This window comes from Choloepus didactylus, chromosome 9 (assembly GCF_015220235.1).
Source record: "Choloepus didactylus isolate mChoDid1 chromosome 9, mChoDid1.pri, whole genome shotgun sequence".
Classification (NCBI taxonomy): Eukaryota; Metazoa; Chordata; class Mammalia; order Pilosa; family Megalonychidae; genus Choloepus; species Choloepus didactylus.
The window spans coordinates 7303094-7375182 of record NC_051315.1 but is presented as its reverse complement, the minus strand read 5'-3'; the positions used below and the strand labels follow the sequence as shown (position 1 = coordinate 7375182).

General features: G+C 44.4%; 1 protein-coding gene across 1 annotated transcript; it reads left to right on the top strand.

Annotated features, from left to right (window-relative positions):
• The first annotated feature begins 22539 nt into the window (after positions 1-22539).
• LOC119544170 (cleavage stimulation factor subunit 2 tau variant) lies at positions 22540-25633 on the top strand. Its single transcript, XM_037849355.1, has one exon. The coding sequence runs from the start codon at positions 22555-22557 to the stop codon at positions 24361-24363; it is 1809 nt and encodes a 602-aa protein (XP_037705283.1). The 5' UTR covers positions 22540-22554; the 3' UTR covers positions 24364-25633.
• The last annotated feature ends 46456 nt before the right edge of the window (positions 25634-72089 follow it).

Below are 72089 nucleotides of genomic sequence, written 5' to 3'. Positions count from 1 at the left end.
TTCAGCTGGCCATGGTTCTTTGCCTGGTGGAGTGACCCAAACCTTCATTCCTGAAGTTTGTTGGCCATTGGTAGTCCTGCCTGGATTGGGTTGTTGCAGTTTTCCATTGACTTTAATCACAGAACATGGTAGTATTAAGACACACCCTAGGAGATCTCCTATATTCCAAGAAAACCCTTCTTTACCTCCACTGTGTAGTTGCAGTGCTATTTCCCCTCTAGAGGCAGGATCAATCACCCCAGCCAGCACAGAAATCCCCTTCCTTGCCTGTTGATTCAGACACATGAGAAGCCCAAAGTAGCCAGGTGGCAGTCTTAACTTCCAGTTTAATGGAATTGTGTCTCCTGATGGGAGCACTCCTCCTTTTGAAACTAAGACTCGTAGACCAGCAGAGCTTAAGTTTGCATGGACAGGAAGCAAAAATTTTCCTACTGGATCACTAGGAGTGATAGTGAGTGGCGCCACTCCTATTTCTACCCCTTGATTCCCGGACCCATGTATCCTGGCTTTGGGAGAAACAGCACCATAGAGTGGACACTGATTCAGAGCATACACAGCCTCCTGGAGAACATGCCCGAGCCCTGCAAAGTGTTGCCACCTAGTTGGTGCCATAATTGAGCCTTTAACAGGCCATTCCACCATTCTATCAACCCAGCTACCTCTGGATGATGGGGAACATGGTAAGATCAGAGAATTCCATAAGCATGTGCCCATTCCCTCACTTCATTTGCTGTGAAGTGGGTTCCTTGGTGTTCCAGTTTGCTAATGCTGCCTGGATACAAAATACCAGAAATGGATTGGCTTTTATAAAAAAGGGGTTTATTTTGTTACACAGTTACAGTCTTAAGGCCATAAAGTGTCCAAGGTAACACATCAACAATTGGTTACTTTCACTGGAGGATGGCCAATGGTGTCCGGAAAACCTCTGTTAGCTGGGAAGGCACATGACTTGTGACTGCTCCAGAGTTCTGGTTTCAAAATGGCTTTCTCCCAGGACATTCCTCTTTAGGCTGCACCTCCTCAAAAATGTCACTCTTAGTTGCTCTTGGGGTGTTTGTCCTCTCTTAGCTTCTCTGGAGCAAAAGTCTGCTTTCAAAGGCCATCTTCAAAATGTTGCTCTCTAAGCTGCAGCTACTCTCTCAGCTCCTGTGCATCCTTCAAAGCACCCCTCTTGGCTGTAGCAAGCTCACTCCTTCTATCTGAGCTTATATCATGCTCTAATAAACTAATCAAGGCTCATGCTGAATGGGCAGGGCCACACTTCCATGGAAATTATATAATCAGTGTTATCACCTATGGTTGGGTGAGTCGCATCTCCATGGAAACACTCAAAGAATTACAATCTAAACAACACTAATACATCTGCCCACACAAGATTACATCAAAGATAATGGCATTTTGGAGGACATAATACATTCAAACTGGCACTCTTAGTCAGAAGCAATGCTGTGTAGAATGCCATGATGGTAGATAAGGAATTCTGTGAGTCCATGGATGGTAGTTTTGGAAGAAGTATTGTGTGCAGGGAAGGAAAACCCGTATCTGGAGTATGAGTCTATTCCAGTGAGAACAAATTGCTGCCCCTTCCATGAAGGAAGTGGTCCAAAGTAATCAACTTGCCACCAGGTAGCAGGCTGATCACCTCAGGGAATGGCACCATATTGGGGACTGAGTGTGGGTCTCTGCTGCTGGCAGATTGTGCAATCAGCAGTGGCTGTGGCCAGGTCAGCCTTGGTGAGTGGAAGTCCATGTTGCTGAGCCCATGCATAACCTCCATCCCTACCACCATGACCACTTTGATCATGAGCCCATTGGGTAATGATAGGAGTTGCTGGGAAAAAGGCTGATTGGTATGCACATAACATATCATCTTATCCACTTGATTATTAAAATCTTCCTCTGATGAAGTCAACTGGTGAGCATTCACATAGGACACAAATATCTTCATGTTTTTTGCCCACTCATAAAGGTCCATCCACATATCTCTTTTTCAGACTTCTTTGTCACCAATTTTCCAATTGTGTTCCTTCCAAGTCCCTGACCATCCAGCCAAACCATTAGCAAACAGCCCATGAATCAGTATACAAATGCACTCTGGCCAGTTCTCCTTCCAAGCAAAAAGAACAATAAAGTGCACTCCTTGAAGTTCTGCCCACTGGGAGGATTTCCCCTCATCACTGTCCTTCAGGGACATCCCAGAGCAGGGCTAGAGTGCTGCAGCTGTCCACTTTTGGGTGGTGCCTGAATATCATGCAGAACCATCAGTAAACCAGGCCTGAGTTTTCCTTTCTTCAGTCAACTGATTGTAAGGAACTCCCCAAGATGCCATAGCTGTGGGCTGTGAAAGAGAAGGCAATGTGGCAGGAGTGGGGGCCATGGGCATTTGGGCCACTTCCTCATGTAACTTACTTGTGCCTTTAGGACCTGATTGAGCTCTATCTCATATATACCATTTCCATTTTATGATGGAGTGCTGCTGTGCATGCCCAACTTTATGGCTTGGCAGGTCAGACAACACCCAGCTCATGATAGGCAACTCAGGTCTCATGGTAACTTGGTGGCCCATGGTTAAGCATTCTGTCTCTACTAAGGCCTAATAGCAGGCCAAAAGCTGTTCCTCAAAAGGAGAGTAGCTATCTGCAGAGGACGGTGTTCTACTTTGCTAATGCTGCTGGAATGCAAAACACCAGAAAAGGACTGGCTTTTATAAAGGGGGTTTCTTTGGTTACACAGTTACAGTCTTAAGGCCATAAAGTGTCCAAGGTAACACATCAGCAATCGGGTACCTTCACTGGAGGATGGCCGATGGTGTCCAGAAAACCTCTGTTAGCTGGGAAGGCACATGGCTGGTGTCTGCTTCAAAGTTCTGGTTTCAAAACGGCTTTCTCCCAGGATGTTCCTCTCTAGGCTGCAGTTCCTCAAAAATGTCACCCTTAGTTGCACTTGGGATATTTGTCCTCTCTCAGCTTCTCCAAAGCAAGAGTCTGCTTTCAACAGCCATCTTCAAACTGTCTCTCATCTGCAGCTCCTGTGCTTTCTTCAAAGCATCCCTCTTGGCTGTGGCTCCTCTTCAAAATGTCACTCTCATCTGCACTGAGTTCCCTCTGCCCGTCAACTCATTTATATGGCTCCACTGATCAAGGCCCACCCTGAATGGGTGGGGCCACACCTCCATGGAAATATTGGAGTTATCACCTACAGTTGGGTGGGGTGCATTTCCATGCAAACAACCTAATCCAAACCTTCCAACTTAATCCCCACTAATATGTCTGCCCCACAAGATTGCATCAAAGAATATGGCTTTTTCTGGGGGACATAATACAGTCAAACCAGCACAGATGGTAAGGCTTTACTCCAAAGTCCTAGGGCCTGCATTGTGAATTCTCCTATAGGGGCCTGCCAAAGTCTCCAAACAGCATCTCTATTTGCTACTGACACTTCCAGCACCATTGGATCAGCTGGATCATATGGTCCAAGTGGCAGAGCAGCTTGCACAGCTGCCTGGACCTGTTGCAGAGCCTCATCTTGTTCTGGTCCCTACTCAAAACTAGAAGCTTTTCTGGTCACTCAGTAAATGGGATGGAGTAGCACACCCAAATGAGGAATATGTTGTCTCCAAAATCCAAAGAAGCCAAATAGGCATTGTGCCTCTTTTTTGGTTGAAGGAGGGGCCAGGGGCAACAGCTTATCCTTTACCTTAGAAGCAATATCTTGACATGCCCCACACCACTGGACACCTAAAAATTTTACTGAGGTGGAAGGCCCTTTATTTTTGCTGGATTTATCTCCCATCCTCTGACATACAAAGGCCTTACCAATAAGTATAGAGTAGTAGCTGCTTCTTTCTCACTAGGCCCAGTCAACATGATATCATCAATATAATAAACCAGTGTGGTATCTGGTGGGAATCAGAAACAATCAAGATCCTTTCAGACAATATTATGACTTAGGGATGGAGAGTTGATACACCCCTGAGGTAGCACAGTGAAGGTATACTGCTGAACTTACCAGCTGAATGCAAACTGTTTCCGGTGGTTCTTACTAACACCTATTGAGAAAAAAGCATTTTCCAGATCAACAGCTGCATACCAGTTACCAGAGGATGTGTTGATTTGCTCAAGCAATGATACCACATCTGGAACAGCAGCTGCAATAGGAGTCACCACCTGGTTAAGCTTATAATAATCCACTTTCATTCTCCAAGACCTATCTGTTTTCTGCACAGGACAAGTAGGAGAGTTGAATGGGGATGTGGTGGGAATCACCACTCCTACATTCTTCAACTCCTTAAAGAGCATAAATCTCTGCAATCCCTCCAGAAATCTGGTATTGCTTCTGGTTTACTATTTTGCAAGACAGGGGCAGTTCTAGTGGCTTCTACTTGGCCTTTCCCACCATAATATCCCTCACTCCATGAGTCATGGAACCAATGTGGGGATTCTGCCAATTGCTGAGTATGTCTATTCCAATTACACATTCCAAAACTGGGGAAATAACCACAGAATGGTTCAGGGACCCACTGGACTCACTGTGAGATGGACCTGAGCTAAAAGCTGACCTCCATAAACCCCTACCCTGCCTGTGGACCAGGGTCTCCTGGAATTAATGTCACTGCTTAGCCAGTGTCTAATAATCCCCAAAATATCTGATCATTTCCTTTTCCCCAATACACAGTTATCCTGGTAAAAGCTCATGGGTCCAATTGAGGAAGGCTACGAGGAAGATTAACAGTATGAATTTTTTGGCAGCGTAACAAGGTCCTTCCCCAAAGATACCCAGTCTTCCCCTCATTCAAGGGGCTCTGGGTCTGTAAACTGTCTCAAGTCTGGAAATTGATTAAAGGGCCATGACTTTCTGTTTTTGTAATTCATGTTAGACTTTTGTTCACCTGACCCAGAATTTTTCTGCTTATACAGATCAAAAAAGAATTTAGTAGACTGCCCATCTATTTTACTACTTGGTACTCCATGATCTATTAGCCAATGCCATAAGTCTCTTCGAGTCAGATTATTTTGATTGCTGCTTTGAGCCTGTTTTCCATTATGGTAGCCATGCCCACCTTGTTTGTGGTAATTAACTGTAGCTACTTGTCTTCTGCCAACTTGGAATCTGATTATCCTCATTGTGTTTAAGGATTCCAGCTCAGTGACATCATTTCCTACAGTAATATCTGATCTACAGAGAAGGGCAACTACACAGCTCTTCAGAGATGATGGAGCTAGTCTCACAAATTTATTCCTCACTGTTCTGGTAAAAGGTGTGTCCTCTGGACATTACAGAGGTGTGTGAGCAGATCTTCCCTGATAAATCCACTCTAAAATCCACTCTCTCTAAGCCTTTGAATCCCCTCCTCTACATTATACTAGGGCAGTTCTGGCATTTCAACCTCCAGTAATCCCAGCCACCTTTTGATCCATGTTTCAGCCAACCACCCAAACTGTTAACACCCTTTCTAACCCCTTGAGCTACAACATTGAATGCAGAATCTCTCCTTAGTGGGCCCATATCAATAAATTCAGCCTGATCCAACTTTATATTCCTTCCACCATTATCCCACACCCTTAATATCCATTCCCACACATATTCCCCTGGTTTCTGTCCATATAAATTGGAAAACTCATGCAGCTCTTTTGGAGTATAGTGTACTTCCTCATGGGTCACACTTTGTACCTCACCGTTAGGGCATGTTGGGACTTTAGTCTAGTTACAGGTCTTGAAGAAGGGAGTGGTGGGGGGCAGGGAGGGTCATGAAAAGAATTAGAAATACCCCTGAAGCCATTTATATCAGAATGTTCTGTTGTAGTTTCATCTGGTGAAACAGGATTAATCTCTCTCCAGACAGAGGAGGAAGGGCTGCTTCTTCATGGGAGGTGATTACAGGATTAGCAGGCACTGAAGGGTTAATCTCTGTAGGTAGATATTGGATGGCAGGCTCCTTAGGGCAGACTGGAGGTGGGGAATTTGTTTCCTCAGGGCAGGCTGGAGGTGGGGGTACTTTTTCCTCAGAACAGACCACTACAGGTAAATCTAACAAAGCCTCAGCAGAATCCAAGGTTCCATTGTCCTCACTGCCATTATTATCAATCCATATGTCCCCAACCCAAGTTCCAGGATCCCATTCTTTTCCAGTCAATGCCTTTACTTTACAGCAGACAACCTGCAAGTTTGAAATTTTAGTTTATGTTGTAAATCTGCTACTCACACAATGAGAGTCTGGGCCTGGTTTTCAGAAATCTCAAGTCTGTGGCCACAGGAAATAAGATTTTCTTTCAGGGAACACTTAGAAATCTTTACATTTGTCATATGGTGTTTAAGCTTCAAATCTGAAGCCTTTAGCTCATCCCTTTCTCTTATAACTGTATCCAGCATATCTAAAAGCAAACAGCCAACATCATTATAGCTCTTAACTCCACAAAACTCTGTTAAGTTGTCAAAAACACTGTCACTCAAAGCCTTGCTTCATACAAGAGTATGACTGGGAGAATCAAACTGTGCTATTTTGCATATTTCCATTGCCAACTCATGCCATGGACTTCAATGAACATGAGCCCAGACTTCAATTAGAGATATGAATGAAGCAGATCTGGTTGAGACCAGGGCAGATCAGGCCAAAGGGTAAAGGTTGAAACTGACTGTGTGTTAAAACTTCAACTTCCATGTGAGACCAAGGGAAGAGATACTTGTTTGGTGTAGGATCTATATTTTCTAAGCAATGTAACTTCTACAGTCAGTTTGTTCAAACACAATTACATGGAACTTCGAATAGGAAGTGAGATATGGTAGGTCTGTAAAGGTTAGAGTGAAATAGCAACACATCCCAAAGTAATTTGGGTGTAGAATAAAAATATATATTCAGGGCCCCACTGAGGAGCTGGGGGAGGATGTGGAGGTGTTGGACTTCCTCACCTGGATTGTTGATGATGTTCTCACAAACATTGGGGACTGAGGGCTTGATGTGCTGAGCCCTCTAACTTGGGGCTTGCCCCTATGAAGCTTGTTACTGCAAAGGAGAGGCTAAACCTGCTTATAATTGTGCCTAAGAGTCTCCCCCTGAGTGCCTCTTTGTTGCTCAGATGTGGCCCTCTCTCTCTAACTAAGCCTTCTTGGCGGGTGACCTCACTGCCCTCCCCTCTACGTGGGACCTGACTCCCAGGGGTGTAAATCTCCCTGGCAGCACAGGATATGACTCCCGGGGATGAATCTGGACCTGGCATCATGGGATTGAGAACATCTTGACCAAAAGGGGGATGAGAAATGAAATGAAATAAAGCTTCAGTGGCTGAGAGATTTCAAATGGAGTCAAGAGGTCATTCTGGTGGACATTCTTACACACTACATAGATAACACTTTTTAGGTTTTAATGTATTGGAATAGCTAGAAGTAAATACCTGAAACTACCAAACTCCAACCAAGTAGCCTTGACTCTTGAAGATGATAGTATAACAATGTAGATTACAAGGGGTGACAGTGTGATTGTTAAAACCTTGTGGATCACATTCCCTTTATCCAGTGTATGGATGGAAGAATAGAAAAATGGGGACAAAAACTAAAGGAAAAATAGGGTGGGATGGGGAGGAAGGTTTGGGTGTCCTTTTTTACTTTTATTTTTTATTCTTATTCTGATTCTTTCTGATGTAAGGAAAATGTTAAAAAATAGATTGGGGTAATGAGTACACAACATATGATGGTATTGTATATGTGAATATATCTCAATGAAACTGAATTTAAAAAAAAAAACAGAAGCAAAAATTTAAAAAAAAAAGAGAAAAAAAAAGGTCTTCTGGTTTCCAGTGGATGATTGAATACACTTATCTAATTTCACTCACTCTTGAAACTCCATCAAAAACATGTAAAAGGATTTTTTAAAATCATATGCCCATAGGGATGGAGTGAACAGTAGAGAATAGAGCAACAATTAAATTTTGGCAGCTGAATGCAGAAATACAGTGATTACTGACAGCCAAACCCGAAGCCAGCAATGGATAAAACTGAGCACCCTCCTAAACTCCAAACTATGCCACAGAATCCTGAAAGATGGTGACATACCAAGAGGTGAGGGGCTGCCTGCTCAGGCAATAAAGGGTCACATTGTACGTAGAGAATTTAAAACAATAATAAAACTGACTAAAAGTTGATCCGCTGTTGTTATCACTACATATGGATAATCTCAAACAACGCATGGGTCGGGTGGACCACTCCCCACCCTCGTTCACCAATACTCAGTGCCTCAGAAACGGGCAGTATCAGGGTCCCCAGGCCTGCAGGTGAGGGTGAGGCTGAGTGAAAAGGGCTGGTGAATGTGTAGGAAGGGCTCCCCATGCCACACCTTTGATGACAGCCCTCCATTAACCTCAGCAGACCCTTGGAGGTTTACAACCCAGAGAGAATAAAACAGGGGGTCCCTAGAGTGAGAGTCCAGGCACAAATGAGGGTGTGACTACTGGGCCAAAGCCAGAGGCTTAGGTGAGTGTATGCACACTGGATGTTCAGGTGAGTGTATGCACACTGGATGGTTAGGTGAGTGTATGCATACTCAATGTTCAGGTGAGTGTATGCATATCGGATGTTCAGGTGATTGTATGCACACTGGATGTTTAGATGTTCAGGTGAGTGTATGCACACTGGATGTTCAGGTAAGTATATGCGCACCAGATGTTCAGGTGAGTGTATGCACACAGGATGTTCAGGTGGTTGTATGCACACCAGATGTTCAGGTGAGTGTATGCACACCGGATATTCAGGTGAGTGTATGCACACTGGATGTTTAGGTGATTGCATGCACACTGGATGCTTGTACCCAAAAGGATGGCAGCGAGACTCAGATGCTCCATATAAGGAACTGAAAGACTCTACCTGACCCAAGAAGGAAGACCTAAAGATGTTATCCTGAGTGACTCCGCAATGAATTATATGGTGACACCCCAAACTGACAACCTTCACCCAAATTGACAAGCTTCTGTTGCTTTTTTAGGGCTTCCATTACCATCTTATGCTGGCACTTTTAATCTTGAACACATAGCCAAGAATAACCAGATATCTGAAGAAAGCCTCTCCAAAAAAAGATGCCAAAACAAATAAACAGAAAAGAGTAACTTGGAGGAAATAGAAACCATGCCAGGTAAAGAAAACTTAGAAAGAAAAGACAATCTTTAATATCTTCAGAGAGATCAGAGAAGATATTGCATTCATGAAACAAGAACAGGATAATACAAAAGAGAAATGTTCACAGAACTAAAAAGAGCTCTTGGGAAATTTAAAAACATGATAACAGACATTCAATAAAGGGATTGGAAAATAAAGTTAAGGAACTCTCCCAGAAAGTAGAGTATGAAGACAAATCATTGGAAAGTAGAAAGATAAGAAAATTAATGACCAATCCTGGACACCCAACATCCATACTTGGAAAGTTCCATAAAGAGAGAGAGAAGAGAATAGACTGGAGAAAATAATGAATGAAATTAATCAGGAAATTTTCCTAGAAAAGAAGTTCTCAAGCTGCTACCTTTAAAAGGCCTGCCATTAACATAGCACAGTAGATGAAAATATACTCTTGTAAAGGCACATCATTGTGAAGTCTCAGATCACAGGAGACAAAGAAAAATGAACACAAGCTGGCAGAACGAAAAAAATAGCTTACATGCAAAGTGTCATGAATCAAAATGGCTTTGAGATTCTTAATAGCAACACTGAAAGAAAACAGTGCAGGATTGCCTTCAAAATTCTGAAAGAAAATTATTTCCAGCCTAGATCTCTATATCCAGGCAAACAATCAATCATGTATAACTGGGAGTAAAGAACAAAATCATCTTCAGACATGCAAGATTTCCAAAGATGTACTTTTATCAAACCCTTTCTCAAGAAACTCCTGGAGAATGTATTCCACCAAAATGAGAGAGTGAACCAAGAAAGAAGGTATTTTAAAAAAAGAATGAGATCTCAAAAAGGAGAAAGGTTGTTCTAGTTTGCTAATGCTGCCAGAATGCAAAACACCAGAAATGGATTGGCTTTTATAAAAGGGGGTTTATTTGGTTACACAGTTACAGTCTTAAGGCCATAAAGTGTCCAAGATAACACATCAGCAATTGGGTACCTTCACTGGAGGATGGCCAATGGTGTCTGGAAAACCTTTGTTAGCTGGGAAGGCACGTGGCCAGCGTCTGCTCCAAACAGCTGTTCTTGTTTCAAAACAGCTTTCTCCCAGGATGTTCCTCTCTAGGCTTCAGCTCCTCAAACCTGTCACTCTTAGTTACTCTTGGGGCATTTGTCATCTCTTAGCTTCTCCAGAGCAAAAGTCTGCTTTCAAAAGCCATCTCCAAAATGTCTCTGTAAGCTGAAGCTCCTCTCTCAGCTCCAGTGTGTTCTTCAAAGTGTCCCTTTTGGCTGTAGCTCCTCTTCAAAATGTCACTCTCAGCTGCACTGAGTCCCTTCTCTTTGTCAGCTCATTTATATGGCTCCAGTGATTTAATTTAGACCCACCCTGAATGGGTGGTGTAACACCTCCATGGAAATTATCCAATCAGAGTCATCACCTACAGTTGGGTGGGGCACATCTCCATGGAAACACTCAAAGAATTACCATCTAATCAACACTGATACATCTGCCCACACAAGATTACATCAAAGATAATGGCATTTTGGGGGACATAATACATTCAAATTGGCAAATTATGTGAAAGACATGGGGACACCCACTTCAGAAGGGGGCAGTGTGACTAAAGACACACTGGAGGCTGGTTTCACCAAGACACCCTCTGCCAAGATTACCTCCAGACGAACGTAAGTGTTCTGCTTTGGTCAAGAACTCGAGGTTCTGGAAATGGGCTACATGGGCTTAGAAAGACACACTACAGAGGGGCCCACTCACTTTAACCACATTTCTTCCAGATACCCTCTGCCTGGTATACCCCATAGTTTTGTTAGATGTCTGTGGTGAGCCAACACTGATCATTTGGGAATGCATTCACAGGAGGTAAAACTATAATGAAAGCAAAGAAACACTGAACACTGACGTCAAGCTCATAGTCCCCCAAGGGAAAGAGAGAAAAACAAGATGGGGAGTGCCACTAAGATAATTTCCATCCACCAGCAGCCTTCTATTTCTTAACCTGCGTGGTGGCTTGTAGGTGTGTATTTTATTTTATTTTATTTTTTTGTATTGAGATACAATTTAAATACCATAAAACTCACTCTTTTAAAGCATGTAGTTAAGTAGTCTCAGTTGATTCATAAAGTTGTGCAACCATCACCACCATCTAATTCCAGAATATGTTCATTGTCCCCAAAATAAACCTCATACACATTAGTAGGTGCATTCCATTGCCCTTCTCCCCTGTCCCTGGAAACCACTAACCTGCTTTCTGTTTCTATGGATTTATCTATTCTGGACAGTTCATATAAATGGAATCATACACTATGTGACTTTGTATATGTATAGTATCTTTCACTTAGTTTTCAAGGTTCAAACACATTGCATCAGTACTTCATTCTTTTTTTTTTTTTTTTTTGTATATTCCGTTATATGGATATACACAGTTTGTTTATCCATTCATCAATTGGTAGACATTTGGGCTATTTGCATTTTTTAGCCATTATGAATAATGCTGCTATGAACATTTGTGTGCACGTTTTTGCACGGATATATGTTTTCATTTCTCTTCGATACATACCTTGGCGTAGAATTGCTGAGTCAAGTTCTATGTTGAATTTCTAAGGAGCTGCCAAACTGTTTTCCAAAATGGCTGCACCATTTTAGATTCCCAGTAGCAGTGTGCATGGGTTCCAATTTTACCACACATTCTCCAGCACTTGTTAAAATTTTCAATATTAAAATTATTCTTCCCATTATTCTTGCTCATGGGGCCATTTTTTTTCCTTTGGTCACTTATCTCAATTTCTAATTCTATATTCATTTTGTTTTTTAAGTCTGTATCCTCTGATTAGACTGGAAGCTTCACGGAAGCTATTGGCTACTGTGCTGTCTGCATCTAGTACCCGAGCAACTGGATGGACAGATGGATGAATGATGGACAGATGGAAGATGAATGGATGGATGGATGGATGGATGATGGATGGACAGATGGATGAATGGTAGATGGATGGATGGAGGATGATGGATGGACAGATGGATGAAGGATGGATGGATGGATGGATGGATCAATGAATGGATGGATGGATGATAAATGGATGGATGCAGAGATGGTCAAACGGATTCCTTTTCCCTAAGAAGGAAAGGCATGGTGCTGGATTTTTCCCACCACCAGGCAGAGCCAGCAACACAAGGGTGATGCCTGTAAGCCAGCATTTCCCCACATGAGATCAGCTCCAAGGCAGAGAGCAGAACAAGATGCCTTTCAAGCCCAGAACAAGGGCATTTTGCAGCAGGGTAGGGAAGACTTCCTGGAGGAGGTAGCAGCTGGGATTGAGCTAGGTGAGTAGAAGAAGAATAAAAATAGAGACCCACTGTGAGATGCCACATGACCAAAGTGACCTTCCCCACTTATTTACCATGGCCTCCCTTTTTGCCTTATGCAGCCTAAAATTCCCATTATTAGCCACAGACCTTTGCATCTAACCACAAAGGTGGGTGGTACAATCTCTAAAATGACAATCTGAAGTCCAATCCAGCTGTCAGACATGTTTTGTTTGGACCACAGACTGAGTTTTTAATTGATTGCCAACTTTTAAAATTAAGGAGAATTCACACTAAAATTGCAATTTTAAACTTGCTTTCAAAAATCAGAGTATAGGGCCCTTGTGGGCCCACCGTCCAGGAGCAACCACCAGCTGGACCTAAGGGACACCTGCCTGCTTGAGCCGGGGTAGCTTTACCAGGCCGGCCCACCTGCTCATTACGTTCCCTGTTGGCCCCCGATGGCATGTGAGTCTTTATTCCTAAACCGATAAGGAAGACAAAAATCACTTCCTAACTCCCCCAAATTGTGTAAGGCTACTCTGCCTGATGTGTAGCCAAGACACTCAATTCTAATGAAAGAATTGAGTCCATCCCCCACCCCACCTTCTCCTCTTTCAAACCTCCCCCTCTCCAACCCACCAGGAAGAGGCCCGAAATTCTGGCGGTGCTGGCATTTGATCAATCTCACCTTGTCCAGCCACCCATAGGCCCAGGGCTCCTCTATTCATCCTACCTGGGGGCTTTCTGCAATGCCCCAGCTTTGGGTAACTTATCAGCTCTGGAAGTCTAGGGCAGTGGCAAGAGCTGGGGCATGAATCTCAGCTCATCAACTCCAAGGCCCACAGTCGCTCTGCTTCCCCAGACAACAGCCAGAAGATCTGTGAGCTTGGGGGTCGGGGGTCGGTCTAGAAGTAGTTAATACTATCTAATTGGGTCAGAAGAAGGTACATGAACATAAAAGGACTTGAAAACAGTCGTTCATAGAGACCTCACCTGAGGCCCATCAGGGATCAGAGCTGGGACTTGAATTGGGTGGCAGAAGGTGGGAAAGTGTGAGCAGGCTGGCGGAAGTGTGAGGGCACCCAGGTGCAGGAAAGCACACACTGACACCCGTCCTGATGGTGCAAACATGACACCAGGGCTTTTCATTCCATGTTCACCCACCAGGTTGGAACAGGTGACCAGCCCAGCGAGAGGAAACAGCCAGGGGCTCTGCCTGCGTTTCGGTTCCCAGCATTGCTCTGAGGCTCAGCCTCCATGATGGGAAACGAGAAGTGATCATGATTTTGCTGCAATGTCCACAGAAGTGATCAAGTTATTCATCAAGGTCTTCCTTTCCACAAAACCTCCATCGATGGACCGCCGTGGTTCAATTCCATTCAGCACCCACTGAGCCTCCATCTGTGCAGACAGCAGTCGGAGGCATTACTGACACAAGCAGGTCAAGGGTGGAATTCCTGCCCTGTAAGAGCTCACAGGAGAACAAATTACACAGCAGTGCAATAGATGACGATGTACAACACCCTTGTTAAACCGAGTTTTATCTGCATGAACCCCTAGTGCAGGCCCCACAGGACTGGGCCCCGGCAACACTGAGAGAAGCCACACACACAGAGCATGGCCAGCTTAGGAAAAAGAACAAAGATGATGCACTCTTCAAGGCAATTGCTGGCTCCATTGGAAAGATCAGGTTTCATCTGATTAATTATCAAAGAAAAGAGAAGAAAATAAGCCCACTTAACTTGAATTTTGTTTAAATGCACAGTCTGGCATCAGATTTAATGGGACCATTTTTTTCTTTGAGGAGTATTTAAAATTATAATTTCAGTTAAAAGAACATTTGTCGAGGTCCAATAAATCTGTTGCATGTGTGTGCTTTTTTAATAAATCAAACCTCCTTTTGGTGGCTCAAAAATCACACCAGCAGCAGCTGTCTGATTGCAGCCATAATTGTCCTGTGATGGGGACAGTACAGAGTCCGTGTTAAGCATTTTACAGTTAACAAGATTGCCTGTAGTTAGAAAAGCTGATCAAGAGAAGAGAATGTTTATTATGCCTGTAATTGAAAAGAACAAGTCTCATTCCATCTTCATTTAAGGAAAATGGTCCTGTTAGATATTTATGTGAACCCATGGCCCCGTAATCATTCATCCCCTTTTGTTATCCTCTCAATGGCTTGCAGGAACCCAGACTGAACCCTGAAAGGCCAAGTGCAAATGCAGAAGAGAAGAATGCTTGCCCCAGGACCACAGGCCATGGCTTTCTGCACTTCTGCTGCATCGCCCTTTGGGACCCTCCTCCATTGTTGCTCCCACCCAACCAGGAGGGGTATAGACCCAGAAAAATATCAGTGTCCTGGCTATTATTTCTTTCCTCTATCATGTATTCTCATTTGATGCAAAGTGTATTAGTCAGCTATTGCTGCATAACAAACAGTGTGTATGTGAGTTTGTCATGTGTGTATGCATGTGTTTGTGTATATCTGTGTGTGTGTTTTGTGTGTGTTTTAATATGTGTGTCTGTGTTGAAGTACATGTATTTTTGTGTATGTCTGTGTGTCTGTAAGTGCATGTGAGTGTGCATGTGTCTGAGTGTATGCAAATGTAAGTGTATCTATGTGAGTGTGTATGTGTATTAGTGTGTGTCTGTGTGGATGTACATGTGTTTATAGCATGTCTACATGAGTGTGTGTGTGCCTACATGTGTGTTGATGTGTGCATGTCTGTGCGTGAGTGTATGCATGTGTATCTGTGTGTATGTGCATGCAAGTGTGTGTCTATGAGTGCATGTGCGTGACAGTGTGTGTTGTATGAGTGTGTATATGCAAGTGTGTCTGTCTATATGTGCAGGTGAGTATACGTGCCTATGTGAGTGTGTGTGTGTATATGGGTGTGTCCGTGTGTGAGTGTGCATGTAGGGCAGAGGAGCTTGGAGAAGTGGGCAGGGGCACGGTCAATCAGGCTATCTGTGCCCTGCAGATTAGACTCTACCTGGTGACGGGGCTCCATTCAGGACTTTGTTTAAGGAGGAGTGTGATCCCCTTACTGTCATAACTCTGCAGGAGGAAAAGATGAGGGTAGAGGGTAAAAAGGGCTGTTCTATCTGTTATAATTGGGTAACAGCCCCCAGAATGCTAAGAAGCCGCATGCAGCACATTTCCTGAAGTCACACACTTAATGAAGGAAAGCAATCATTTCCAGGCATGTATCTCCAGGCCTGCCTGGAGCCTTCAGTGATGAATGCAAGGCAGCTGGAGTTTATTTTCCCATTGGACCTGAGAGCTCTTGGGTCTAATGAAAAATAGCAATCTCACTGATCACATTTAATGGAGGGAATCAAATCTCTCTGTTAAACAAAAACAAAACTCAGGCCCTCCAAGGTTTGCTCTGAAAGAAGACTATCCCAGAGGTGAGAAGCAACTAGACCAGACTGCAAAGTACCCAGCCTCCCCTGCCTCAGGCTCTCAGTTCCAATTTATACCCCCACGGGCACCCAGCCACAGGAGATGCCATCCTCCTTTCAATTATCCAACCCAGCCAACGCATCAACCCTCGGCTTCCCAGAGCACAGCTAAGAGAAATTGGATGTTTGAAAAGACTTGGCTAAATTCCAAGGGAGGTCAGTGGGGAAAGCAATAGAGAGAATATGGTGCATGGAAATGACCCAACTCACAAGCTGCCTCAGGGCTGGCAGAACTTTGCACCCACACCAATCCCCACCCCTGCAATCCGAAGGGATCTCTTTCTCCTCTGAGACTGAACAGGGCTGGGTGGGCCCTGACCGTGCTACCCCCTTAAGTCTCAGGGCATAGGAGAGCACTACAAGAAAGGAAATTATCCCAGTGCTCCATCAATCCTAGGATTCACTGCTGGGCGAGATGGTGATGAGGCGGGAAGAGGCGAGAGGAAGCAGGTGGTCATCCGTTCAATGCTTTCACTGACATTGCAGAACAAGATTCAAGATGGCAGCCCCACACTGTCACTGGCTGCCAGGTGCGCTTGGGAGACAAGGAATGGCAGAGAATCCTCAGGGGTGGGGAGCACTTGGGACAGCCTCACGTGCAGGTGGGATGATTTAAAAGGCTCAAGAAGGCTTTCCCAAAAGAACACACAGACCTCAGTGTGCCTGGCTGATAGGTCACATCTCTTGTAGCAAATGGTTCCATTCATTGGAGTTTCTAGATGAGGAAGCAATTTCTAGAAGGTCATGCAATCCACCCTAAGTAGCCCGACTAATAAATGGCAGAGACAGGATTTGAAGGCAGATATGCCTTCCACCAAAGCCCATCCTACTTCCTGTCTCTGAGAAGGGGCTTAAGAACAACAGGCAGGAGTTACCAGCTTTTCACTCCATCTGTTTTCCATGAGAAGGAGAAATCATTCTATGGTGCTACCAGGAGTCTAAGCCCTATATTAGAGGATTTTCCAAGGGGCTATCCCAATTCCATGGATTCTTATGAAGATTAAATGAGATAATGCATGAAAAATGCCTCACACAGTAGAAGGTCAATAGATGGTAGCTGTTGTTATGATTAGGATGATTTAGGGCTGCCACTCCTCTCCTGTATTAGCTTTCTATGCAGTGTAACAAATTACCACAAGCTTAAAATGACACCAATTTATTATCTCACAGTTTCCATGGGTCAGGAGTCCAGGCCTGGATTAGCTGGGTCCCCTTTGCAGGGTCTCCCACGTCTGCTGCCAAGGTGGCAGCCAAGGCTCTGGGTCCTCTTTCTCATTCATGTGGTGATTGGCAGAGCCCAGCTCCTGGCTGCTGCGGGACTGAGCACAGGTCCTACAGGCCATTCACCACTCCCAGACCCATGGCCCTCTCCACAACTTGGCAAGGCCAACGGGAGAGTGGCTGCTGTAGCTGCTCCAATCTCTGACTTCTACACTCTCTTTTAAAGGATTCACCTGATTAGGTCAGGCCCACCCAGAATAATCTTTCCATTGCATCTGTAAAATCCCTGCAAATTATGGGAGTGAAGCCATATTCACGGGCCCCACACATACTCAACAGGAGTAGATTATACAAGAGTGTGAACCACTGGGGATGGTCTTAGAATTCTCTGTCCCACACCTCCCACCCTTATTTGAACAGAACACAAAATCTCCTGCCAGAGGAATGAAACCCTAATGGTGTGCATTTTCCAGGTTCCCTGATACAATTTCCTTTTAGGATTTCCCAAACAAATGGCATTTGACATCAAAACTGGTTTTCTTTGGTTACTAGATTAGCCTTGAAACATGAAGCTGACTGGTGCAACTGTTTGAATTTAGGCAGACTCACTTATTTGGGATGTAAGAGCGTGGTTGGCTTTTAACTCTATATTCTAAATGTATCGGCGAGCTCCTTGGGTGGTTCAGCCCTAGAAGGCCTGAATATGTGCCTTAAGAATCAAGATTTCCCCCAGTTGACCCAATGAATGGGGAGGTCCCAGTAGACTCCCAGGTCTCATTAAACCAGGAGGAAAGCCAAATTTTTAGAGCTAGGAATGTGACTGGGGGGGCCTCTCACATCTGACCACTGCCCCCACCACACCCCCTCCTCCTAGTTCTCAACCTTCACTATGGAATGCTACTCAGAGCAGGAATTGTTATCACCCATCACACTGAGGAGCCCTCTGACAAGTGGAACAGACTGAATTTTTAGCTCTAGTTTAAAGAAAGAAAATCATTAATGCTAAAAATTCTTAATGAAGTGGAACATGCATTTTATATCCTCTCCCAGTTCCCTCATTACACAACCAATTAATATTTATGCAAACAAATATTCTCTTTCCTGCATCATCTTGAAGACAATGTCATGAAAAAGCACTCCCAGGCCAGGCTGCAGACAGGCTTGAACACCTCCAAGGTTGGTGCTTGATAAGTAGACTTGAGCATCGAATGTGAACGCCAGGGAATTCTCTTCTCCAGGGAATGCCCCCCACCCTGGGATGTTACACCTCCCTGGGGGAAGCCTGTAAGCAATATCTGCCTGATACACTAGTGCAAAATATTGCCCCTCTCACTACAAGATGGGGCATCTCTCTGGTGCCATTCGTACTCCAGAGTTCCCCATTGCGCCAAGCTGAGGCTCCCCTCTTGCTTCCCTAACTTTCTTACAGGTTTCTCCTCAGAGCAAGTAGCATCATCAATAACTCATCTACACAATAAATCGTTTTCTCTGTTCCCATATGACCTGAACTAAGCCAAACACCTACTAGCCAGGACCTCTACTAGCACCCTTATGTGCTTTAGTTAATGTACACCTCTTAACAATCTTATTTTCCAACAGAGGAATTGGGGCTTAGAATCCACGCCACCAGTACTGGGGCAATTTTAACCTAGAACTCACTATTCAACCAAATTATCAATTAAGCCTGAGGAGAAAAGAAAAATATTTTACATGATGAATTCTCAGAAAGTATTTCTCTCATGTATCCTTCCTGAAAAACATAATGCTTAAGGACGTGTTGCAGAAAAACAACAGTTCAAGGAATAAAGATTCAAATGATCCATAAAGAATTGAACTAACCAAGGAGAACATTGAAATGAAATCCCAGGGTGATGGCTGTGCAGCTAGTGTAAAGGCAGTCAGTTCAAATTAAGCCATTCGATAAGAAGAATGATTAAAAAGCTGGATGATCTTAGAGATTTAAGCTACATGCTTTCAATAGGAAAGTAAAAGACTGGGCTTGGGTTTTCATGCCCTCACTGACTTAAAAGAATAGACCTTGGGTTCCACAAGGCAAGAAGTTGGAACAGAGATCCCTGCTTAAAGGCAGGATATTATAAGGAATAAAACTTCAATAAAATGAGAACTAGGGGGAAAAAAATCTATCATCTGGACAGGAAGATGACAACAAAGCTTTTCTATACTTGGCCCATGGAAGTAGGAGTTGGGAGGGCTCTCCCATGAGCTACTTAAAAACCAGACCTATAGATATCTCACAGGGGTTTGATCTTCAAATTTTATCCCTGCATGTTGCATGAATTCTTCAGCCAATATATTAACTTAAAAATTGATTCAGGGTCAGAAACACCTGGGAGAAGAAAACAGCAAACACAAAACCCTCAGTGGGAAACACTCCCATTAGCCAGTTTGCACTGGAGTACCATGGTGGGGGGGAGCTCCTCTGAAGATGAGATCACAATTAAGTTTGTAAAATGCACAAGAAACCGATCCACCATGAGCAAGACTTCGCAGATACAGTAAACTGGAGAACTTGTAGCCTCAAGAACTTGAGATACTAGAAAAGTTAGAAATTAAATGTAAATAAGTATATTTAAAAGGATTTGAGATTTTAAAAAGGAATATAAATCATGAGAGAGAAAAGGCAAATTCTATTCTACTTCTAGAAATTAAATATATAGTCACTAAAATTTAAAATTCAGTGATTGAATAAAGCAGCATATTAGACACAACTGAGAGAGCAGAGAAACTAGAAGATAGGACTAAGGAAATTATCCAGAATGGAGCACAGAGATAATGAGAAAGAACAGTAAGAGAAGTTGAATCATGGAAGATGAAGAAGGTCTAATATATATCTGATAGGACATGCAGAAAAACACAATGGGATGCAATGGGGAGAGGCCATATATAAATAGAAAACGATGGCTGAGAGTATTTCAGAATTTATGAAAGTCATGAGCCCTCACACTGAAATAGCATAGCAAATTCTCGCTGGGTTGGAAATTAAAAAAAAAAAACAAAACACTTCTTAAATACTTCATTGGTCAAAGAAAAATATATAATGAAAGTGAGAATATGGCCAAGTAATATATGAAAGTGTTTAACCTTGCTAGTATGAGGGAAATGAAAATTAAAACAGCAATGAAAGATTGTATCACATCCTTCAGATTGGCAACAACAACAAAAAATTAAGTCTGGTAACACAAATGTGGGTAACAGTGTGAGAAAATGCGGACTTAAGTACCTTGGTAGTAGGAGTATGTATTGATACAACTCTGTGGAGAGCTGTTAAGCAATAAACATATAGTAAAGCTGAAGATGCACATAATCTGTGATGTGGTGATTCCCCCCTTAGATATCTCCCCTAAATATGTTCTCACACACGAGCACAAAAAGACTTGCAAAGATGTTCCTTAGCAGCATTGCTTGAATAGAGACAAGTGGAAACAACATCCATCAGTAGGTCAAAGGATGAATAAAGCCTGCATAACCTTTAACCAGGGTTTTAGTTTCCCAGCTGCTATAACAAATACCATTCAATGGGTTGGTTTAACAACAGGAATTGATTGGCTCATGCTTTCAGGGCTACAAGGCTGGCTTCCTCCCAGGGTCTGTATTTTCTGGCCGGCCAGCAATCTTGGGGTTCCTTGGCTTTTCCATCCCCTGGCAATGCACATGGGGGCATCTTCTTTCTCTTCTGGGTTCTGCTGACTTCCAGATTCTGGCTCCTCCCCAGAGTTTCTCCTTCTGCCTGACTTTCACTCTGCTTATAAAGGATCTCAGTCATCAGGATTAAAGCCCCACCTGTTTCAGCTGGGTCACATCTTAACTGAACTAGCATCTTGAAGAAATCTTATTTACAAGGAGTCACCACCCACCAAAATGCAAACCAAGACCAGGAACATGTCCTCACTGGGGTACACGATTAAATCCACCACAATCAGCAAGATGGTTAAGAATTTAGCCTAAGTAAATAACTGGGAAAGGATACATAGATGTATGTCCAGGTTGTTCACTGCAGGATTGCTCATAATAGGGGGAAAAAAGGAATAACTGAGATGCCCAACAGTAGGTAAACAGATATATTTGGCTCAACTCTAAAATGGAACATTATGTAGCAAATAAAGTGATGTGGATTTTTAACATTATTAATCAAAAACAAAATACAAAGATTTATAAAATGGCATATACCACAGTTGCATTTTTAATTAAATTGCATATTTATATGAGAAAATTCTCAAAAATATTATAGTATAATGCTAATAGGTGCCATCTCTGTTAGGATTCCATGGAATTTCTTTTTGCTTATGTGTAGGATGTGATTTTTCTAAAATGGCCATATATTATACACAGAAGGAGGCAGATAGTTCAGTTCTTAAAGCATTAGCTCAGCTGTCAGACTTTCTGGGTGTGAGACCTGCCTCAACCACCTGCTGGCAGTGAGGCTCAGGGCAGGAGTTGATGCTCTTTGGGCTTTGGTTTCCCATCTGGGTCTACACATGAGGCTGAGACGAGGGTTAAATGAGAATATCCACTTCAAGCCCATAGCGCAATGCCTGGTATACAAAAGTGCTCAATAATTTTTGGCCACTATTGTTTGTAATTAGTGCTCAAAACTGGGAGAAAAGACCTCTTTGTACACCCCCACTCATGATTGCTAGAACAGCATCTTGCTCACACCAGGTATCCAATAAATGCACTAAAAAGGAAAGAACGAATGAATGAATGACCAAGCCCAGAGACTGGTGGCTGCTCCGGGCGGGCTCAGGGCTCTCTCCCATTGCTGAGCAAGGTCTTCTAGTTCACCCATGAAACCAGGCCAGGCATCACCAACCCCACAACAGTGCCACACACGAGCTTCCCCAGGGCTGGGGTGTAGGTCCTGACATCACCTCATCCCCACTTCCCAGGATCAGCCACCAGAGGCACCAGCCTTGCTGGGGTCCACTCTGGCCCCAGTGTCCCTGCATCAATAACCAGCTTCCACCCACACCCTGCTCTACCTTTCTCTCATCAAATCCCCCACAACCCAGTGAACCTCAGGGTCCCACATCTCCCCTGCAGGTTTCTGCCTCATCCCTGTTGTGAATTAACACTCTGATATATTGAGAACCTTCTCTGTGCCAGTCCAAGGCTTGATTCTCCACATACAGGATTCCTTTCTAGTTGTCACAGCAACCCTGTGAAGTGAACAGGGATATTTAAATGGGAAAATTATATGTCGCACATCAGCCCCAAATCCAATTTCTTAAAATATACCTAAAACAATAATGTAACTATGTAAAATAACATGTCAAGATGTAAAATGCTTCTTATCACTAAAAACTCAATATGATTATTAACTAAGAACTGTTTTGTCATAATGAGACCCCCCAGCGCCAGCAAAATCTAAGATGCACATTCATTTTGCTGTGCAAGTGAAGTCTTCAAAAGCCTACAGGGCTGTTTGCACAGACGGAATCATGTCGAGTTTGACTGTGAGAGACCCGGCGATGGATCGATCACTGCGTTCCGTGTTCGTGGGGAACATTCCATATGAGGCAACGGAGGAGCAGTTAAAGGACATTTTCTCGGAGGTTGGTTCTGTTGTCAGTTTCCGGCTGGTGTACGATAGAGAGACGGGAAAACCCAAGGGTTATGGCTTCTGCGAGTACCAAGACCAGGAGACCGCGCTTAGTGCCATGCGGAACCTCAATGGGCGGGAGTTCAGCGGGCGAGCGCTTCGGGTGGATAATGCTGCTAGTGAAAAGAACAAGGAGGAGTTAAAGAGCCTAGGGCCTGCAGCGCCCATCATTGACTCACCCTATGGGGACCCCATCGATCCGGAAGATGCCCCTGAATCAATTACTAGAGCAGTCGCCAGTCTTCCTCCGGAGCAGATGTTTGAGCTAATGAAGCAGATGAAGCTCTGCGTCCAAAACAGTCACCAGGAAGCTCGAAACATGTTGCTTCAAAACCCGCAGCTGGCTTATGCGCTGTTGCAGGCACAAGTAGTGATGAGAATCATGGATCCAGAGATTGCTTTGAAAATTCTGCATCGTAAGATACATGTCACGCCGCTGATCCCGGGCAAATCTCAATCTGTCTCTGGCCCAGGCCCCTGCCCAGGACCAAATGTTCTCCTGAACCAGCAGAACCCTCCAGCCCCTCAGCCTCAGCATTTGGCTAGAAGACCTGTGAAAGACATTCCTCCTCTGATGCAGACTCCTATCCAGGGTGGAATTCCAGCCCCGGGGGCCATCCCAACTGCTGTTCCTGGACCTGGAACTGGTTCCTTAACTCCTGGAGGAGCAATGCAACCCCAGGTTGGAATGCCAGGGGTTGGCCCAGTGCCTTTAGAGCGGGGACACGTACCGAGGTCAGATCCCAGAGCTCCTATACCTCGTGGGCCCATGACTACTGCTGGCCTGCCTCCTAGAGGACTGTTAGGAGATGCTCCAAATGACCCACGTGGAGGGACTTTGCTGACAGTTACTGGAGAAGTAGAGCCCAGAGGTTACTTGGGCCCACCCCATCAGGGTCCTCCCATGCACCATGTCTCTGGGCATGACACCCGTGGACCTTCCTCACATGAGATGAGGGGAGGGCCATTAGCAGATCCCAGAATGCTAATTGGAGAGCCCAGGGGACCCATGATAGATCAAAGGGGTCTACCCCTGGATGGTAGAGGTAGTAGAGATTCTCGAGGGATGGAGACTCGAGCCATGGAAACCGAGGTCTTAGAGACACGAGTAATGGAGAGAAGAGGAATGGAGACCTGCCCAATGGAAGTTAGAGGCATGGATGCAAGAGGAATGGAGATAAGGGGCCCTGGCCCCAGTTCAAGAGGCCCTATGACCAGTGGAATCCAGGGTCCTGGTCCCATTAATATGGGGGCAGGTGGCCCTCAGGGTCCCAGACAGGTTCCAGGCATTTCAGGAGTGGGAAATCCTGGAGCTGGCATGCAGGGAGCAGGCATGCAGGGGGCAGGCATACAAGGGGCAGGTATTCAAGCAGGGGGCATGCAGGGGGCAGGCATACAAGGAGGAGGCATGCAGGGGGCAGGCATACAAGGAGGAGGCATGCAGGGAGCAGGCAAGCAAGGTGGAGGGCAGCCTAGCAGTTTTAGTCCAGGGCAGAGCCAAGTAACTCCCCAGGATCAAGAAAAAGCAGCTTTGATCATGCAGGTTCTTCAACTGACTGCAGATCAGATTGCCATGCTGCCTCCTGAGCAAAGGCAGAGTATCCTGATTTTAAAGGAACAAATCCAGAAATCCACCGGAGCTTCTTGAAGGATTTTAGAAAATACATGGGAGTAATCTCAAAGTTAATTCTGTTGCATGGAGAATGGGTGCAAAAAGCTGATTTCTGCATCCTCACACTTGAATGATTAGAGTTTAACTCCTCCTAGAGCCTAATTTCATTTATTCTTGTTGTCTTTTTCTTTCTGTTTTCCTTTTCATTTTTAATTGGTGTTAGGGGGAGGAGGGAGTGGGCCTGTTCACTTTAAGTCACCAGAAATATACAAAAGTAACTCTGAACATGATTATAGTTTAACAAATAAGATTACAAAGAATACGCAGCAATATGAAAGGTCTCTGCAGTATGTTAACTACATTTTTAAATATTGAGTAGAGCTATGTGAAAACTGCACATAGAGACTAAGGTAACCTGTGTTAAAATGGTAATGTGCTAAGACAGTTTAAGATTTTAAGTTGTAAAATAAAGACTTTTACCTCAGAATTATAAAGATAAGTGTTTTGGTAAGCCATTTAAAATACAAAATCCTATTTTGGGGTTAATGGGATGCCATATTAGGTTAAGCATTGTTTTAGTGTTTTTGAATTATTTTGAAATGTTAGAGCTAACAGGATAAGTTTAAACTTGTGGTATTGGAATTGCTTTTTTCTAAAGCTATGCTACCTGAAAAATCAAGGAATGCACCTGGTTTTATGTTGCTTCATTTATCCCACCCTTCAGAGACACTATTCTGGTCTAGCTTTGATTAGATTCAGTCTCTCAGTACCTTCCCTTTTCTTAACAGTCTTTAAGATCTAAGTCAAATCTGGATAATTTTCACATGGAAATTTGTATCAGAGCAAGTATTAGTTAACAGAAGCCTAAACTTCCACGTAGCCAGATGATCTTACTCTGGAGAAGAAAAATATCTGGTTACGTAGTTAAAAATATTTAATACAAGGAAAGAGCTAAGACTTAGAAATTGAGTTATTTTTCCCTTTAAGGTTTTTACATCCTAAATGGTAATTAACTCTTTTTACAAAGTTCTTTGCTGCGCTGTTGTTGCTTGCTATTTTACTATTGTTTTTTGTACATACTGTTAACTTTCCCATGTTTTCTATGTGTTTCTCCCATGCTGGAGTGGTAACTCGCCTTCATATATATGATTGTTCTGGTTAATACTAATTCATAGTTGGTTTCATTATCTTGAAATTACAGTTTTATCACAAAGTTTTAGCTGAAGAGTTCTAATGATGAAAACTATTGTGTTATGTTCTTTATTGTAGTAAAATTGGCATTATTTAATGCAAACTAAATAAAAAGAAAGCATAATAAAAAAAAAAAAAAAAAAAAAAAAAAAAAAAAAAAAAAAAGCCTACAGGATAGGCTGATGGTCTACCATGGTATTTGGAATGTAGCTTGAAATCTTTCTCATGTTGCTTTGCTTTAATTGAAGTATAATTTATATGTAACAAAGAGTACAAATCTTAAGAATTTGTATATAACATGTACCCATGTAACCACCACCCATAATAAGATAAAGAACACTCCCAGCTCCCCACTAAGTTTCCTTGTGCCTTTCTCAGTCAATACCCCCAGCCCCCAGAAGGAACCTCTCCCCTAATATCTATGACCACACATCAGTTTGCCCAGGTGAGCCCTCACCATCCAAGTGGAGGTGGCAGAGAAGCCAGCAGGCCTGATGCTTCATCAAGCCACTTCTTTGCCTCTTCCCTGTTGCGCTGGGCCCACCACTCCTGGAGAGAGGGGCTTGGAGCCAAATGCAGATGCCACAAGGCTGCAGAAAAGGACAGCTGAGGTTGCCATGCTCCCTCACCATATCACTGCAGAAGTTTCTGCCTCCGCATCCCATCTGCTCCAACAGGAGCCCAGAGGATAGCCTGCAGATTTCGTAAGGATGGGCTTGCGCATTTTCTTTATTCTTAGACAGTTTCTCACTTTCTTTCTCCTATGGCCCTCCTGACAGTGCAAGAGAGATGTGTGGGAGGAAGGCAGCTATAACAAAGTCCTCAATTCATTATTAAATCAGTCCCAGATATGTGGCAGGATGTTTTTGGCCAGGAAACAGGATTTTAGGTCTCTACACAAGAGGTCCATTATTTTTAACCTGAAGTTAAGAGAAGAAACTCTCTCAAGGTAAGGACCTCAGAAAACTCAAGCTTACTTTCTTTCTCCCGCAATTTTATAGCAGTAGAGATGTGGTAAACTCTAGAAGAGCTACCTTAAAGAGAAAAAAATTGTAGACCATAAAAGTACCTGATAAATATAGTGCTATGAAGTCAACAGGGGTGCATCCTACAGTGTAGGATGGGCTTGGGTTCAGGAAGCAGGGTCTAGCCTCGGCTCCTCACCAGTTAGCCTGGGGAGTCCTTTCTCCTCTCTGGGTCTTGGTCTCATCTATAGCAAGAGGAGACTGGGTCAGCTCCCTCCATTCACTGAACATGCATTGAAACCCATCTGGTTCTGACGCAGCGTCAGGCTCTGGGGACCTGGAGATGAACTGGCCAATTGCCCTGACCTCCAGGGGCTCCCAGGAGGTGGGGGAGAATGGAAGTGACACACAGAGTGGCCAGCGCCATGCAGAGGCTTTGTGGAAGTGCATGGAAGGGGCACTACCCCAGTTGGAGGGTCAGGGAAGTGTCACAGAGGACATGGCCCCTGAGCTCAGTGTTTAAAGGCAAAGAGGAGCCATCCAGGTTGGAGGAGGGTAGTATGTAGGCAGGGAGAGCCCAGTGAAGGCACTAAGGGTGCTGGTGATGGGGTCACAGGGGCAGGTGGGGACCAAGGAGCTTGGAGTTTGTCCCACCTGCAAGACAGAGCCCAGGGACAGCTTGAGGCAGAGGTGTGACATGATATGATTTGCAGTTCAGAAAAAGTGATGGAGAGGTGAGAGAGAGAGAGAGAGAGAGAGAAGGTGGAGTTGATAATGACATCTCATCTCGGTGTTCGGTCATTACCAAGAAAGAGAACATGAACGGAGGAGCGGGTGGGGTGGGGTGAAGGGTGGGGCATCGAGACTAACTCCTGTGAGACAGCTGCACAGATGCATCCAAGAGATGATGGGATATACAAATGTAAAAAAGCTCAGGAGAGAGAGCTCTGGGCTGGAAACCCAGATCTGCCATCCACTCGAAGCATGTACAAATCATCCAGCAACACTAACCGCCAGACGGTCATGCTGTCCAGTTCCAAATCCTTGGGCCTTCCTCTCTCCACCTTCTTGGTAATCCAGCAACCCCAGGGGTTTGCTCAGTCCAAAAGGGAGTGCCTTCCTTCACCAGGCTGCTATGAAAAATGCCACCCACTGGTTGGCTTAAATAACAGGAATTTGTTGGCTGATAATATTGGAGGCTATGAGTCCAAAATCAAGGTTTCGGCAGAACGTGCCTTCTCTCATGTCTGTAGCATCTGATGGTGACTTGCTGGTAAGTCAGTCTCTGCTTCTGTCATGTGGCCATCTGTCCTTTCTGTCTCTTCCTTGGGCTTCTACTACTGTGTCCAAATTTCCTTTTCTTACATGGACTTGAGTCATACATATTAAAGCCACCCTAATCCTGTCTGTTTCTATCTAAATGAGATCCCTGAGGATCCCATTTACAAACAAGTCAACACCCAAAGGGCCAGGGTCTGGGACATGAGCATGCCTTTGTGGAAGGGGTATGACTCAGTCTATCACAGTGAGGCAGTGCACTGCCCGGGCAAAGCAGCAAGAGCCCTGGCGTGCGGAGAGGATGGCTTGGGCCCATGGGGAGCTGGCCTGATGCAGGTCTTAGCTCTGCAGCCACACAACCTAGCAAAGCAGGGCATGCCTGTGCCTTCCTGCCATCCTGGGAAGGAGGAAGTGCAAGTGACCCTCTCTTGCTTCCACACCAAGCTCTGTCCCAGCAGCCCAGATCTACTTTTCCAGCCATTCTCCTCCAAAGCCCCAAAGCTCCCCTACTTTGGACCTGACTCCAGCATCTGCCATCCATGAGAGACACAGGCAGCCTCCTTCCCACCAGCCCTGAGTATTCATTCCCAGCCTCTCGCTAATAAGTTTGATGGCCTCTAGGTCTTATCATGGATGTTTTAGATTTATTCCTTCAATAGGCAAATAAACTGCATGGTACAAATTCCACAAAGTTCTTTCCCCTATTGTCGTCCAGCCACCCAGTTCCCCACCCCACAGGCAGCCAGGGACCAGCTTCCTGTTCATGGCAACAAACATCTTTTTCTGGCTGTGTGAGCACCTGCCACAGCTAGTCTCCCCCACCCCCAGCACAAATGGTGTATACCGTGCACACTGGCGTGAACCTTGATGTTTTCATCTCACAAGATATCTTGGGGGTCATTTCAAATTAGGACTTAGAGAGCATTCACATTCTCTTTATAGATGCATTATATATATATATATATATATAAAATCTATTAATTGCGTGATAATTAATTCATATCATAATTATGTAGCCACTTCTCTTATGGGTGAACCTGTGGTTCACAGACCCTATTTTGCTATGATCACCCATGCTGCCACTAATAACTGCTCAGATGTCTGCTTACACCCATGAGAAAAAATCTAGGATAACACCCTAGAAGCAAAGAGGCTGGGTCAGAGTGGCCATGTCTCAAAAATCACCCAAGAGACTTGCCAGCACTTCTTCTCCTAATAGCATAAAAAATTGCATTATGATTTAAGTGCAGAGAAGGGAGACACATGGCAGGAGATACAATGGCACTCACTGATGAGCAGTTGTTGTTTTTTTAAGTAGGAGTTAGATAAAAGAGTGGTGGGATTGAGCAAGTGGTGGATGTCATGGACTGGTTTCCCCCAGGGAGCAGGGGGCTTGGGGAGCAGGACATTTTTCAGGGAACTGCCCTTGCATCACACACACGGTGGAGAGGAGGGGATGGCAGCAGGAGGTGGGCAGGGGAGAAGTTGGGTAGCCCTGCCTGCCAATGCCGTGAGGAACTCTGGAGCTGAAGGGACTGCTATGAGGTGTTCTGCATGGGAAGTGGCTGGGGTTTTACCCCTGCCTCGGCCAGTCAGTGTCTGAGAACTGTCATAGCTAAAGGTTGCTCTGCAGCTGAGGAAGTTCCTGAAGACAGCTGAAAGCTTTCTGCCAGCAGCACTGTGGTAGACCAAATTCTCTGTACCCCAACAGAGACATGTTCTTAATCTTAATCCGTATTCTTGTGGGTGTGAACCCAAAGGACTCTTTGAAGATAAATTATCATTCAAGGTGTAGACTGATTTGTGAATAGGGTCTTCTAAGATCCTGATTTAGGGGCGGCACAATTGAATGGAGGAGGGAGCCAGAACTCCGTGAAAGTAGAGGTGCTGTCCTCTGCTGAGAGCAAAGCAGTACTGAAGGGGAAATAAAGGAAGGACTGACCCACAGCAAGACTGCCAAGCAGGGCAGAGGCAGGGCTAAGAGATCAGAGCATGGACTCCGGGCTCTGTGCTGCCTACTTCTGACCCTGATACTAACCGGGTGAGACAATGTTACTTAGTTACTCTTAGCTACACCTGGGCCACTGAGGCTGCTGTCCGTCGTGCTGAGCAGCAGCCCTCGCTGGTTGTCTGAGCCTGCATTACCTGGAGCTCAGCAAGGGTGTGTAAGAGGCCAGTAAGAAAGTGCACATAAAGGGAAAAGTAGGTTAATCCAACTCCTAACTTCATTGAGACTGTTTCCTCATCCATAAAGTGCAGGAAATAAAACTCACTCTGCAGGATCATGTGAGACTTTGATGAAGAAAAGATACCAAGTACCTGGCACATAGCAGGAAATAGTAGCCACTGTTGTTTTTAATGTTGTAATCACAGAGAGAGATGAGTCAGGGTCTTAGTTGCTAGGGCTGCTATGACGAATATCAGATAATGCATTGATTTAAACAGCAAGAATTTTTGGTGCATGGTTTGGGAGGCTAGAAGTCCAAAATCAAGGCAATGGCAAGACAATGCTCTCTCCCTGAAATCTGTAGCATTCTGGTGCTGGATAACTGCTATCCTAGGGGTTCTTGGCTTGCATCTCTGCCTCCTTTCACATGGTAAGCTTTCTCTCCTGTGCCTGCTCTTCAGTTTCCACTGACTTCCAACTTCTGGCTCCTCTCCCTGTGGCTTTCTCTCTACATGGCCTCTAGTAATATGGACTAAGGACCACACTAAATAGGATCTTAGAAGACCATATTCACAAGTGAGTCCATTCCCTCACTCACTTTAACATATTCAAAGTACCATTTACAAATGAGTTCACACCCCAAAGGAATGTGGCTTAAGATTAAGAACATGTTCAGTCTTGGGGTACAGAATTCAATCTACCACAGTCTAGAGTCTGAAAATTCAACCTTGGTGTAGACATAGCTGCAGCCTGCCAAGACCTCAGCTTTCTCCTTCCCCTTCTCCTCTCTCTGCCCATCTCCTTTTCCTTTCCCCTATGCCTCCTCCCCCGTCCTGTGCCTTCTCTTCATGATAAATCCATGCCCTCCTTTTCCTCCTTTCTCCCCGTTCCTCCTACCTTCTCTTCTCTTTGCCCCATCCCTCCCTCCAGAGGGCCTGGGTCTTAGGAGCTTGTTAATGAGTCAGGAAAAGTAGACCTTAATTCTGTCATCCTCCCCCTTCAATGTCCTCTCTTCACAAGCTGTCACCTCTTGCCCCACACCTGGCTACATCCCCTTCCTGAAGAGCTGTGCTATCTACCAACTGTTGGCCAATTCAGGTGGATAGGTTACATTTCTGTAGAGACCCTGGCACTGAAAAGCCTGTGAGACCCAGAGAGATTTTGGAGCATCCACTGAGGTAACTCTAGCACAGAGAACTTTCCTGAGCAAGCCTCTCTGCTGTGGAACAACACCTGAGTGTATGAGTGTGTATACATGTGTGCATGTGTGCATATAACTGGACTTGCAGCTGGATGGACTTGTGAGGCTGAGAGAGGTTTGAAAGGGTCTTTAGGTTTTGGGCCAAGATGCTGTGTGTCTCAACACCAGTGGTTCTCAAAATGTGCTCCCAGACCACCACCATCAGCATCACCTGGGAATTTGTAAATGCAAATTCTCAGGCTCCACTGGAGACCTTATGAATTGAAACTCTGGGCTAGTACTGAAACACAGCAACCTGAGTTTAACAAGCCCTCCAGGTGAGTTAATGCACACCTTAGGAGTCTGTGTGAGGAGGCTGCATGGTGGGCTGTAGAGAAAGAGCCCACATGGTCCTGGGTCTGCCACACAGCCTCTCAGCCTCCTTCCACTCCCTGGGCTTACTAGTGTAACCTCCCAATGTCTCTCACCTGGACCACTTCCACACACTGTCATCTTTGGTTCCCCAGCTGAACTGCTGGGTTATTCTTCTGAGGGCATTTCTCTACTGCTCAAACACCCTCAGGAGCTCCCACTGCCCATAAAGCCAAGTCCAAACTCCTCGACAAAGCTATTACATGATCTCTCTAGCCAAGAGGCAGAGTGCCCTCTAGATTCATCTCCTGTTATTCTCCAACCCCAGTTCCATGCTCAGCAGAGAGGACCAAGTGTCACTGCTTGAATATAGCCTGCCACTTAGCAAAGTCCCACCAACTGCAATAGCCTTCCCACCATTCCACCACCCCCATTTCAAATGCAACCTCCTCCATGAAACCTTGTTCTCTCAGGCTCATCCTCTATTTCTGCTTCTCAGACTCTGAGATGGTTAAGTTCATGTGTCAACAAGGTGGGGCTATGGTGTCCATTTGTTTGGTCAAGCAAGCATTGGCCTAATTGTTACTGTGAGGGTATTCCACAGATAGATATAACTCATCAGCCAGTTGATTGCATCTATGGCTGACTGCATCTACAGTCAACAAAAGAGACTGCCTTCAGCAATGAGAGTTTCTTCATCCAATCAGTCAAAGCCAGAACTGAGGATGTCAGAAGTCAGAAAGAAGAATTTATATCTCTACTTCAACCAGCCAGCTTCTTCTGGGAAATTCATCAGAGGAACTTCTCCTAGGGAATTCAACTTCACCTTCATTGAGTTTCCAACTTGCAATTTATCCTACAGAATTCAGACTTACCGATCCCCAGAGTCGTGTGAGCCAATTCCTCTAATAAGTGTATTAATATTTACCTACATACACACATACATGCATACATATCATGTGAGTATGTTTCTCTGAAGAACCCTGACTAATACATATTCTTTCTCTGTATGAATCATAAAAATCTTCATGGGGAGGCTAACTGAGCTTCAACCTTTTTTCTGAGACCCTTAAACTCATGTCCCTTTACCCTGGCTGCACCAGAACAAGTCTACAGGGACAGGAAGAATCTGCTAAATCAAGGGATAAGAGCACTAGACTCAGCGTTCCAGATTAAGGAGGGGACACAAGCCTAATGAGGACAAGTGTTTGGGAAGAGAAAACATTATCCTCCATAAACCATAGAGGATTTTGCCAAAAAAAATTTTAGCTATTAATAAGCTACCCCACTGTTAGCAAAATTTATGACCAGTTAATGGGATCTACTTCTGCCCTTGCAAAATTGCTAAATGCCAATTAAAAGACCAGGACTTCCTCCTAAGAGACTCTGTTAATATGAATAGGATGGCTGATTCAGTCTCCCAAGTACTTAAGCACTTCCCCTCCCCTGGAAACAGCACCAAGTATTACTATAACCTCCAGAATTTGTTAAGAAGGTCAAGGTTATACACCTTGTTACACTCTTGTTACTGGTGGGGGAACCCACCAGTCAGCACTTTCTATGTGCCAGCCACTGTCCCCAGGGCTTGGCGCATAGTAGCCCATTTAATCCTTAATGCAGCTCTGTGAGGGGGGAGGGGGTGCTGTAATTAGCATTACCTTGAACTGACTGATACATTACTGATCACTTTCACTCTTAAATAAACCCCTGCTGACTCTAAAGATTGATTGGGCTTTGTTCTTTTTTCCTCATTGCTCAAGCAAATACCATGCAGTGGGTTGGCTTAAAGAATGGGAATTTACTGGCTTACAGCTTTGGGGCCAGAAGTCCAAATCAAGGCATCATCAAGGCGATGTTTTCTTCCTGAAAACCGTGGCGTTTGGGGGCTGGCTGTCGGCGAGTCTTGGTCCTGGGCTTCTCTGTCGTGTGTCAAGGCACATGGCGGCCTTTCCCGGCCTCTGACTTCTCTTCCAGGTTCCATTGACTTTCAGTGTCTTGCTACCTGTGGCTTTTTTCCTATCCGAATTTCACTCTGTTTGCAAAGGACACTAGTAATAGGTTTAAGACCCATCCTGATTGAGATGGGACACAACTTAATTAAAGTACCCTCACCAAAAGATACTACTTACAATGTGTTCACACCCACAGGAATGGATTAACTTTAAAAACATGTTTTTCTGGGGTACATAGCTCTAGACCAGCACAAGTTCCAGTGAACCCAGCATTGATTTTTCTGGTTTGTTTACAACCAGATTTCTAGGGTGCGGTTGAGCCATCACTCATTTATTCAATCTTTCATTCATTCATTTACTGAATTTGCATCTATTAAGTGCCTGCTATGAGTGAGACATAGAGTTATACGCATTGAGCGTACAAAATGAAAAATTCATAGCATGTGTTCCCAAAACCCTTTTACATTTTCCTTCTGAGCACAGAGTGTAACTACATTTTCAAGGCCCCTGGGAGTTAGGCTGGCTCTAATGACTACGTTAAGATGGTGGGCATGTGTACAGAACCCCCTCCAGGCCTGACCCATAAAATCTCTGCTCCCCTCTCTCCTACATCAGTGGCCACATTTTTGTGTGGGTATTTTTATGGCTTTTTTTAATTCAATTTTTTTGACATATGTTCACATACCATACAATCATCCAAAGTGTACAATCAGTTGTTCACAATACCATCATATAGTCATGCATTCATCACCACAATTTTTGAACATTTTCATTACTCAAAAAATAAGAAAAAAATAAAAGTAAAAATGAACACCCACAATACCCCATCTCCCCACCCCCACCCCCATTATTGACTTAATTTTTGTCCCTATTTTTCTACTCATCTGTCCATACACCAGATAAAGGGAGTGTGAGCCACAAGGGTTTCATAATCACACTGTCACACTATGTAAGATGCATAGTTACACAATCATCTTCAAGAATCAAGGCTACTGGGTTGCAGTTCAACAGTTTCAGGTATTTCCTTCTAGCTATTCCAATACACTAAAAACTAAAAAGGGACATCTGTATAATGCATAAGAATAACCTCCAGAATGACCTCTTGACTCCATTTGACAGTGGCCACATTTTGAAAATGGTCCTTGAACAACTGCAGAGAACAGATCATCCATTAACCAACCCATTTGACTTGAGCAATTATGACTGCTTTGTACGTTAAGCCACTGAGATTTGGGGGATGTTTGTTATAGCAGCTACCATTCCTTCTCTGATTAATACAATATGTCTCTGAGATTTTAGTCAACCAATGTTCAATTTTTACGTCAGCACCCTCACTCCATTACTTATAATCTGTGTCTTGCAGCACATTATTTAAATTATCTCAACTGATCTACACAGTTGCAAAAACAGACTAAAATATTTAAAATAAAAAGAGTGGGGAGATTTAAATGTAAAATGCTCCCACTCCCCACCACCATCACCTTTGACCCTGGTTGGTGGAACATGCTCAATTAATGTTAGTTACTCATGTCTCCGGCTGCTCTTCAAGTTCAAATTTTTCACAAAAATAAATGATACCGGATGGAGAAGGAAGATAATTGTATTTTCCTTGTTCCCTTGTGTTATGTAAGTCCAGTATTTTCACAGTTTGCCTCAGTTTGGCTTCACAGGTCTGTGTTCACCAGGGGATCCTTTATTTACCTGCAAGTAGAATTAAATAGGTGTGAATGCCAAGGTAACAGTTCTGTAGGACTGACATTAGCATTTCAGAAAAAGCCGTCAAATGGCTGATGGGAAGTGTTTTCACACACTGCCTAATCTCTTTTCGCATATCTCTGCTCTAGGCTGGATGCTTTTTATCACCTGTGGAAAGAATTGAAATAGCTGTGAGATCCAAAGCCAAGAGGCTCACATTGTATTTTAGCATTTCAAAGAGAAGTCAAAGGAGCCTTTAGAAAGCACTTTCATTTTTCTCAAAGTTATACCCGAGCATTTTCAGGCTTCTAGGACGTAAGTTTTTATTTAAGTCCAAAAGAACTGAACTGAGAAATAATGAAAATCCATGGTTTTACAGTTGGAAAGGCCCTCAGGATCTAGCAGGTGTTCAGCCTCTGCTACATCTCCTGAGTGGTGGGGAACTCACTCCTTCAGGAGCAGCTGCTCCACTGTTGGACCATTCTGAAGGTGAGGATTTTCCTTCTCATGAGCAATCATCTGCTTCCCCAAATATGTGTCCATTCATCCTGGTTACATTCTTTACAGTAAAACAGAATGTGCTAAGCTCCCTTCCATGGAACAACCCTTCGGATGTCTCAGGACAGCTAACACCAAGTCCCTTTGCTTTCACATCTCCTTACCCAACATCCCCACATCTCGTCTCTGCCCCGTAGGTCACTTGATTTGGGGCCCCTCCCAGATAACCTGATCACCCTCCTCCTAAAGGATTTCTAAGTGTCACAGTTCCTCTAGTGTGAAGAGGCATCCAAAACAGCCTACAAGATACAGTCCCCACCTCCCGCAAAGGTCTGGTCTCCAAAATGTTTCATGTGACCTCCAATAGCTGGAAAATATGCTCACCCTCGCTGAGCTTAGCAACCTACTCTTTGAATTTCATTTCCAAAAGGACATTTACCAGAACTTTTCAGCTCTACTTATAGGAATAAATAACAGAATAGCACCACAGACACCCTGGGGCCCAGGGAATCAGTGACTCCCTCCTCAAAATACAAAAGTTTGACAAGTCACGAAGACCCTGCATGTAACAGCTTGCACATCAATATATAAATCTAATCACTGAAACTAAACAACAAGACATGCTTGAGACAATGCAGGATTGAGCAATTTGCTTGTGCCCTCCTCATTGCTGACCTGACAAGAATGCATTATGTTCAAGGGTATTCGCCTACCCCACCTCCATGGTTGCTAACATGACCACAGACATAGGGGACTGGTGGTTTGATGGGTTGAGCTCTCTACTATAAGTTTTACCCTTGCGAAGACAGTTGCTGCAAAGGAGAGGCTAGGCCTCCCTATGGTTGTGCCTAAGAGCCTCCTCCCGAATGCCTCTTTGTTGCTCAGATGTGGCCCTCTCTCTCTGGCTAAGCCAACTTGAAAGGTGAAATCACTGCCCTCCCCCCTATGTGGGATCAGACACCCAGGGGAGTGAATCTCCCTGGCAACGTGGAATATGACTCCCGGGGAGGAATGTAGACCCGGCATCGTGGGACGGAGAACATCTTCTTGACCAAAAGGGGGATGTGAAAGGAAATGAAATAAGCTTCAGTGGCAGAGAGATTCCAAAAGGAGCCGAGAGGTCACTCTGGTGGGCACTCTTATGCACACTTTAGACAACCCTTTTCAGGTTCTAAAGAATTGGGGTAGCTGGTGGTGGATACCTGAAACTATCAAACTACAACCCAGAACCCATGAATCTCGAGGACAGTTGTATAAAGATGTAGCTTATTAGGGGTGACAATGGGATTGGGAAAGCCATAGGGACCACACTCCACTTTGTCTAGTTTATGGATGGATGAGTAGAAAAACAGGGGAAGGAAACAAACAGACAAAGGTACCCAGTGTTCTTTTTTACTTCAATTGCTCTTTTTCACTCTAATTATTATTCTTGTTATTTTTGTGTGTGTGCTAATGAAGGTGTCAGGGATTGATTTAGGTGATGAATGTACAACTATGTAATGGTACTGTAAACAATCGAAAGTACGATTTGTTTGTATGACTGCGTGGTATGTGAATATATCTCAATAAAATGAAGATTAAAAAAAAGAATTTGTGGAATATATTTTAAAATCACTACAGTAAAGATACATATTGTATATTAAAAAAAAAAAAAAAAAAAGAATGCATTATGTAGCCATTACTTGGGTTTTGACCCCTACCTCCTTTACTTTACCTATAAAAACCCTAACTCACATCCCCACTTTGAACTGGTTTGGAGAGATTCCCTCCAGTTCCTTGCTTGTATACTCACAATAAATCACCTTCCTGCTGAGAGGCATGATTCTCCTTTGTAGTGCTGGATCGGGCGAGCTCTTCTATTGGAAAGAGCCGTGTTAGCAGTATCACCTCCATCAGGTCCTCCCAACCTACGAGTCAAGCCTCTGGCTTCCAGCACCCAAATGGCAGAACTTTTACTCATTACTATGGAATTTTACTCTGTTTATTTGGTCTCACTCCAGACCATTTGGGACTTTTATTCCATCACCCATCATACTGACTACCTCATTCCTACATTGGAGCAACGCACCTTATGTGGTAAGACTCGAAACCTTCCAAAACATTCCACACAGCCACTGTCCACATTTACATGCCTTCACTATTCCACAATCTTTATCACCACAACTTTATCATGATGGAAAAGATAAACATTGCAAATAAATGTATTGTTCATTCCAGGACCAATCAACTCTTCAATAGAAAGCCTCAAATGGTAATTTACACCACAAGACCCTTTCATGCTTTGCCTCCAAAGTCATCTCCTTGCACTGCCCAATGATTCTAAACTATTACATTATGATCCTTACACATTCCTAACCACACTCCTATTGGAAGACCTGCCTTAGACCAGACTTCAAAATCCCGATAAATATTCCAACTTTGCCTTTTTCCTCTGAAACTTGACTATTAAGGAAGTCCTTGTCCTTATCACAATAAGCACTAAACTCAATGCTCTGACAAACAGGTTATTTTGGTGGCATTTTGTGGAGCCACTATTCAGCAGTAGAATGGGAAAAATAATGCCCATCTGTTCTGGTTTGCCAATGTTGCCCTTTTGCAAAACACCAGAGATGGATTGGCTTTTATAAAGCAGGTTTATTTGGTTACAAAGTTACAGTCTTCAGGTCATAAAGTATACAAGGTAAGGAATCATAAAGGGTACCTTCACTAGAGAAAGGCCATTGGCATCCAGAAAACCTCTATTAGCTGGGAAGTCACATGGTTGGCGTACACTTGCTCCCAGGTGGCATTTCAAAATGACGTTCTCCAAAGTGTTGCTCTTGGGACATTCTGTCCTCTCTTAGCTGCAGCTGCTCTACGTCTGGGCCTGTGTGGCTCTTTTTAAAGTACTCCAGTGATCCAATAAAGACACACCCTGAATGGGTGGGGCAATACCTCCATGGAAATAATCCAATGAAAGTTCTCGCCCATAGTTGATTGAGTCACATCTCCATGGAAACACTGAACAAATAGGTTCCAACCTAATCAACACTAATATGTCTGTCCCCACAAGACTGCATCAAAGAATATGGCTTTTTCTGGGGGGCATAATATATACAAACCAGCACACCATCGCACAGGACCATTGGGAAAAGTAAAGGAAAGAAAGAAAAAGAAAGTAAAGCGCCCAATTTGTAGTACACACACAATAAACATGGTACTTGCCACACGGTAGGTGCCTATATATAATCAGTTGGTAGAACTGATTAATAATGATGCTTTAAGACTTTCCCCTCCCCTGAGCATCAGGTCTAAGAGGGAACAGGAGGGAGTTGGAAGGTAGGCATGTAGGGAGAGAGATAAAGAAAGAAAGACTGAACTCTCACCCTTTCAGCAATGTGTCAATGTGTAAATGCACTAACACCGCTGGAAGGTTTGTGAAGACCAGCATGCTCCCCCTTCCATAGAATAGACACTGAAGTAAGGTGAGACTACCAGGGACTGGCACACCCCAGACTCCAGTGCATCTAGGCGGAGCAGTGCCACTTGTTCCCACCTATAGAATGAGAGAGGAAGTGATGCAGTCACATCCAAGAGGTGCTGTTTAAAAGGGGGGCTTCCTTCTCCATGCTTTCTTTCTCCTCTGCCAGCTCAATACATGGCTACCTTTGTCCCAGCTCTACCCAAGAAAACAGCATCTCTTGTTCCCAGAATTATAAATTCCTGAGGATCAGGACACTGACATGAGAAGTCTTACAGCTCTTCTGTCAAAGCCATCAGGGGATCCCCACACTGGGGGCACAGCCCATCCTGGGTAGGACTCTCATCCCTCAGCAGACCAAGTCCCCAGCACATTGGTCCATGGTCAGCCCTGTGGGGGTTCCCGTCATCCCCTCTGCACACCCATTCACCAAGCCCCATGAGCCACCCTCCTGATGGATCCCAACCTGCACCTCCACCTGGCCCCAGCTCATGCCACATCCCCCAGGGAACCCTGAGGCTTAGGGCCAACTCTGGGCTGGCTTGACAGCCACATGCCGCAGAGGGCTGGTGTTTCACTGCCTCTGACCACCAGGGAATTCTGTACCTACTTGAGGGTACAAACAGGGCAAGTTTCTTCCCCTGTACCTCAATTTTCCCATCTATGAAATAGGACCATTGCATGAAAAAGCCTGCAAAAACTTCTGACACCAACTATGGTAACTTCTGACTCCATATATCTGGAGTCAATGCCAACTCCATGGACTAAGGGCACTGTATTAGTTCAGGTTCTCTAGGGAAACAGAATCAATGATAGATATCTATAAGTATAAGATTTATAAAAGTGTCTCATACAACTGTGGGTAAGCATGAGTCCAAATTCCATAGGGCAGGCAGCAAACTGGCAACTCCAATGAAGATGTACGATGAACTCCTCAGGAAACCAACTGGTAACCTCAAAGAACTCCTCAGGAAATGCTTTGCTGGTTAGCCAAAGAAGAAGTGGTCCTCTATCTGTCTCGCTTACAAGTTTTCAACTGGTTGGATTAAATCCAGCTGACTGCATTCTCTCATTGTGGAAGACATGCCCTTCATTGATATCATCAGTCACAGCTGCAGCCAATTGACTGATGATGTAATAAGCCAGCCTGTTGGTTTATTAAACCAGCCACAAAAGTCCTTGCAGCAACAGTTAGGCCAGTGTTTGCTTGACCACACAGCTGGGTACCATCACCTGGCCAAGATGACACATGAACCTAACCATCACAAGCACAGACCCCACAAACTACTCCCTTCAGACACCACCCATATTCCTAACCAACTAGTTGCAAATTCAGTGTTCTCCATCATCTCAAGTTCAAGAATTCTCTAGAACAACTCACAAAATTTAGGAAGGTGCTATTTTCAAGATTAGTTTTATTAGTTTTATTATAGCCAAAAAAACAAAAAAGCAAAAAAAAAAAAAAACAAATCAGAACCACCAAAAGAACAAACACATAGAGTGAAGCCTCAAATGTGAAGCTTCAATGCCCTCTCTCTATGGTATCATACATGTCACCCTCCCCTCACATTACAGGGAAGCTCATCCAAGCTTCTAGGTCCAGGTTTTTATGGAATGTCATTAAGTGAGAATGATTGATGGAATCAGTGTCCATGTGGCTGAACTCAACCTCCAGCTCCCTCCTCTCCTTGGAGGTTGGGCTCCTATGGAGTGGCTCAAAGCCCAACCCTCTAACCACATGGCTGGTCTTTCTAGCATGGTCTGCCCCACACCTGTCATCTCATTAGCATAAACTTTCAGGTGTGGTCTGGGACCCACCACGAGTAACACAGACATCCTTATAATGGGAAATTCCAAAGCTCTAGAGGCTATCTATCTCCCATGAGCTGGGAGCAAAGACCAGCCAAGTTCTTGATGCCTTTTGTCACCAACTAGCCCTGACACCATGGGGCTCTGCAGGTAGACTGCCTCACCCCTCAAGCTTCCCTTCTGCCCTGATCTCACCTCCTTGGTCTCATCATCACAGTAAATCACTTAGCATTGACAACACGAGGCTGACTATACACTTCTTAAGACAGTTAATGATTCTAAAACACAGGCAAGTCCAGACCCTCCCTAAAAGTGAGAAAACACCTCAAAACTGAGGAGGCTGGCAATTTCTTGAATGTTTTAATTGTATCTATCACAGGTGTCAGCCTCATCATTACAGTTACCCTGTAAATGAACCCCTGGGGACGGGGCTGGTCATAGGCCCAGTCTAAAATTTCCACATTCTTATCTGTTGAGTGGGGATGGCAGCCCCCACCCACCCATTCTCAGAGCAAACAGCTAAGAAGGCCTTAACTTGTAAAGGTGAGGGATTATAGAATGAATCCAGCAATTTAGCAAGGGGAGTGCATCTTCGTACTGCACAGTGCTTTGTTGTTCAGGGAATTGGGTTTTTGGTCTTTGCTTGGTTTGTTTTTGTAGTGGCAAGTGAATTTTTTTTAAGACAAATAATTAGGTGGCTAAAATTAGACGTTGCCATGTTACAGTGAAAGTGAGAGCTGACAGTGTGAGATTTCAGAAACTAGGTCCTAGAAGGCACCAAGGCTTTTTCTTTGCTCTCTCTCTTGGACAGCTCCTCCTGGGGAAAGTTAGACGACATGAGGACATTTAAGCAGCCCATGCAGAGTCAAGACACTGAGGTTTCCTGCCGGGCGCCGGGGGAGTGAGCCCTCTGGGAACAGATCCTCCAGCCCTGCTCAAGCCTTCAGACCTCTGAGACCCCCACCAACCTGCTGACTTTGTTGTATGAGACACCCTGGGCCAGATCCACCCAACTAAGCCTCTCCTGCATTGACCCACGGAAACTGGCAGGTGAAAAATTTTTGCTGCTTTAAGCTTCTAAATAGTGGAGCAATTTGTTTTTCAGCTATAGATATCCCCTGCAAGTATCTATTTCCTTTTCACTTAATGTAATCACTGATATGGCTGGGTTTAATTCTACCATCTTACCATTCATTTTCTATTGGTCCCATCTGTTCTTTGGTACTTTGTTTCTACAATCCACCTTCTTTAGATTTAATCAAGTCATTTTATGTATTTTTTTTTTTTGGTCGATTGGCTTTAGAGTTGTAACTCTTTGTAATTTTTAGTAGTTTCTCCAGGGATTATAATAGGCATCCTTTACTTACCACAGTCTGCCTTGAATTAATATTATAACATTCATACAAAATGTGAGAACTTTATAAATGCATAACTAGTTAGCCTCCATTCTAGATTTTGTTTTCTATTTTCATGCTTTATTTCTACATATATTATTAACCTCATCATACATTATATTATTTTTGCCTTAAGCAGTCCATAGTTGTTTGAGAAAAAATTAAAATACTCTTTTATATTTATCCTCATGTTTACAATTTCCAATGTTCTTTCTTCTTTCTTGCTAATCAAGGTTTCCATGTGGGGTCCTTGACATTCAGTCCAAAGAACTTTCTTTTGCATTTCTCGTAGCATAATTCTGAAGGTCACAAATGGTCTCAGATTTTGTTTGCCTTAAAAAGTCTTTATTTTTTAGCCTTCATCTTTGGAGGGTATTTTCACTGACCCTTGTTGCCAGTCTTTTTTTTATTTCATCATTTTAAAGAAGTCATTTTTATGTCCCCTGCATCCAATGTTGCTGCTGAGAAGTCAACCCTCACTCCTACTGTTGTTCTCCTGAATATAATAATAAACTCCCTCCCAGCTGCTTTTAAGATTTTCCCTCTATCTTTGGTTTTCAGCAGTTTGAACATTATTTGCCTATGTCTTTTTCCTGTGTGATGTTTGCTGAGCTTCTTGAATCTGTGGTTGATATATTTCATCAATTTCAGAAAATTTCAGCCATTATCTCTTCAAACATTTCTTCTCTCCCTTTTGGTTCTAAGACTCCAGTTGCTCAAATGTTAGACTGTACTGGGCACTCTGCTTGGGGCTGACTGTTTTGCTTAGTGTTTAAAGTTTTCTTTCCTTTAATAAAATTTCCCATCTGTTCCCACATTTTTTCAACCTCTCCTATAAATTCTTTAAAATATTTATAATAGTTATTTTATGCCCTTATCTGCTAATTCCAACTTCTGGATCATTTATAGGTCTTCTTGTATTAAATTTATTCTCATTATCATGGGTCATGCTTCTTCATGTATCTTGCTATTTTTTCTTTATGCTGAACATTATCAATGATACTCTGCAGAGATTCTGGGCTGTCATCTACTTCTAAATGGTATCACATTTTGTTCTGTAAGCAGTTAAATTACTGGGAGGCACATTTTAATTCAGTTTCATTCTTAATACTACAGTGTTGCCCTTACTCCTAGGGTATACTATTTACATCTTAGATGTGGTCTTTCTGGGATTTATACAAAATGGTCACTGTGTTCACCACAGTCTCTCTGCCTGGATAAAAATGTCTCCTCAGCCCTTTGCAACCTCAGAAAACTCTGTTCAGCTCTAATCCCCTATTTCAATTACTACTGCTGTGTAACAAATGATCCCCAAAACATTGCAGCTTAGAAATCCATTTTATTACACTCACAGATTCTGTGGGTTAGGAATTCAGGCAGGGTAGAGTGAAATTGTGGCCTGAGCTGGGAAGATTCAAATGCTGAGGCTGACTTGGCAACTGGGGACCAGGCTCATCTGGCATGTCGGGCACCTGGGTTCAGATGACCTGGAGCCTAGGTCTGCTGACCTCAGCGTCTGTATGAGGCCTCTCCATGTGGCTTGGCTTCCTGACAGCATTTCAGCCTTGGGGAAGCCAGAATGCTTTCATAGCAGCTCAGGGCTCCAAGCATAAGAAGTCTAGTGAACAAGGTGGAAGCTGCAAGACTTTTTATTCCCCAGCCTCAGAAATCACATACCATCCCTTCCTTGTGCTCTATCAGCTAAAGCAGTCACAAGCCCATCCAGATGCAAAGGGAGAGAAGTGGACTCCACTTTGTGATGGGGGCATGCCAAAGTCATATTTTAGAAGAGAACATGGGATAGGAGAAAATATTGAGACCATCCTTGCAAAATATAATCTGACAAGCTGTCCTTGGGCTTCTCAAAGGCTTTCCCTATACATGAGCAGTTTGGGATTTGGACAATCCCTGGGGCTTCCTCTCTGTGGCTCCCTCCCCTCTGGGACTCTACCTGCAAACTCTAGACATATTTTCAGTCCCAAATTCCAATCTCTGTTTTCTCTACCCATCAAGACTACCTAAGCCCTACTTTCCAGTGCTATGGCTTGAAAATTGCTCCAGGCATAAAGCCAAGGTAAATGTGGAACCCAACTCCCGTGCCTCTCTTGAGGCTCACGGTCCTGCATGTCCTCTGTTTAGTATCTGAAAATAGTTACTTCAAATATTTTGTTCCATTTTATGGTTGCCTACAGTAAGTCAGTGTGGCTGACAGACTCTAAGCCAGCCCCCAACCTCTCGATGTTCACACCCTTGTGGGATTGTGGGATCCCCTCACTTAGAGTGGCTCGCTTTTCTTAAATATGGCAAGGGTGACAGGATATATGTGATTTACTGTATGTGATTACATTATATAAATTTGTGGTGTCTGTCTTGCTGAGGTTACTCTCTCTCCCTCCCTCCCTTGCTAGCTTTGCAGAATTGCCATGCTATAAGCTGCCAATGGAAAGACAATGGAGGGCAGCCTCTGGCCAACAGCTGGTGAGAAACTAGGGCCCTGGTCCAACAGCCTGCAAGGAACTGCATGCTGCCAACAACCACATGAGCTTGGGATCAGCCCTAAATCTCAGGCAAGACCTCAGCCACAGCCAGCCCTTCACTTGCAGCTTTGCAGAGGTCCCAGCTAAGATGTGTCTGCATCCTGACCCATGGCAATTATGAGGTCATGCAGTGTGTTGTTCTAAGCTACAAAGTTCATGGTGATATTTGTTATGCAGCAGTGGGTGACTAATATAGATAGTAAGTCTGGTGCCACCTACTCCTTTGTGACCAGAGTCAGAGGCCACCCTTTGTTGTGAATCACATAGGAGGCATGAAGTGGGATCTGGGAAAGGGCAGGAGATGAGGTGCCTCAGACATCTTTAATCTTCAGCCAACTGGAAGAAGCCTCCCAGCCTCAAAGCACCCTCCTACCACAGTGCCTGGGAGGCCACCCTTATAGCTTGACTCTTTGAAGTAAGCATGCATTCATTCAACAAAGTCGTAGTAAATCTCTTAAATGACAATCCCTGTGCTTGGCACTAAGGAAACAAAGACAAGTTGCTCTCTGTCTCATTTTCAAGAAAGTTACCATGCTCTTCACTTTATACAGGTTATCTCATTTAATAGTCACAAAACTGCTATGAAGTGAATGCCATTATTGTTTGCATTTGTGAATTAGGAATGCAGGCTCAGAAAGGTTAAATCACCCACCCATAGACAAACAGCTAATGAGGGACAGAGTAAGAATTTGAACCCAGAATTTTTTTTTATTCCAAAGTCTTTCCACTACATTATGCTACATTACTGCTTAGTATGGGAAACACATAAAAAGCCTAATTAATAACTCAGTGTGGTAATAGCAGAGAGGAACTGGGGAGAAGAGAGAAGGAGGAAGTTGTGGATTTAGGAAGGGGTTTAAAGATGTGAGGTCAACTGAGTTTGGTCTTCCTGATGGACAAGGAGAGAAGGGATGATGAGATGCATTCCAGAAGCAGAGAAGGCAGAACAGGATCCATCAGTTGTGGGTGGAAGTAGAGAAAAAGAGAGGTAAGAGCAGATCCCCATTGCTAGGACAAAAGTGTTAGGATGGAAATAGACAGTGAGGGTCCCCTCATGGCAGAAGGAAGCAACAGCAGGAAGACCTCAACCACTGGAGGCCAAGAAGCCCCTGACCACAAGGACAATCTGGGATGGAAACGCATGATATCTGGTGCCGGCCACCCAGCAGCCACCTCTTCATGGCTGTCTCCCTTCACAGCCCCTTCTGAAGAGGGTAGCCCAGCAGCCATGAACACACCCATCAACCTTGTACTGGTTTGGATGTATTATGTCTCACAAAATGCCATGTTCTTTGACACAATCTTGTGGGGGCAGACGTATTAGTGTTGATTAGGTTGGAACCTATTGACTGAGTGTTTCCATGGAGATGTGACCCAATCAACTGTGGGCAAGACCTTTGATTGGATAATTTCCATGGAGGTGTTGCCTCCTGGAGCCATATAAAAGAGCTGACAAACAGAAGGAACTCAGTGCAGCTGGAGCTGAGAGGCACATTTTGAAGACAGCTATTGAAAGCTGATGCTGACATTTTGGAGAATGCCATTTTGAAACTTAACCTGGGAGCAAGCAGATACCAGCCACATGCCTTCCCAGCTAACAGAGGTTTCCTGGATGCCAATGGTCTTTCTCCAGTGAAGGTATCCTATTGTTGATGCCTTACCTTGGATACTTTGTGGCCTTAAAACTGTAACTTTGTAACCAAATAAACTCCCTTTAGAAAAGCCAATCCATTCACATCCCCTTTATCTAGTGTATGGATGAGTGGAGGAATGGGGATAAAAACTAAAGGACAAATGGGGTGGGATGGGGGGATGATTTGGGTGTTTTTTTTCACTTTTATTTTTTATTCTTGTTCTGGTTCTTTCTGATGTAAGGAAAATGTTCAGAGATAGATTGTGGTGATGAACTCATAACTATGTTATCATACTGTGGACAGTGGATTGTATATCGTGGATGATTGTATGGTGTGTGAATGTATTTCAATAAAACTGAATTTAATTTAAAAAAAAAAGTAAAAGTTAAGATAAATAAAAAAAAAAAAAAAAAAAAAGCCAATCCATTTCTGGTGTTTTGCAAAATGGCAGCATTAGCAAACTGGAGCAAACCTCATGCCTCCAGCCACAAGTGATTGGTCTAGGAATAGAACAATGGACTCCCAAGACAATGTAATTAAGACACCACACCAAGAGACAGATTGAGGCACAAAACCACATGGATCAGGGCTATGGTGGGCCCCAGGGCTGGCCAAAGTCACAGATGAGCTTAGGTTGTGGGACATGTCAAGATTATAGGCTACAGAGGAAGGGGTACAGAAGAATGGAGCAGAAATCCAGACAGAAGCAGAGGTGAGGCCACAAGACCCCCAAGAAACAGAGGGAAAGTTGGCTGGAAGGATTGCCTCCTGACTTCCTGTTTCCCACAAGGTCTGGTTGTACATCTGCTCCTCAATACCACTATATTTCCCTAAGTCCTCAAAATAAACCACCTTTATACATAAGTTAGTTTGAGTTTCCATTTATTAAATAAATGAATCCTCTACTAGTCAAGACTCATGATTGCAAGTGACGAAGACCCTGCACTAAACTGGTTCAGTCATAAAAGGGATGTGCTCGCTCATGCAACTGAGAAGTATGTGGGGGTGGGGGGGAGATTGGGGAAGCTGGTATCCCACACAATTGAATCTGGGGTGCAAACTGTGCCCTCAGTGAGCTCTTCTGCCATCTTCTGGCCTCTACACTTCTAGTTTCCTCTCCTGCAAATGAGCATCCTCTGTGAGGTAGGGAAGTTGCTGCTGGCAGCCAAAGTCACTTTCTTCCAACACTGTGACCCCAAGGAAGAGACAACCTTTCCACCATCAATAGGAGAGTCCTGGGGAAGGACTCTGATTGGTCAAATGGAACAAATCATTCTTCCTGAATGCATCACTGAGGCCAGGGAAACTGGGGTGACTGTCCCAGGCATGGTCACATGCCAACCACTGAGATCTGGAAGCAACCTGAGGACGAGGTATGTTAACCAAAGGAGAGGAGAGGGGAGGGCCCTGCTGGGCAGCCCAGGATAGTAGCTACCACATTCCTAAGCTCAACTGAACTGAAGAGGCAAGAACTCCATACACCATGAACCACCTTAAGGAGCATGGGGAATCCATCCATACCTGGCCCCATGCAATTCCAGCCTGTGAGCCAAGGGCAAGCTCCTGGGCATCCAATAGCCATCTGCTCCCAAACCCCAGGCAGAAGGAGGTTCCCCAGATCTTATACAGTGCAACCCAGCAGAGCAGAAGGAGTTCAGGCTTGGCATCACAGACCTGGATTTGAATCTCAGTTCTGCTGTTCAATGATTGTAAGATTCTGAAGGCTACATAACTTCTCTGAGTTCAATGTTTTCATCAACAGAATGGGAAAAAAAATATTATCCAGCTCACAAAGTAATTGTAAGGATTAAATTATGATGCCCAAGCTTATAGTAATTAATATTAAACAGAGAAAAAGGAGAGAAAAGCAAGATGCAATATTGTGCATGAGGCAGGATGCATACAACCTTGTGAAAAACACTTATACATAGAAAACGTCTGGAACAATGAAAACGTCTTGGGGCACAGTGGAACTTGGGGAGAAACTGGTCCTTACTGATCACATTTCTTCCCACTATTTGTCCTTATACCTGGGAAACTGAATTTTTGATTCTCAAATTCTGCTGCTTCAGGTAATGGCCATACTCATGGTTCAGTCACCCAAACAGGAGACAATTTCAGTGTAAAAGCACATTACCAAGGATAAAACATTTCTATTACCATATCAAAATAGGCTACCTAGTAGAATAAAGGTACCTTTCCTTTACATCCTCCCTTTCTGTCTTAAGAGTAACCCAAACCCTGAAAATTCAGTGATACCCTCTTCATCTCTGGTCCTCTCTGGAGGGAGGTCATCCAGAAGGCCTCAGCCCATGGCCTCAGCCACATCCCCCAACAGCACACACTCAGAGGCTGGAAACTGTCAAGCCGTTCACTTCTTTGAGGAAAGGCTGGCAGAAGTCCCTGGAGCTAAGGGAAATGCTCACTCTCTTCAGATACAGCTGCTCTTCTCACGCTCAGAGGCCAAGCCTCTGGGGTCTGGGCCCATCCTCTCCTGAATCAGGCCCCACTTAGCCCTTGCCTCCCCTGACTTCTGCACTGGGCCTCTAGGTTGCAGAGTCCTCTGTCCTTCCTCTGGGTTCTCACAAACCTTCCTGCTGCTCATCCCATCCCAGCATCAACACAATTGTGTCATCATATGGTTACAAGCCTGCCTCCCCCAGGTTACTCTGAGCTCTCCAAGGACAGGGGCTATGTCTTAATCACAAATGCAAGATGGGGGCAGATACATAATAGAAACTCAGCTATTGAAAACAGTAATGAATGCATGAGTGGATGGATGGATGGATGGATGGATGGATGGATGGATGGATGGTTGGATGGGTGGATGGATGGGTGGATGGATGGATGGATGGGTGGATGAATGGATGGATGGATGGATGGATGGATGGGTAGGTGGATGGATAGGTGGATGGATGGATGGATGGATCAATGGATCTATTTATTGATCAATCCTCTCCCTTGATTCATGGATAGATACATAAAAAGATGGATACCTTTGTTTCCCAGTTCCCAGGTTTAATTCCCACTTCCCAGAAGTTCCAGCTTGTTCTTTCTGGGTCCTGGTATGGCACACCTTTTCTTCCGGTGCCTGATTATGACCCAGAGTTGATCTTACAAGGTTATTCTGAGAATTAAAGGAAAGGAAAGCAGAGCACTATACCTAGGACAGAGTTGGCATCCAATTAAAGTCTATTTCCTTCTATGGCCAAAGCAACTCCTTTCTAACCAACTACTAGCCCACCCGAGCAAGAGTTGTTTGCCTCAGCCACAGCATCAGTCTGCTTTCCACCGCCTGAGGCTCTCTGTGGGGTTTCTTAGTGTCTTTTTAAAGTCTTGTGAAGCAAGTGGTAACTCTTGTTATAGTATATATACTATACAGTTTGACAGAGGGGAAACTGAGGCCCAGAGCCCTTAAGTGCTAGGGTGGATTAAAAATGGCTGCAATTTCTTCCTCCATCTTTCCACTAAGAAGTGAATCTGGGCTGGCCCTGTGACCACTTAGTTAAGTAAAAATCAGTGGCAGTGACGCTGCACCCACCTGGGTTGAGCCTTCAGAAGAACTGGAAACTTCTGCTTCCTCCCTCTGGGGCTCCCAGCCCACAGCCGTGTGGGTGCGTCATCTTGGATGTCCCTGCCAGGAGAGCCTCTGAGCACTGCAGCCCCGGCCGGCACCACATGCTCACAAGGACCCAAAGAATTGTAGGACAATAAAATGGCCATTTTAAGCCACTGGGTCTGGGGCTGGTTTGTTACACAGCAAATGGATGCCCAGAACAAGTGGCTTGGTAAGGGTCACACCCAGCTCAGGTCTGGGATCAGAGACAGTGGACAGTGGCCAGGGCTTTGTCAGCCCCACAGCCCCCTTCCCTCTGTGCCAGGAGCCGAGCGAGCCAAGCGTGGGGCTCTGGCTCCCTCTTGCTGAGCAGAGCTGGCACTGCAGAGAGTGCCCCGCCAGGCCTGCAGCCGGCACCCAATGTTTCTGTTGGAAAAACGGCACCAATACACTTGCATGACTCAGGGTTGACACAAACCTTCAATTTATAAAAAACGCAATATCCATGAATCACCAGTGCAGTGAAGAGCATGCAAACAAGGTGTGCCTGTAGTTACCCCTACCTGCCTACCCAGCCCCACTAAGCAATCAAGCCCACCCCATGGCATCAAACAGGCCCCCCCACAGCCTCACCACGCAGCCTCCTGCCCTGACCCGCCAAGTTAATGAAACAACCATCTATAAAGTGGTTAGAGCATGCCCCTGCTTCGCAAATTCTTTCTTTCACTCTGACAACAGCCCAGTGAGCTGGGCATGATCATCTTCCCATTTTATAAGTGAAGACACTGAAGCCAAGAGAGGGCAAGCAAGAAGCTAAATCCCCCAGCTATAACAGCAGCATCTGAACTTGAACTCAGGACTGCGGGAGGCCGGAACCCATGCTCACCCGTATAGCTGCTCCACACATCCCCACCCCAGCCCCTGGCACGAGCAAGCCCTTCCTAAACAGTTTGCTCTTCCCCTAAACCTGAATCCTAACACTGTTTTGCCATCCTTCTTTTTCCTTCCCTCCTGGACCCAATCTTGAGCGGCTCTTCCCTTCTAAAAGGGGCAGTGTGGTGTCTGATTGCTGCCCCTTCCCCAGGCAACTACCAGTCCTACTCAGCCCCAGTTACCTCCCACTCAGCACCTGTCCCTGGCTCCTGGCCCCTCTCGGTGACAGTGACTGCCAGAGAGATTATGGAGAAGGGGAAAGAAGGTATCTCAGGACCAGCTCCCGCCTTCCCAGAAAACAGGCTGTCTGAGGACAGATCTGAAACAAAAGGATTTAATAGATTAGTCTCAGGGTTCCACGGCAGGGACCAAGCCCTGGAGGATAACGAGACTTTTCTGGATCATTCCGCGAATGGTACCATGGTCACCCCACAGCAGCCTTCTCCTGTACTGCCAGCTTTCTCACACAGGTGTCCACAACCACCTTCAGCCCCCTGGATCTCATGGGGGCTGCCTGAAGTGGAGCAAAGAATTAATCTAATGCATTGAACAGCAGCACTACAAGACAGGGTTGGGGGAAGCCCTTATTTCCAGATATCTTAGCTGTGCCAGTTTGAATGTATTGTGTCCCCCAAATGCCATTATCTTTGTAGTTTTGTGGGGCAGAAGTTTTTGTGCTGGTTGGATTTGCTTGGAATGTGCCCCACCCAGCTGTGGGTAATGATTCTGATGAGATGTTCCCACGGAGGCGTGGCCCGCCTTGATTGGTGGAGCTATATAAATGAGCTGACTCGGGGGGAGGAAATGGAGTGCAGCTGGGAGTGATGTTTTGAAGAGGAGCAAGCTTGTTAGAGAGGACCTTCCTGGGAGAAAGCCGTTTTGAGGCCGGAGCTTTGGAGCAGACGCTGGCTGCCTTCCCAGCTAACGGAGGTTTTCCGGATGCCATTGGCCATCCTCCGGTGAAGGTGCCTGGTTGCTGATGTGTTGCCTTGGACACTTTATGGCCTTGAGACTGTAACTGTGTAGCCAAATAAACCCCATTTTTTTATAAAAGCCAATCCATCTCTGGCATTTTGCATTCTGCAGCATTAGCAAACTGGGACATTAGCACTGCTTCATCCCTTGCTTTTCTCCCTAAGAGAGGCTGGTGTCCACCGGGCCACCTTCACCAAGAGGCAGAGGCACTGGGATGACCTGCAGGCTGCCCAGGCTCCCCTGGTTCCTGCCTTGTGTTCCTGGGAGTCTGGGACAGGGCCAGGTGGGGCCTGAGATGCAGATTTCGGGGGACAGGGAGGAACACTCCACTCACTCGTGCAAGCCAGCTGTTGGCAGGAAGTCCCTGGGTGGCATGGGCACTTGGACCCATTGGCTCAGGTCTTTGTTCAGGCTCTCTCAGCCAGAACCTGGAAGGGAAGAGTGAGGGGCAAGGGGAGTGGGGGGATTCAGGCTTCCAAACCACTCTCAGCCTCCACAGTGAGCAGCTCACTGGATGAATGGCTGAGCCTCGTGCAGCAGGGAGGGCACCCCAACACCAGAAGTCGACCCCAAGGCCACCATTGGGCCAGTCAACAACACCCAATGGAAGACTTGAAATTCCCAGGCCAAAGGAGGTGCTGGGAGAGGTGGAGTGATTGGAAATGGGGAGTGGGGCAAAGTCCTAGAGTCCTGAGGAAATGGACATGTGTGTTCTCTGCTCCCAGCCCTGAGCAGCTCAGCCTCCAGCCTTAGCATGACGAAAACCACAGGAGCCTAAAGTAGCTCAATGATCAACTAGTCAAGTTTTTAATTAGACTATTTCCGGGAGTCTGAACCCTTCAACCCCAACAAAATATGGCACTGTGGGTATTTTGGGGGCCACAGTCTGTTTCAAGATGGTTCATCATGAACATTCACAAGTGGTTCCTGACCCAGGAAATGTCCAGAACCACTGGTCAAGCCCAACACCACAGCCCCCTCATTGTACGGATAAAAAACTGAGAGAGGAAAGAGCTCATCCAGGGTCACACAACACGCTACAACAGGGACAGACCCATCCTCCATGCATCCTAGCTCTGGGTGCATTCCAGGCCTTTCCACCGCCAGGTCTGGTGGCTCAGAGGGACAGGGGGAGGCAGCTGCAGGGTGGCATGGAGGGGAGGGCCCCACACGCATTAGAGATTGGCACTGCCAACAGGAACACAGCAAGAGGGACAGAAACCATTCACCCTCCAGAAAGAGCACCATTAGGAGTGAAAGAGGAAACATGTCATCCCATTACTGGAGGAGCACTGCTGCATCTGCAGGAGAAGCCCCAGAAAGCCTCAAGAAAGAGCTCTGGTCTGCCCTTGACTCGGTGGGAACTGCCTCCCCTTCTCCATTTGCAAAACAAGGAGTTGCATGCACTCATTTTTAAAACCATCTCTACCTTGACTTCTCATCGTACCCAGTGGGTGGAAAACCAGGGCCTTTTGCTTCTGGGAATGGAAGGAGATCTGACCCTGCCTGGGTGTTTAGGGAGGAAAAAAATCTAAGGTGTGATTCTAAGACTGCAAATTTTAGATTCCTGACCCCGCTGTGGCCTGCCCTCTTGGTGCTGGGGTTCAAGCTCAGATGGATGGGGTCAATGACCCAGTCAAGGTCGGGGCAAGAGCTCCAGACCCCTTTTGAAGGCACTTCCCCTCTCCACTTCCCTTCCACCTTCACCACACAAGTGGCTTTGTCTGGCTTAAGGGAAGTTTGGGGATCATGTGCCTGGGCCCCAACCTCTGGAGAGACCAGGGAGAGAGGGTGGCCCAGGATCTCCCTCTGGGTACATGGACTCGGGTAAGCCCAGCTGATGAACCTTCTCTGGGGTCAGAAACCAATCAGCTTCCCCCACATCTACTCTTCCTCCTCATTTCTTTAGACAAGAGAGGGAGCACCCCTGGTTCACTGAGGTTCTGACATCATAGCTATTTTAGTTTAACCCTGGTGAAGGGTTCCTGGGAGCCAGCGTCCCTGTGTCTGTGCAGCCTCCTCAGGACCACTGAGCAGGGGCACTGGTTCCAGGCAGCCCCAGACAGACCAACTGGTGGGGAGAGGCAGGGACTGGGGTCAGGGAGACCCCAGGACTGGCCCTCCCTGTGCCGCCGGCTGCAGGACTGTGGAAACTTCTCATGCCCACTCGGAGCCTGGGTGGGGACGCTGACCCCACCACAAAGCACAGGGACAGGAGGACGTGCCATGGGCACAGAAAAAGAAGACCCCCTGCTCATCCCCTTCATGGACCCAGACCTCAGTGGGGTTCCCTGGGCACCCCCGAGCAGCCAAGGCTGTCTGCTCAGGGCCCAGGAGGACTAGGGTCAAATGAGGCTGTGCCACAAGCTGCTCTGGGGGCCTCACAAGTGGAGGAAGGGAGCTATGGCCTGACCACCCTCCCTCCCCAGGGCTGTGTGCGCTGTGTTTCATTGGATTTTAATTAGAGTGTCATGTAAGCAAGAAGGAGCAAGGGCTCTTAATTGAAAATTGCATCTCCAGCTCCATCACGGCTGGCAGCCCCAGTGCTCTCACAAATGCTTAAAGATGGGCAGCACCCGGCAGAGGGACCCCAAAGCACCTTCCCAATCTCCCCAGCCTGCGCTCCCACCCTGGGGACAGGCCATGCTGGAGACACTTCTCTGCAGAGGGCGCTGTGGAGGGGGTGCCAGCTGAGACTGTGCCGAGTCCCACACCTCCCCATCCTGGAGGGTTCCATCAGGGATCGGAAGCAGGGGGAATTTCAGGTAGAGGGGCAGGCACTGTGACAGTACACTGTCCAGCCCTTCTACACCCATCCTCTGGGTGAGTGGAGAGTTTCTTTTTTTTTTTTGATATCCATTTTGTAGATGAGAAAACTGAGGCTCAAAAGCAACCAGAAGCTGCCCTGGTCACCCAGCAGTCAGCCAGGAAGCCGGGATTTGAACACGGAAAGAATTCACCTCAAAATACGTATTTTTTCCACTGGCCCAATGCAACCCACACCATTCCCCCAACAATGGCAGGTTGATCCGGAAGACCCCTGACCCAAGCAGGGGTGAGCAAGAGTCTCTTTCTTGAATATGAATTTTGAAAACACCGATGCAGAGACTGGGAATCATTACCGACAGGGCCCTGAGTTCCCCACCAGCTGTCCAAACCTATGACTCAGCTCTCCAATTCCCCCTTCCCTTCTGTGGAGCACCTCATTATCCTTGCAATAGATGCTGGAGTTCGGGGTAGAGGTGTTTGTTTGTTTTTGCTTCTGTTAGATAGAGCAAGTTTCTGTTGCTTACAACCAAAGAGCTATTCACTATTACATGCTTAAAAAGGCGAAAAGGTGTATAAATAAAGCTCCATCAGACTGCTCCGAACTCACCCTTCCACATTCCTCAATGCCCACTGGGGCTGGGGGCTGAGCGGGATGGAGGAGGTCAGCCAAACTGAGATCTGCCATCTCAGGGCCCCGGGGAGCAGGGTGGCTCTGCAGGGGCCTCCAAAGAGCACACCTGTGAGTCCCATGGATGTGGGGGTCTGCCAAGGGGGCTTGTGCCCCTCCTGCCCTCACACAGGACCCCCAGAAGAGAAAGGCAGGCTCTCCCAGCCAGACTCCACACCCTCCTTCAAGAAGTCAGGGCCCCTGTCTGAGCCTGCCCTGGGGAGAAGAGAGGAGATGATATTTCATTTGCACTTGAGAATGAAATTTTAAATCGGCTGGGCTTGCTTCACTGGAAAGTGATCCCACAGTAACAGAAATTGTCCAAGGTGGGAGGGTCTACAGAGATGGACAAAGCACTCAATGGGGGAAAAATGTAACCACTTTCTATAAACATCCCACCAATTTGAAAGTTCAATAGACTTATTGCATTAGGATGAGAACAGAGTTGATCCACTAACTTTTCATGGAATGTTCACTGAGTGTTGACCCAGTATCAGGCCATGTGTACAGGAATAATCACAGTGACCACCCTGGGGAAATCGATAATAGTTCTTAGGATTCTCAACTAGGGGCCGGGGGCATCCCAGCTCCCTCAGCTCCTGCTGCACCCTGGGCCACCTCCCGCTGTAAACAGGTATTGTTAGGATGTTGGCGTGCCCACTGTAATAGAGACCCAATGTAATAAAGAGTAAGCAGGAAAGAAGTTTATCACCCATGAAAATGTGCAGGTAAGTGACCTAGGGTTGGAGAGGCAGCTCCATCTTCATCGACCCCTCTCCTTCCACCCATTGTCTTGCCATCTTCCAACCATCAGACGCTCTCCAGCCAGGGGAATGGGCAGGCACACCCCGTCCCTTCAAGGACATGACCCAAAAGTGGCAGGTGCCACATCCACTCACATTCCATTGGCCAGAACTTAGTCACACGGCCATACCCACTGCAAAGAAGGCTGGGAGGGTCCTGTTTAGCTGAGTAGCGATGTGACCAGCTAAAAATGCCATTCATATGTAAGAGGAGATGGGTATTGGGAAACAGCTAACAGTCTCCATTGGAGAACAGCTAGTGGCTCTTTTCAAGCCAGACACCTCCCCTCAACAAGTTTTTCTCAATTCTATCACTGTAGGTATTTCTTTCCAGGGACTTACTACCACCTGTAACTTCTCCCTTATTTATTAGTTTTGTTATTTATTGCTCCTCTCCCCACCAGAATGAAAGCTCCATAAGGGCAGGAGCCTCATCTGGTTCGTCTACTGCAGAATACCCTGCACCTGGCATAGGTAGGGGCTCAATAAATATTTTATAAGAATGCTTAGGTTCCAAGATCTGCTTCCTTCCCACAAGCACATCTGCAGATCCCATGCCCATTCGCGCCTGCAGAGAGTTAGGTAAGTCATTTGGCTCCAAGAAGATCCCTGAATCCACTTATCCAACCTGCTTTGGGTTAGGATTTCTGGTCTTCCCCTACCTCTTACCACATGGAGGCACCACCCAGCGTGAATGAGAGAAAAATTGCACATGGCTCCTGACGTTATGGCGTGGAGTAGTAAACATGCTAAAACATGGTCCCATGAGTGTCTCTGGCTCTTGCCTTGGGGAGGAGCATATCAGAGAGTGAGGGGATGAAGAAAGGGATCTTCTTTAAAGCGAAACAGGAGCATCACTCCATTTAGGCCAGTGATGGCAGCAGATTAGTAAGGCTGAAAGCAAAAGCCTAACATGCAGAAGTAAGGGAGACTGAAAGCAATCTGCCCTGGCTGTAAGACCAGATGCTGCCTTTAGTCCCATCTACACACCTGCCTTAGGCTTCAAGCCCATCAGGGCTGCTGCTTTGCAATTGGGTACCCTCCAAGGCTTTCTGTCTCCATCACTGCAGCCTCCTCTTCTAATCACGCCCTTGTTTGGTGATCTTTGTGTCATCACACATGGGCAAAGGAGCCTGGAGAGGGTCCCATTGCTGGTCCAGCAAGCCAGTATCTGTGAAGCAGCCGAGGGTGTCTTCTTTCCTTCTTCAAACCCTTTGTCACTAGAAGGTGCTCAGTTGCCTGAGCACCTGCTAGCAAGGAGCCAAGAACTGCTTGTTGGACAGCCACGAAATCCCTAGCATGTTCAGAGATCTTTGCTAGCAAGACCCTTATGAATGCCAGGAGCTAATGTTGAAAGAAACATCATTTCTGATTCAGGCAAAAACAAAACTAGGCTATTTTTAGGAGATCCCCAGTAAAGGGTTATCTATAGAACAGAAAAGAAATTCCATCAGGAGATGAGAACAAAAGAACAGAAGAGCTGATAACCAAATATTGACTATCTATTTTAAACTCATCCCTAGGCTAGATGCTGTGAGGAAAACTGTCCCATATGGGGTGATATCTTTAAGTTAACATCTCTACATCTCTTAACTCCTAAGGGTAAGATAATGCAGGATGGGATGATGCCTGAGAGGATAAAGTGGGGGTAATTTTCTTTTAGAATTGGGCTATAGAATATGAACAAATTTCTAGAAAACCACCAAAGACACAAAAAGAAATAGAAAGTGGGAAAAACTCTATAATTATAGAAGAAAAATTAAAACTGTAAATTAAATAAAACTCTTCTCACAAGGCTCCAGGCCAAGATGGCTACCCCAGAAAACTGTAACAAATATTTTTTAAAGAAATGAAGCCAATATCGTAATATTTTTCCATAGATATTAAAAGAAGAACCACAGTCCTACTCATTTTACAAACCAGTTTAACCCTAGTTCCAATACCTGACAAGGACATTAAGAGAAAAGGAAATTTCAGAACAAACTCATTCATAAATAAAAATTGCAAAAATCCTTAACAAAAGTTGAGCAAAATAAATCCAGCAATAAATAAAATGGGCAATGTATCACAGAAAGCAAGGTTCATTTAACACTCAAAATCAATCGATGCAATTCACCACATTCACGGAATAAAGGAGAAAAACCGTATGATTTCAAGAGATTTTTTAAAAATGTGATAAATCTTTAGATCTGTTCATAATGAAACTCTTAGAAAACTAAGAAAGAAAGGAAAGTTCCTAAATCTGATAAAAAGTAAAACTAACAATATACTTACTGGTGACAGAATGAAAGTTTTGCTGTCAATGTCAAGATATCCATTCTCACCACTTCTATTCAACACTGTACTGGAGGCCCTAGTGAATGCAATAAAGCAAAGAAAAAGAAGTAAAAGGCATAAAGACTGGAAAGGAAGAGATAAAACTCTTCATTCACAAATGACATGAATATATGTGTTGACAGTAAAAAGGAAAATAACTAATAATTTAATTTTGCAGGATCACAGCTATCCTATCAATACACAAAAATCAATTGTATTTCTACACACTAGCAATAGAAATTTAAGAGCTGATACCATTCATGATAGGACCAAAAATTAACAAATGTCTAGGAAGTAATCCAAGTGCTGTGTTGGCACCAACTTATCCCAGCTCATGAGAGCCAACCGCACATTTGTATTAGTTTTCTCTTGCAGCATAACAAATGTCCACAAACTTACTGGCTTAAAATAACACCTGCTCATTAGTTCACGGTGTTGAGGTCAGAAGTCCAGCACATCGTGGCTGGGTTCTCTATTCAGGGCATCACAAGTCAGAAGTCAAGGTCTCAGCTGAACTGAGTTCTCTTCTGGAGGCTCTGGGGAAAAGCCCCTTCCAACCTCATTCTTGTTGTTAGCAGAATTCAGCTTCTTGCAACTGAAGAACTGAGGCTCCTGCTTCCTTGCTGACTGTCAGTTAGGGGCCACCCTCAGCTCCTAGAATCACCCACATTCCTTGTCATCTGGTCCCTTCCAGCAACAAGAATTTCTCCTGCTTCAAATTTGCCTGGGCCTTGGACTCTGAATTTCTCTTTGGGGACCAGTCAGAGAAAACTTTCTGTTATTAAAGAGCTCACATGATCAGGTCAGGCCCACCCAGATAATCTCCAGATAATCTATCTGAAGTCAAGTGTGCCATGTAACATGACCTAATCACAGGACTAAAACCATCATCTTCATAGTCCTACTAGGGGTCCTGCAGGGCATGTAAACTGAGACCAGGTGAGGGATGGGAATAATCCTCCATGTTCTCGGCTCCACCCTCTGGGTTTTGGGCTCTACCCTCTGGGCTCTGGCTCCACCCTCTGAGTTATCCTACCTTTTTCATGGAAGGCAGCATGTGTTTGCAACTGAATAGTTTCATCACTTTGCTTCCTGCAGAATTCTGGAAGCCTGACAGCTTCCATTCATTGTGTACTCACTGTCCTCTTTGGTCCAAGCTGGCAGTGCTTCTGCTGATAAAATTTTCTCAAGAACCAGTGGGTCTTACGTGCATTTCAGAGATTCACTCCATTAGACAAAAGCCACATGCACAGGTCATTTGGGGATAATCTCTTCTCTATCTTTGGCTTCTTCTGAGATGACTAAGGAACAAACCTTGTAAGCTTCATAGAAGCCCTCTCCTTTGAATAAGAAGATATTTGAAGAGTAGCCTTATTATCCCTTGGAAGAGTCTTGAGTGGCTGAATATGCCAATCTTTTATTTTTCCAAGGTTTCAGCAAAGGGTTGGCCAGTCACATACTCAGCCTTTTCTCTAAGACATGCCTTCGGCAATCATTAAAACTTTTAACTTCTTTTGCCATGTAGAGAGGGTGAGAATTTTCAAAATCATCCAGTCCTGGGTCCTTTTTGTTTGACAGGACTTCTCTTAATTTATCACTCTCTTCTCTCACTTTACTCTAAACTTCAGGAAAAAAAACCCACAGAAAACACCTTCAACAATTTGCTTTGAAATCTTCTTAGCTACATGTGCAAGCTCTTGACTTATAAGTACTGCTTTCCACATAACTGTATGACACAATTTTGTTAAGATTTATTTTGTTAAGATTTATTTCACCACTTAACAATGTTATTGAACATTGTGCCAGAAGTTCTAGCTAGAGCAATCAGGCAAGAAAAAGAAATAAAAGATATCCATATTGGAAAGGAAGAAGTAAAACTTTTACTGTTTGCAGATGACACAGTCCAAGACAGAGAGAGAGACAGGAGAGAGAGAGAGAGAGAGAGAGAAAGAGAGAGAGAGAGGGAGAGAAAGTCCCAAAAAATCAACAAACAAAGCTGCTGGAGCTAAAAAATGAATTCAGTAAATTGGAAGTGTTCAAGACCAACATGCAAAAATCAGTAGTGTTTTTATACAGTAGTTATGAGCAACCTGACAAGGAAATTTAAAAAAAAATGTATTTACAATAGGAACTAAAAGAATAAAACACCTAGAAATAAATTGAAACAAATATGTAGAGGACCTGTACACAACATTGTTAAAATGAATCATAGAAGACCTAAATACATGGAAGGACATTCCATGCTCATGGACTTGAAGACTAAATATCGCTAAGATGTCAGTTCTACCCAAATTGATTCACAGATTCAATGCAATCCCAATCAAAATTTAAACAGCCTACTTTGCAGAAATGGAAAGGCCAATTACCAAACTTATTTGGAAGGGTAAGAGTCCCCAAATAGCTAAAAACATGTTGAAAAAGAAGAATAAAGTTGGAGTACTCACACTTCCTGACTTTAAAGCATATTACAAAGTTCCAGTGGTCAAAACAGCATAGTACTGGCATAAAGATAGACATATAGATCAATGGAATCAAATTGAGAGTTAAGAGATAGACCCTCCCATCAATGGCCAATTGATACATGACGAGGCTGCCAGGTCCACTCAACTGGGAGAACTGGATGTCCATAAGCAGAAGAATGAAAGTAGACCCCTGTCTCACACTTTATACAAAAATAACACAAAATTGATCAAAGGCCTAAATACAAGAGCCAAGACCATAAAACTCCTGGAAGAAAATGTAGAGAAGTATCTTCAAGATCTTGTGGTAGGCAATGGTTTCTTAGACTTCATACCCAAAGCATAAGCAATGAAAGAAAAAAAAATAGGACCTCCTCAAAATTAAAAAAAATAAAAAGTTTGTGCTTCAGAGGACTTTGTCAAAAAAGTGAAAAAGCAGCTCCTCAATGGGAGAAAATATTTGGAAACCACATATCCAATAAGGGTTTAATATCCAGAATATATAAAGAAATCCTACAACTCAACAATAAAAAGACAAACAACCCAATTTAAAAATGGGCAAAAAACTTGAACAGACATTTTTCCAAAGAGGAAATACAAATGTCTAAAAAGCATATGAAAAGATGTTCAACATCACTAGCATTTAAAGAAATGCAAATCAAATGAGATATCATTTCACACTTACTAGAATGGCCATTATTTAAAGAAAACAGGAAACTACAAGTGTTAGAGAAGATATGGAGAAACAGGAACACTTGTAAAATGTGGAAGACAGTTTGACAGTTTCTTAGGAAGCTAATTGCCATATGACCTGGCAATCCCCCTATGGGTGTACACCCAGAAGAACCGAAAGCAGGGACATGAACAGACATTTGCACACCAATGTTCATAGTGGCATTATTCACAATTCACAATTGCCAAAAGATGGAAACAATCCAGGTGCCCATCAAATGAAGAATGGATAAACAAAATGTGATATGTACATACAATGGAATATTATTCAGCTGTAAGAAGGAATGAAGTTCCGATACATCGAGGACATTATGTTGAGTGAAATAAGCCAGACACAAAAGGACAACTATTGTATGATTTCACTGCTATGAATTAATTATAATTAGCAAACTCATAGAGTTAGAAACTATAATATAGTTTTCCAGAAGATAGAATGGGAGTAGAGAATGAGAAGCTGATGCTTAATTTGCACAGAATTTCTAATTAGGCTGATTGTAAATGTTTGGAAATGAAAAAAGGTGATGGTAGCACATTATTGTGAGTATAATTAACAACATTGAATTATGTGTGTGAACGTGGTTGGAAAGGGAAGTTTTGATTCATGTATATTACTAGAAGGAATGTTAGAGGCTAAAACATGGGACTGATTAACCCAGTGAACCCTGTTGTGGATGATGGACTGGGGTTAATAGCACAAGTATAAGAAGGTTCTTTCATGAAATATAACAAATGCAAGACACTAATACAAGGTGTCAATAATGGGGTAGCATATGGGGAAAATACACCTAATATAAACCATTACTGTTAACTAACAGTAATATTTTAATATTCTTTTGTCAATTTTAAAAAAGGCACCACATTCATGCAAAGTGTCAACAATGGGAGGGTATATAGGAATGTTGTATTTTTTACATGACTTTTCCATAAACCTACAACTTCTCTAATTAAAACATAATAATAATTTTTAAAAACATTATGCTAAGTGAAAGAAACTAGACACAAAGTACTATGATTGCATGATTCGTTTACATAAAATGTAAATATATATAAATCTGTAGAGACAGAAATAGATTAGTCATTATGTAGGGCTGGGGAAGGGAAGGGGGAATGATGGTGATGGCTTAGGGTATAGAGTTTTTCTTTTCAGAGTGATGAAAATGTTCTAAAACTGGTTGTGATGATGAATGCACAAGTCTATGGTTATACTAAAAGCCATTGATTGTACACTTTGTAGGTATTGTGTGGTATAGGTGAATAGATCTCAATAAAACTGCTTTTAAAAAAAATCAGTTGACCATACTTGTGTGGGTCTTTCCGGGTCCCCTGTTCTGTTCCATTGAGCCGTGTCTCTATCCCTCCACCAATACCATGTTTCCTGGATTACTGTAGCTACACAGTAAGCTTCAGTATTAGATACAGTGATTCTTCCCACTTTACTCTTCTTTGTCAAGATTGTTTTAGCTTATCTAGTGCTTTCATTTTTCCATACAAATTTTAGAACAAGCTTGTCTGTGTATATAAAAATTCACACTGAGAAATTGCATTAAACCTGTGTATTGGTAAGTTTGTTTTATATTAGGTTGTTTGGCTCAGTTGACCTTAAGGTATCCATAACCTAATCACATGAGCCCTTTAAAGCAGACAGCATTCTCCGGCTGGTCACAGAGAAGAACGCAGAGCAACGCAAAGCGTGAGGAGAACTTGACAGGAAGGAGGTTCTCCGCTGCGGAGATGGAGGGAAACATAGCACAACGACCCAAGGAAGATCTCTAGGAGCTGAGAGTGGTCCCTCGCCAACAGCGAGCCACAGAACAGTCATCTTGGTGCCCCAGCAACCTGGCAGGAAACTGTGCCAACACCAGGGGGCTTGGAGGATGCCCCTGAGCCACAGATGGGAACCGGAGCTCTGCTGGTGAGGCCCTGAGCAGAGAATCTAGCCTTGCCGTGCCTGGCCTTCCAGCCCACCGAAACCATGAAATAATAAATGTATGTTGTTTTAAGCCATTAAGTTTGTGGTAACTGGTATGTAGCAAAAAAAAAAAAAACTAGTACAGATTTTGGAACTGAGAGTGAAGTGGTCCTATATAACAAACCCCAAAAACGTGGGTGTGGGAGGAACACACAGAAAACAGAAAAGATGAAGTAGCACTGTTCTCCCACCTCCTTCCCCTTGAGACTAAAAGCACGTGGGAATAACACAGCAAACAAGCCTAGAAGGGCATGGGAAGACGGAAAGGAGGCTGTCAGCTTTGGGATTTGGGAATGTCAGGAGGGACGTGGCGCCAAGTCCCCTGGTTCCCTATCACCTCACTCATATCCTGGACAGCTCACTGCAGAGGCCGACACAGACAAACAGGCTCCAAGGAAACTATTCTGTCCTAGCCAAAGGACTGGGAAAAGGGAGACCTCCCAGTAGAAAACCACACCCTTCCTTCTGCAGCCAAACACCAATGGAAAACCACACTCCCCTGCACCTCATGGTTTCAGCGGGACTGGGCCCCAGTTCCCCCCAGGGCAGTATCAGGAGGGCCCTGTGGGAGCAGAACCTCCAACCTACAGCAGCAGCAAACGTAATGAGGCAGAAAATGAGGGTGGCCTCCACCTCACCTGGTGGAACAAGGTGGTGGGAAATGGGGCAAAGCAGTGAGCCAGCCCTCCCCTTCCCCCTTCCCTCGCAGCAGGGCCCAGTCGGGAGCTGAGCTGACATCCCCACTTGGAAGCAATAGTCAGCAGATGTCAAGGAAGGAGCTATCTTCCATCATCTCCGTGGTCCCAGGGATGATGCAGGGTGTGAACACCAGGGGAGAAGGATCTGGGGGTATCTCAGGATCCTGCCAATCACAGCAACTCTCTCCAAATATCTGTGTTCATTGACTTCATGTTGGTAGATTGAAATGGACCTGGACCATGGTTGGAGTATTTGCACCTCAGAAACAAGCAAATCCTACAAATCAGGGTGTTTTTTGTTTTTTTTTTTTTTGGGCGGAGGGGAGCTTTACCAGATCACTACTGAACAAATCTAACAAAACATGTGCAAAGGCCCCCTGAGGAGCTGGGGGAAAATGCAGAAGTGTTGAACTTTCTCACCTGGATTGTTGCTGACATTCTCACAAACATTGAGGACTGACAATTTAGTATGCCAAGCTCTCTATCTTAGGGCTTGCCCTTATGAAACTCATCACTGCAAAGGAGAGGCTAAACCTGCTTGTAATTGTGCCTACGAGTCTCCCCCTGAGTACCTCATTATTGCTCAGATGTGGCCTCTTTCTGTAGCTAAGCCAACTCAGCAGGTGAACTCCCTGCCCTCCCCCCTACGTGGGACCTGACTCCTGGGGATGAATCTGGGCCGGGCATCATGGGATTGAGAACATCTTGACCAAAAAGGGGATGTGAAATGAAATGAAATAAAGTTTCAGTGCCTGAGAGATTCCAAATGGAGTCAGAGGTCACTCTTGTGGGCCTTCTTTTGAGCTATATAGATATCCCTTCTTAGGTTTTAATGTATTGGAATAGCTAGAAGTAAATACCTGAAACTACCAAACTCCAACCCAGCAGTCTGGACTCCTGAAGACAATTATATAATAATGTAGATTACAAGGGATGACAATGTGATTGTGAAGACCTTGTGGATCACACCCCCTTTATCTAGTGTATGGATGAGTGGAGGAATGGGGATAAAAACTAAAGGACAAATGGGGTGGGATGGGGGATGATTTGGGTGTTCTTTTTTCACTTTTATTTTTCATTCTTGTTCTGGTTCTTTCTGATGTAAGGAAAATGTTCAGAGGTAGATTGTGGTGATGAACGCATAACTATGTTATCATACTGTGGACAGTGGATTGTATACCATGGATGATTGTATGGTGTGCGAATGTATTTCAATAAAGCTGAATTTAATTAAAAAGAAAATCCCATGGTTTTGTGGGAGGAGGGAGGAAGTTGGCATATGATTCTAAGATTGATATGGAAATGCAAAGACCTAGAGTTGCTGTGACAATTTTGAAGTAAATGAATGAATGAAAGGCTTACACTACCAGAGGTCAAGGATAACACTATGCGATGGTTAGGTTCATGTGTCAACTTGGCCAGGTGGTGGTGTCCAGGCTTCTGGTCAAGCAAGCACTGTAAGGACATTTGTGGCTGGTTAATAAAACAGAAGACTGGTTTATTAAATCATCAGTCAATTGAATGCAGCTGTGACTGATTATATCAATGAAGGGCATGTGTTCCACAATGAGAGAATTTAATCAGCTGGGTTTAATCCAATCAGTTGAAGACTTTTAAGTGAGACAGAGAAAGGACCTTCACTTCTTTGGCTAACCAGGGAAGTATTTCCTGAGGAGTTCATTGAAGTTGCCAGTTCATTTCCTGAGGAGTTCATCGAACATGTTCATTAAAGTTGCCACTTTGCTGCCTGAGGAGTTCATTGAACATCTTCATTGGAGTTGCCAGTTTGCTGCCTGCCCTACGGAATTTGGACTCATGCATACCCACAGCTGCGTGAGGCACTTTAATAAAATCTTATATTTATAGATTTCTCTTGTTCATTCTGTTTCCCTAGAGAACCCTAACTAATACAACTTGGTACCAGGAGTGGTTCTTGAGAAACAGAGTCTTAAAATGGGCTTTTACAATTGGTTTTCTACTCTGATTAGATTCAAAGACACTATTGACTCCATTTCCAATAATCAAACTGGCACTGACAGTCCATGGCATGACTTGGCAATGGAGAAACACAAAATAGCACCGTTTGATTCTCCTAATCATACTCTTGTACAAAGCAAGGCTCTGGGTAATAGTGTTTTTGAAACCTTAACAGAGTTTTGCAGAGTTCAGAGGTATAATGATGTTGGCTAGTTGCTCTTAGACATGCTGGATAAAGTTATAAGAGAAAGGGATGAGCTAAAGGCTTCAAATTTAAAACTTAAGTGCCATATGAAAGATGTAAATGTTTCTATGTGTACCTGAAAGAAAACCTTATTTCCTGTGGCCACAGACTTCAGATTTCTGAAAACCAGACCCAGAGTCTCATTGTGCTAGTAGCAGATTTACAATGTGAACTAAAATCTCAACCTCACAGGGTGTCTGCTGTTAAAATAAAGGCATTGATTGGAAAAGAATGGGATTCTGAAACTTGGGATGGGGACATATGGATTGATAATAATGACAGTGAGGACATTGGAACCCTGGATTCTGCCGAGTCATTGTCAGATATACCTGCAGTGGTCTGTCCTGAGGAAACAGCCCCCCCCCCCCACCTCCAGTCTGCCCCAAGGAAACAGCTACCCAACCTCCAGCCTGCTTTGAGGAAACAGCTTCCCAACATCCAGTCTGCCCTGAGGAACCTGCCATCCAATCTCCATCTAAAGAGATTAACCCTTCAGTGCCTGCTAAACCTGTAATCACCTCCCCAGAGGAAGCAGCCCTCACTTCTCTGGAGAGATTAATGCTGTTTCATCAGATGTTTCAACAGAATGTTCTGAGGTAAATGGCCTGAGGGATACTTCTAATGTTTTTCATGACTCACCCCCACCACCAGTCTCTGCTTAAAGACTTATAACTAGATAAAGTCCCAACAGGCCCCAAAGGATGAGGTACAAATTGTGACCCATGATGAAGTATGCTATGCTCCAAAAGAACTGTATGAGATTCCCAATTCATACAGACAGAAAGCAGAAGAATATGTGTGGGAATGGATATTAAGGGTATGGGATAATGGTGGAAGGAATATAAAGTTGGATCAGGCTGAATTTACTGATATGGGCCCACTAAGCAGAGATTCTTCATTCAGTGTTGTAGCTCAAGGGGTTAGAAGGCATTAACAGTTTGTTTGGGTGTTTGGCTGAAACATGGATCAAAAGGTGGCCGGCATTACCTGGGGTTGAAGTGCCAGAACTGCCCTGGTATAATATAGAGAATGGGATTCAAAAGCTTGGAGATTGGAATGTTAGAATGGATTTATCATGGAAGACCTGCTCTCACAACCCTGGAATGTCTAGAGGACACACCTTTTACCAGGACTGTGAGGAATAAATGTATGAGACTAGCTCCATCATCCCTGAAGAGCTCTGTAGTCACCCTTCTCTGTAGGAAAGATACTACTGTGGGAACTGCTTTCACTGAGCTGGAATTCTTAAACACAATGAGGATAATCAGATCCTGAGTCAGCAGAAGCCAGGTAGCACCAGTCAATCATCAAAGGCAAGGTGTGGGAGTAGCTCCCATAATGGAAAACAGGCTCAAAGCAGCAGCCAAAATAATGTGACCCACAGAGACTTATGGCATTGGCTAGTAGATAATGGAATACCTAGCAGTAAAATAGATGGCACTCTACTAAATTCTTGTTTGAGCTGTATAAGCAAAAGAATTCTATGTCAAGTGAACAAAAGCCTACCTTGAATTACAAAAACAAAGAGTCATGGCCTCTTAATCAATTCTCAGTCTTGAGATGGTTTACAGATCCAGAGCCCCTTGAATGAGTGGAAGGCCAGGTACCCTTGGGGAAGGACCCTGTTATACTGCCAAAAGTTTATACTGTTAATCTTCCTTCCAGCCTTCCCCAGGGGGACCTACAGCATTTTACCAGGGTAACTGTGCATTGGGGAAAAGGAAATGATCAGATATTTGGGGGATTATTAGACACTGGCTCAGAAGTGACATTAATTCCCAGAGACCCAAAATGTCACTCTGATCTACCAGTCACAGTTAGGGCTTATGGAGGTCAGGTGATCCATGGAGTTTTAGCTCAGATCTGTCTCACAGTGGGTCCAGCAGGTCCCCAGACCCATTCTGTGGCTATTTCCCCAGTTCCAGAATGCATAATTGGAATAGACATACTCAGCAACTGGCAGAATCCTCACATTGGTTCCCTGACTCGTGGAGTGAGGACTATTATGATGGCAAAGGCTAAATGGAAGCCACTAGAAATGTCCCTGCCTAGCAAAATAGTGAACCAGAAGCAATACTGGATTCCTGGAGGATTGCAGAGATTAATGCCACTCTTAAGGATTTGAAGGATACGGGGGGTGGGGAGTGATTTCCACCACATCCCCATTCAACTCTCCTATTAGTGTGTGCAGAAAACAGATGGGTCTTGGAGGATGACAGTGGATTATTGGAAGCTTAACGAGGTAGTGACTCCAATTGCAGCTGCTATTCCAGATGTGGTATCATTGCTTGAGCAGAACAACACATCCCCCAGTACCTGGTATGCAGCTATTGATCTGGCAAATGCTTTTTTCTCAACTGCTGTCAGTAAGGACCACCAGAAAGAGTTTGTTTTCAGCTAGCAAGGCCAGCAGTGTACATTCACTGTGCTACCTCAGGGGTATATCAACTCTCCAGCCCTATGTCATAATATTGTTCACAGGGATCTTAGTCATTTCTCCCTCCCACAAGACATCACACTGGTCCATTATATTGATGATATCATGTTGATTGGACCTAGTGAGCAAGAAGTTGCAACTACTCTAGATTTGTTGGTAAGGTATTTGCATAGCAGAGGATGGGAGATAAATCCAACAAAAATACAGGGGCCTTCCACCTCAGTAAAATTTCTAGGTGTCCAGTGGTGTGGAGCATGTCGAGATATCCCTTCTAAGGTGAAGGATAAGCTATTGCATCTGGCCCCTCCTATGACCAAAAAGAGGTATGACATTAGTTGGCCTCTTTGGATTTTGGAGACAACATATTCCTCATTTGGGTGTGCTACTCCAGCCCATTTAACAAGTGACCAGAAAAGCTTCTAGTTTTGGGTGGGGACCAAAACAAGAGGAGGCTCTTGACAGGTCCAGGCTGCTGTGCAAGCTGCTCTGCCACTTGTACCATATGATCCAGCTGAGCCAATGGTGCTGGAAGTGTCAGTGGCAAATAGAGATGCTGTTGAGCTCCTATAGGAGAATCACAGTGCAGGCTTTTAGGATTTTGGAGTAAAGCCTTACCATCCTCTGCAGATAACTACTCTCCATTTGAGAAACAGCTTTTGGTGTGCTATTGGGCCTTAGTAGAGATAGAATCCTTAACCATGAGCCACTAAGTTACCATGAGACCTGAGTTACCTATCATCCATCATGAGCTTGGTGTTGTTCAACCCACCAAGCCATAAAGTTGGGTGTGCACAGCAGCACTCCATCATAAAATGGAAGTGGTATATACAAGATAGAGCTCAAGTGGGTCCTGAAGGCACAAGTAAGTTTCATGAGGAAGTGGCCCAAATGCCCATGGCCCCCATTCCTGCCACATTACCTTCTCTTTTCCAACCCAGAGCTATGGCTTCTTGGAGGGTTCCTTACAATCAGTTGACTGAGGAAGAGAAAATTTGGGCTTGGTTTAAAGATGGTTCTGCATCATATGCAGACACGACCCAAAAGTGGACAGCTGCAGCACTGCAGTCCCTTTCTGGGATGTCCCTGAAGGACAATGGTGGGGGGGAATCCTCCCAGTGGACAGAACTTTGAGCCACTCTGGTGGGCACTCTCATGCACAATATAGACAACTCTTTTTAGGTTCTAATGAATTGGGGTAGCTGGTGGTGGATACCTGAAACTATCAAACTATAACCCAGAACCCATGAATCTTGAAGACGATTGTATAAAAATGTAGCTTATAAGGGGTGACAATGGGATTGGGAAGGCCATAAGGACCACACTCCCCTCTTTCTAGTTTATGAATGGATGAGTAGAAAAATGGGGGAAGGAAACAAACAAACAAACAAACCAAGGCACCCAGTGTTCTTTTTTACTTTAATTGCTCTTTTTCACTTTAATTATTATTCTTGTTATTTTTGTGTGTGTGGTAATGAAGGTGTCAGGGATTGATTTTGGTGATGAATGCACAAATATGTAATGGTACTGTGAACAATCAAATGTACGATTTGTTTTGTATGACTGCATGGTATGTGACTATATCTCAATAAAATGAATTTTAAAAAGAAAGACCCATTGCTCTCTGCTTAGCAGAATTTCTCTCTACCTCCTGGCAATTGGAATCTCCCCAACTCATGAATTGACTCAATAAAATTCTCTGAGATCTAACCAAGTTTTTATTTTAATTTTATCTTTAATCTGAAATAATTAATAATAAAATGCCATGATATCTGCAACGTAATCTTAAATATTTCTAATAAGTGTGTTTGAGTGTGTACACAGCAAGTACTAAGACCATCCATTATTTTATTATCAGAAAAAATATAAAGTTGTTTCCATTTTGGAAAAAAACGGAAATAAACTACAGCTTTTCTCCTAAAAATACAAGATGAAGTGTTCATTCTCAAATAAATTTTTAATCAGGGCATAAAGAAAAAGATTGATATACTTGAATATATTAAAATTAAGAACTTTGGTCATCAAAAGATATCGAGAGAGAAAAGATAAGCAACAGAATGGGAGCAGATATTTGTGAGTGTGTGCTTCATATTAAGTCATTAGACTGTGTATTTATATCTTTTATGTACTGCTCTGAATGAGCTTGTACTCTACAACAGCAAACAAAAAGGTTAAAAAAGAAATTGGACTGTAGAGGACCAGGTAGATTTTACCAAGTCAGTGATGGCGCTAAGGAGATTTTTATCCTGCTTGTTAAATGGATTATTTAGCTGCAAGGAGGGGTTGCATTGCTGCCTGTGGAAGCCATTAAGAAACAAACAAACAATAAAACTAACAAGCAATCTTCTCCAAAGTGCTGGGGAAGAAGAGCCTGAAGCTGAGAAGAGGTGGGGAAGCAGCTGTGGAGCCCCTCCTGGAAAATATGAAGCATCATGAAGCCAATTAATTTCCCCTGATTGGCATGAAGATTAATTTGCCTAGAATTATTCATGCCAGAGGGTTCTAATTATTCATCTCCATCAAGATGCAAATTGAGTTTGAGGCAGAGAGAACAAGAGGGAGGCCAGAGGGAAGACAGCAGGTGTGGTGGGCAGGCCTGAATTGAGGGAGAAGGTGGGGACCCGGGTGGTGATGGAGACGAAGGAATGCTGAGATAAGATTTGGTAGCAGGCTCCTCCAGGCCAGCAAGCCTTCATCCTGAAGTTGCTCTCCCCTGGGGAGAGTCACTGAACTGGAAGAGAAGCAGCCCTGTGAAGCACCTAAAGAGCACCAGCTGCATCCCATTTTGCATCTGTTACTGGGAACCGAGAGACGCCTGAGGCTGGAAACTACCCTCAGATGTTCTCCCAGTTGATGCTGGTGCTGAGACAGTTACATGACAAAATAATGTAACCCTCCTCACCCCTGAAGGATGTCAGTAAATGTTTGATGATTCATTGTTAATCTTTTTGCAGACTACTAAAACACTTCACTGTGTCTGTGAACAATAAAGTTCATTAACTTATACAAGAAATATTTGTTACACACCTACTCGGGACCAAGTATGAGTCAGGCACTGGGGATGCAGAGGTGGAAGAGTCACAGTTTGCACAGTCTGG

What these genes read in the sequence shown, in the direction of transcription:
- LOC119544170 (XM_037849355.1), top strand. Translation starts at nt 22,555, where the DNA reads ATGTCGAGTTTGACTGTGAGAGACCCGGCGATGGATCGATCACTGCGT.